This window comes from Lolium rigidum, chromosome 4 (genome assembly GCF_022539505.1).
Source record: "Lolium rigidum isolate FL_2022 chromosome 4, APGP_CSIRO_Lrig_0.1, whole genome shotgun sequence".
NCBI classification, from domain to species: domain Eukaryota; kingdom Viridiplantae; phylum Streptophyta; class Magnoliopsida; order Poales; family Poaceae; genus Lolium; species Lolium rigidum.
In genome coordinates this window covers 8,685,758-8,756,673 of record NC_061511.1, presented here as the reverse complement: position 1 = coordinate 8,756,673, position 70,916 = coordinate 8,685,758, and the positions used below count along the sequence as shown (strand labels likewise).

General features: G+C 47.3%; 4 protein-coding genes across 4 annotated transcripts; 1 reads left to right on the top strand and 3 right to left on the bottom strand.

Annotated features, from left to right (window-relative positions):
- Window positions 1-42,489: 42,489 nt before the first annotated feature.
- On the bottom strand, window positions 42,490-45,250 carry LOC124706846 (zinc finger CCCH domain-containing protein 34-like). Its single transcript, XM_047238513.1, has 3 exons — window positions 45,149-45,250; window positions 44,895-45,005; window positions 42,490-43,983 (listed from the first exon to the last, which is right to left on the bottom strand). Exons 1-3 carry the CDS (start codon window positions 45,248-45,250, stop codon window positions 42,694-42,696), a joined length of 1,503 nt encoding a protein of 500 aa, XP_047094469.1. The 3' UTR covers window positions 42,490-42,693.
- Window positions 45,251-47,508: 2,258 nt separating this feature from the next.
- On the bottom strand, window positions 47,509-51,162 carry LOC124649177. Its single transcript, XM_047188842.1, has 7 exons — window positions 51,028-51,162; window positions 50,864-50,922; window positions 50,688-50,751; window positions 50,371-50,568; window positions 48,610-48,681; window positions 47,952-48,112; window positions 47,509-47,863 (listed from the first exon to the last, which is right to left on the bottom strand). The coding sequence occupies exons 1-7, from the start codon at window positions 51,160-51,162 to the stop codon at window positions 47,746-47,748; spliced, it is 807 nt and encodes a 268-aa protein (XP_047044798.1). The 3' UTR covers window positions 47,509-47,745.
- A 273-nt stretch (window positions 51,163-51,435) lies between these two features.
- On the top strand, window positions 51,436-54,192 carry LOC124649439. The gene is made up of 4 exons (XM_047189079.1): window positions 51,436-51,482; window positions 51,567-51,661; window positions 51,756-51,846; window positions 53,957-54,192. Exons 1-4 carry the CDS (start codon window positions 51,451-51,453, stop codon window positions 53,985-53,987), a joined length of 249 nt encoding a protein of 82 aa, XP_047045035.1. The 5' UTR covers window positions 51,436-51,450; the 3' UTR covers window positions 53,988-54,192.
- Window positions 54,193-56,474: 2,282 nt separating this feature from the next.
- LOC124708485 (BTB/POZ domain-containing protein At5g41330-like) lies at window positions 56,475-59,355 on the bottom strand. Its single transcript, XM_047240172.1, has 2 exons — window positions 57,893-59,355; window positions 56,475-56,697 (listed from the first exon to the last, which is right to left on the bottom strand). The coding sequence occupies exon 1, from the start codon at window positions 59,335-59,337 to the stop codon at window positions 57,919-57,921; it is 1,419 nt and encodes a 472-aa protein (XP_047096128.1). The 5' UTR covers window positions 59,338-59,355; the 3' UTR covers window positions 56,475-56,697; window positions 57,893-57,918.
- Window positions 59,356-70,916: the final 11,561 nt, after the last annotated feature.

The window sequence follows — 70,916 nt, the reverse complement described above, 5'->3', positions numbered from 1 at the left end:
TCAACCGGAGCCACAACGCCCGCTCGACGGATCCGAACGCCGAGGTGAACCTGCTCGGGACTTCTCGGCGACAGCCACCGATGGCGGGCTGACCGCCGAAGATCTCCTCTCGCACCATCGCCGAGCGCCGGTGCTGCCGCTCCGCATACGCACCCACAAGATCGGGCACATGTCCGGCCGGTTCGATCCGAACCGTACGTCCAAGGCGCCGCTCACCAAGGCCCAGGTGGCTAGCCGGGTGAACTACATCACCAAGGCGAACCCGTCGGAGGACTGGAGCTACGGGCTGGTGCCTTGCGACAGGGACCATCCACCGGCGCGGGTAAGTCTCGTGTCTTTGCCATTTTCCGGCTTGCGGCTGCGAGGCCGACTTCTTTTTCTTTTGCCGACTTCCGGCTTGTTACATGTTCGTGCTTTTTCCGTCTTTCTAGCTTTTTGAGCGCCAGAACGTCGAGGACGGCGACCTGGCGACGAAGAGGTGGACGCCGGATCATGTCGATCCGGCAGACCAAGCCGGCGATCATGCCGGCGACGACGACCTGCCGCAGCGCCCGGTCTAGGCGGCCGTGGGGAGCACAATCCGCCTCCTTCGCCGCAGCAGCAGGAGGAGGAGGAGCCGGCGACGTCCGGCACGGGGCCCATCCCCGCCGTGCCTCTGCGTACGAGGCCGCCTAGCACCACGGCGACTTCGGCGCCCAAGGGCACGAAGCGAGTCGGCTCCACCGCCGCCTTGGAGGCGAAGGCGAAGAAACAGCGCCGGCATCAGCCGAGGATGGTCCCGGAGCAGGCTGGGTAAGCTCTTTCTCTTCTTTTTTGTTTGATTCCTTTTCTTTCCTTGCTTTTATGCTTATTATCTCTCTGTTTATCCGGCTAGGGTCCCTATCAAGTTTGCCCAGGGCGGCGGCTCCCGGCAAGCTCCGCGCGTTGTGTCGCCGCTTCCCCGCCGCAGGAGGGAGCGACGCCGCAGCCTTCCTCGCGCGCACCTACACCGCCGCCGCCCGCCGCGGGGCGCCCTCCTTCGCCGTGCCGCTGGCCTCAGCGCCTGATCGTGGCACGCGGGTTGAGCCGACTCGCCAGGTGACGCTGGACGACATGTTCCCGGGCCGGACTCGCCCTCCGGGCCCATCTGCCGGGGCCGGCTTAGGCATGCCGCCGTCGACCGGAGCCGGAGCCGGCAGCTCTGCGCCGCCTGCGACTGGAACCGGAGCCGGCAGGGCTGCGCCGCCCGCGATCGGGGCCGGGGCCAGGCCGAGCGTGGTGGTGCTGGACGAAAGTCCGGAGGGGGCACCTCAGGCGCCGGAGATGTCTGCGCCGACTGGACCGTCTGCCTCGCCTGGAGCGCCGCCACCACCGGAGCCGACTATGGGGGAGCCGACCAGGCAGGAGCCGGAAAGGGACGAGCCGGCGCGCACGGAGGGCGCCGACTCGCGCGCGTTGGTGAGGACGGAAGCCCCATCAGCGCCGCAGCAGGGCTTGCATGTGGCCAAGGGCGCACTTCTTCTTCAGGTGCCGTCCGCCTCCGACTCCAGCCTCGGCTCGGCTGCCACCATGGAGCAGGCGTGGCTCCGTGCCGATTCCTGCGAGGTGACCAGCCGGGAGGGGACCCTCGGCCAAGCATCGGTGGAGATGTTCTTCTCCAGCCTGGGCAGCCGATCTCAAGGCCAAGGCAGCCGAGGCCGCGGCTAACGTCGCCAAGGTGGAGGAAGCCGGCAAGGTGAGCTTCGACTGTCTTTGATCTGATTATTATCCCGGTAGCCCTCCGAGGCACGGGCCGGCCGCTTGGAGCCGGCACGGGTTTCGCCCGATAAACCGACCTTTTCTTTTCCTTAGGCCGTGATGGACCGGCGCACCACTTTGTATAATCGCGCCGTTACCCATTACCACAAGGCCAAGCTGGACCGGGCCGACTTGGCTCGCGAGCTGGAAGCCGTCAAGGGTAAGCTCTATGCTTCTTTCGACTTGATGTCTTATTTCCTTTCTGATCTTTGGTTGGCTGACATTTCTTTCTGGCCGCCTCGTAGCTGAAGCTGCCAAGGTCCCTCAGCTGGAGTCGGATCTCCGAGCCGCTCGCGACCAGTGCGCCGTGAGCGAGGAGGCGGGCCGATCCGCCGCCCGCAAGCTTAAGCTGGCTGAGCAGGAGCTGACGCGGCTGCGCCAGCTGGAGCAGAACCACCTCACCGAGCTCAACTCCCTCAGGACGGCGGAGAAGGAGAAGGTGGATGATCTGAGCCGGCGGCTGACGGAGGTGGAGAAGCAGCGGCTTGCGCCGGCAGAGGAGGTCACCACCAAGTCCACAGAGCCGACGGCCATCGCCAAACGCTGGGCCGATGATTTTGGCGCGCTTGATCGCGGCTTGGCGGGTGAGTGCATCTTTATGTTCCTTTCCCTTTGCCGGCTTTCGGCTGTCGGCTGCCGGCTTACGTTGGCAGCCGGCGGCAGAAACTTGATTTTTTCGATATCTCCATCTTCGGGCTGGGGGCAGTCGGCTCGTGCCGGCTGCCGCCAGGCTTTTGTTTTGTTCCTTCGAAATCTCCATCTTCGGGCTGGGGGGTCGGCTCGTGCCACCGTCGCGGCTACTAGAGCTCGGAATCTCCATCTTCGGGCAGGGGCGTCGGTTCATGCCGGCTGCCGCCACTTTTGCTTTGTTCCTTCGAAATCTCCATCTTGGCGGGGGCAGTCGGCTCGTGCCGGCCGCCAGCTTACTTTAGAGCTTCGAATCTCCATCTTCGGGCTGGGGGCAGTCGGTTCATGCCGGCTGCCGCCAGGCTTTTGCTTTAGGACTTCGAAAGTTTGCATTTTTCAGCTTATTTCGGCTTTTGATGGCTTCTAACATGCTTCTTCTTCTTGCAGCGGCCTTCCCGGAGACGCAGGAGGCGGCTTTGACAGCCGTTGGCGTTGCGCGCGACTCCAGGAGGCGGGAGGCCGGCGAGGGCAGCTCGGAGTATTTCTCCATGGAGGACCACCTGGCGTCCATGGCTGCCCGCATCGAGCCCATCACCAAGCTCGGCTGGGAGCTTCGAAAGGCGGCCGAAGAGCTGGTGCCCCTGCTGTGGCCTCGAAGAGGCGGCGCCGCAAGATATCTCCGGCCTCATCTCTCGCGATGGAGCGGGCGCCGGACCGTTTCCTCGACCGGAAGGAGTCGGCCACGCGCGCCGGTGCCGACATGGCGCTGTCCTTCGTCCTCTCCTCGGTACAACGAGGTGGACCTGGGGCAGCTCGGAGTTCCGGCGAGCCGGCGTGGAGGACAAGCTCCCGGCCGATCTCAAGGCCGCCCGCCTTGCTCGAGCCGCACCATCGCCGAGTTCGTCGACAAGACCCTCTTCGGTCGCGGACCCGAACCCTCCTCTATCCGATGAAGATTACATGGATGATGAGGAGGTGGAGGACGCGCCTCGAGGACGACCCGGCAGCCGGCTCCACCGATGCCCCTCCGGCTTAGATTTCCGCTTTTCGCTTGTTCTTTTGCCAAGACAATTTATTAAATCCCCGGAATGCCGGGTGCAGATGTATGAATATTATCATCTTTTAATTATGTCGCACTTTAATGTGTTTTGTTAATCATTTGTGTGCCGAGTTGCTTTCCTTCGACTCGTTTGCTTTTTCCCATCCGCCCCACTCTTTGGCCGTGCCCTTGCCGGCCGTACGTCCGACTTGCGATCCGTCGCCGGATCAAGAGCGGGCCGCTGGGTGAGGCCGATAGTATTTCAGCCGAACGAGCTGAATTCGGCAATCCGGCACTTTTATGAAAAGTTGCAAGTCAACTCGCTTTTACTCTTTCCCTTAGTCGTTTTTCGCGTGTCGGCTCCCTAGGCCTTACTCCCGCCAGCCGGACAGCCGGGTTGCGGTCTGTAGCCGGATCGGAAGCCGGCTGTCGGAAACCGGATCACGTTACTGAGCCGACCGCGTGAAAGGGTTCAAGCCAATTGGCGAAACGAAGTAAAGTATGTGAAACACTTGATGGAAACGGCGCTCTTGGCGCGTGCTTTTCATAGCTTACAAAAGGGATACAAGGGATACATACATTCCTCGCTCTCATGTGTAAAATGGGCGGAGTAACCCGACATTCCAGGGACGTTTAGTCTCCTCGTCAGCCTTGTCCGGCTTGTTTTTCTTAGCCTCTTGGGCATCTATGAGATAGTAGGAATCATTGCCTACCGCCTTGCTCACGATGAAGGGACCCTCCCATGGGGATGCTAGTTTATGCTGTCCGGCTGTCCGCTGGATCAGCCGGAGCACTAGGTCTCCTTCTCGGAATGCTAAGGTCTTGACCTTCCGGCTGTGGTAGCGACGGAGGCTTTGCTGATATACGGTTGACCTGGACTCGGCCATCAGCCGGACCTCTTCAACCAGGTCGACTCCATCTTCGCGAGCCTCTTTAGCTTCAGCTTCTGTGTAGAGCTTGATTCTTGGCGCGTCGTGCTCGATATCAGTCGGCAGGACGGCTTCGGCCCCGTATACGAGGAAGAAGGGTGTGAAACCGACCGAGCGGTTTGGCGTCGTGCGTAGGCTCCACAGCACGCTGGGCAGCTCTTCAATCCAGCAGCCCGGCTGAGCGCTCAAGCGGCTCCACCAGCCGGGGCCGGATGCCGGCTAGGATCAAGCCGTTAGCCTTCTCCACTTGGCCGTTGGTCTCCGGGTGTGCCACGGATGATAGGTCCATCCGGATCCCCTTTTCTCCGCAATACCGTTTGAAGATGCCTTCGGCGAAGTTGCTGCCATTGTCGGTGATGATGCTATGCGGGTAGCCATATCTCACGATTATTTCCTTGAGGAATGTGACAGGCTGTGGAGCCGTCCAGCTTCTTGATTGGCTTGGCTTCGATCCACTTAGTGAACTTGTCAATCATCACCAAGAGATGGGTCATGCCGCCTCGGGCTGTTTTGAATGGGCCCACCATATCCAAGCCCCATACGGCAAATGGCCAGGTAATGGGGATGGTCTTCAAGGCGGAAGCCGGCGTGTTCCTTTGCTTGGCGAAGCGTTGGCAGCCGTTGCACTTCTTCACCGTCCTTCGCGTCTCCGAGCGCAATCGGCAGTAAAAACCGTGCCGGAAGGCTTTGGCCACTATGGCTCGGGAGGAGGCGTGGTGGCCGCACTCACCCTGATGGATTTCCTTTAGGAGCTCAATCCCTTCAGCCGGCTCGACGCACCGCTGGAGCACCCCACTTACGCTGCGTTTGTACAGCTCGTGGTTGATGATTGTGTAGGCCTTGGCCCTTCTCTCAATCTGCCCGGCCCGGACTCGTCGTCGGGCAAGCACACCGTCGGTGAGGTAGGAGAGGAATTCTTGTGCCCATGAAGGTACGCATCTTATCTCGAATACGCTGACCAACAGGGTCTCCCGCGTGGGAGCTTCCGGTTTCGACTGCATGGTCGCCGGGTTCGGCTTGCTAGCCGGCGGGTTCGGCTTGCTAGCCCCCGAGTGTGGCGATGAAGCCCCCGGGTTGGACTGAGAAGTCCCCGGGTTCGGCGTGGTAGCCGGCGGGTTCGGCTTGCTAGCCCCCGACTTGGGCGATGAAGCCCCCGGGTTCGGCTGAGAAGCCCACGGGTCAGCCGGCACGAATATTGAATCCGAGTCCGGTGACGGTATGATGGACGGCTTCTTGATAACCGCCAAGGCGATGCCCGGCGGAATGGCTTGCCGGGTTGAGCCAATCTTGGACAAGGCGTCAGCCGCCTCGTTGTTTGCTCGTGGCACATGGTGGAATTCGCAGCCGTCGAAGAAGCCGGATAGCTGCTGGACATGGAAGCGGTATGAGGCCATGTTGGCGTCCTTCGCATCCCAGTCGCCAGATGCCTGCTGTATGACCAGGTCGGAGTCGCCGAAGCATAGTATGCGACGCACGCCAATCTCCTTGGCCAGCTTTAGCCCATGAATGAGCGCTTCATACTCCGCCACGTTGTTGGATGCGGCGAAGTGGATCCGCAGGACGTAGTCCGAGCCGGTCTCCCTTGGGAGAGGTGATGACGATGCCGGCTCCTAAGCCGTTGCGCATCTTCGAGCCGTCGAAGTGCATCTTCCAATGTGTGGAATCCGGCACAGGCGGCAGGTATTGCATCTCGGCCCAGTCGACGAAGAAGTCCGCGAGGATCTGCGACTTGATGGCTGTGCGTGGCTCGTAGAGGATGGTGTGGGCGGCTAGCTCCAGGGCCCACTTGGCAACCCGGCCGTTGGCATCCTTGCTGCCGATGATTTCCGCCGTAGGCGCTCGTGGCGACCACCCCGATGGGATGCTCTTGGAAGTAGTGCTTGAGCTTCTTGGCCGCCATGTAGACACCGTAGGTGACCTTCCGGTAGTGGGGGTAGTTTTGCTTCGACCGGGAGAGCACTTCGCCGAGGTAATAGACCGGGCGCCGGACCAGCCGCTCTTCGTTTTCGGCTTCTCTGCGCTCCACCACCAGGACAACGCTAACCACTCGGTTGGTGGCTGCGATGTACAACAGCATCGGCTCCATTGAACCCGGCGTTGCAAGGATTGGCGCAGTTGAGAGTACGCGCTTTAAGTCACGGAAGGCTTCATCCGCCTGCGGTGACCAGACGAATTTGTCCGCCTTCTTCATCAATTGGTAAAGGGGCAGTGCCTTCTCCCCCAGCCGGCTGACGAAGCGGCTCAAGGAAGCCAGGCAGCCAGTGAACTTCTGGACGTCCTTGAGGCACTGCGGCAGCTCCATCTTCTCAATGGCACTGATCTTCTCCGGGTTGGCTTCGATTCCTCGCTGAGAGACGAGGTAGCCCAGGAGTTGGCCGGCTGGCACGCCGAATGTGCACTTGGCCGGGTTGAGCTTCATCCGGAATCTTCGCAGATTGGTGAAGGTTTCTCTCAGGTCATCAAGGAGGGTAGGCATCTCCTTGGTTTTTACAACGACATCATCCACATATGCGTGAACATTTCCGCCGATTTGATCCTCGCAAACACTTTTGCATGCACCTTTGGTAGGTGGCGCTCGCATTTTTCAAGCCGAATGGCATAGTCGTGTAGCAAGAAGCTCCCGTACGGGGTAATGAACGAAGTCTTTATTTGATCATCCGGATTCAAAGGAATCTGGTGGTAGCCTCGAATAGGCATCTAGAAAAGACAACAGCTCACAGCCGGCGATCGAGTCTATGACTTGATCTATGCGCGGCGGGGGAAGGGGTCCTTCGGGCACGCCTTGTTCAGGCTAGTGTAGTCGATACACATGCGCCAGAGCCGTTCTTCTTCAAAACCAGGACCGGGTTCGCCAACCAGTCCGGGTGCAAGCACTTCCATGATGAAGCCGGCAGCTAGGAGCCGGGCGATTTCTTCACCGATGGCCTTCCTTCGTTCTTCGGCGAAGCGCCTCGTAGGCTGCTTCACCGGCTTGGCGTCGGGCCGGACGTGGAGGTGGTGCTCAGCCAACTCCTCGGCACACCCGGCATGTCTCTTGGAGTCCATGCGAAGATGTCCCGATTCTCACGGAGGAAGCTGGTGAGCTCGCTTTCCTATTTCTTGCTCAAGCCGGCACCAATGGTGACGTACTTGTCCGGCTGCGCCGGGTCCAGCAGGATCTTCTTGGTGTTGTCAGCCGGCTGGAAGTGAGTCGTCCCAGCCGGGTTGCCCGCAGCCGGCATGTCCGTTTGTGCGGCCTTGGCGAGGGCAACGGCGTCGTGGATGAGCTGCTTCTCGGTGGCGATGACCAGCGTCTGGGCCATCTTGGAGCTCTGGGTGGCGCAGGCCCATGGAGCGGCGATAGTCGCCGGCTATGGTGATGACCCCCTTTGGGCCAGGCAGCTTCATCTTCATGTACCCATAGTGGGGCACCGCCATGAACTTGGTCAGGGCCGGCCTGCCCAGGAGCGCGTGGTAGGGACTCACGAGGTCCACCACCTCGAACTCGATTCTCTCGGTGCGGAAGTGGTCCGGCTTCCCGAACATCACCTCCAGCGTAATCCGGCCGATCGGCTGGCAGCAATGGCCTGGCACGATGCCATGGAAGACGGTGGGGGTGGGGTGCAACTCGGCCTCCTGGATGCCCAGCTTGCGGGCAGTGTCGCGGTAAAGGATGCTGATGCCGCCGCCGCCGTCGATGAGGACGCGCGAAAATCGCACGCTGCGCCGAGTCGTGCCGATGGTGGGGTCGAGGACCATGGCGTAGCTGCCCGGCTTCGGCGAGACAGCCGGCGTGTCGCGGCGATCAAAGGTGATGGCCTGCTCGACCAGCTTAGGTATCGGGGGACCGGCGGTATGACCGCGTTGACCTCGAGGGAACGGCTCCGCCGGCTCGTCCCGTCCTCGGGCTCGGAGGTGAAGATGATGTAGGTAGCATCTTCGGCCAGATATCGGCCGTGGTGCACTTGGTTAGCCTCGTGGTGCTCGAGGTTGGCGTTCTGCGCCGCCCTGACCACCCGGCCCGCCGGCCGGAGGAGGCGGGGGTGGAGGGGGAGGGGTTCGCCGCTTGTCGCCCGCTTCATGAAGTGGCAATCGCGGGTGGTGTGGTTGGAGGGGTTCTTGCCGCTGTGGTACTTGCACGGCGAGTCGAGCATCTGCTCGAAGGTGTACTTCGGCTTCCATTGCCGGTCCTGTTTGCTTCTGGCGGCGGCTGCCGCCTGCCGCGTTGTCCGACACGGCTGCCACATGGGCGGAACCGTACCGGCGGTCCGGCTGGTCATTGTGACGCTTGCCGCGGTAGTTGTCCCGCCGGCTGCTATGCGAGCCGCCTTCGGCCGGCTTGTGCTCAGCCGGCTTGTTGTTGTCCCGTCTTGCTGGGGCCGGCGAAATATCAGCCGGCGCCTTGCCGGCTTCTTCTGCCAGCGCATACTTGTCTGCGATGACCATCAAGGCGGCCATCGTCTTGGGCCCGCTGCGGCGCAGCTTGTGCCACAGCATGGTGTTGGGCCGGCAGCCTCCCATGAAGAAGCCGATGGCTTGCATCTCGTGCACGCCCTCACAGGAGTTGCGCATCTCGCACCGGCCGCGTTAGGTATGCGCGATCCGTCCTCGTCCGGGCCCTGCTTGCACATCTCAAGCCGTTGAGGGCGACCCGGCCGGCGATAGGTGCCGGTGAAGTTGCCGATGAAGGCGGCCTCGAAGTCCAGCCAGCCGCTTATGCCGCCGGCCGGCGGATTGTTGAGCCATGTGCGGGCGGAGCCGAGTAGCATGAGGGGGGAGTAGCGCACAGCCCAGCGCTTGTTGCCCTTGGCGATGCCGACTGCCGTGGAGTAATCCAGCAGCCAGTCCTCCGGCTTGGCGGTGCCGTCGTACTTAGGGGTGTCGCGCGGGAGCTGGAAGCCGTCAACCATGGGCTCGTTGAGGATTCGCGGCCCGAAGCACTTTGGGCCGGCTGGCCCTTCTTCTTCCGCGATGCGGGATTGAACCAGCCGGTCGAGGCGGTCCCGGGCGTCTGTTGGCTCGATGCGCGGGCCCGGCCGGGAGTGGGCCGGCCGGCGAGCGCCGCCGGCTTCCGGAGCCGGCCGGTGAGGGCGACGAGGCTCGGAGTCTTGCTCCCGGTTCCGCCATGCGGAGCCCGGCTGCGGCTACCGCCACCGCCCGGCTGGTGGCTCGGCCGGCCCGAGGTTGCGCGCGTGGCGCGGGAGTCGCTGCGCCGGCTTGGTGCCGGGGAGGCGGACTCGGCCGTGTCCCCGGCATTGCTCGCGGCACCACGAGCGTGAGGGGCTCGGGGGTCTCGGGCGTACTCGGGGTCTTTCGACCGCTCGTTGGCAGCCTTCACCAAATCAGCCACCCGCGCAGTCTGGCGGCGTAGCTCTTCGCCCTCAAGGCGGTGTAGCTCTTCTGCGGCGGCTTCGGCCGCGAGCATGTTCTTGTCGGGGGTGTTGTAGATGGGCAGCTCCATGGATGGAGCCGGCTCGTCCGCGCCGTCGCGGTCGATCTCGGCGCCTAGGTCGCGGCCTCTGCGGCGGATCCGGCCGGCTCGGCCGGGGTTGTCGCCGGCCGGAGTGAGGCCGTGGGCGCGGTTGTACTCGCGCCGGGTGATGTCCCACCGGCGCTTGGCAGCAGCCAGCTCTTCGCCTCGCTTGAGGAGAAGCACGCGATGCGCCTCCGTGTCCGCCTCGACGGCGGCGGCGCGCGGCGCCGCTGCCGGTGGTGAGCGGAGTGCTCAGGCTTGGCCCGGACTTGCTCCAGCCGGGATGGTGGTGGTGGCGCCTTTGCGCCTGACGTGGTCGCGTGCCCGCCGACGTCGCGCTCCAGGTCGGGGCCGCGGACGCGCGTGGACTTGGAGGGGAACTCCTCGCCGGCCATCATGACTTGCACGAGGTCGCGCTCCAGGTCGGGGCCGGCGGGAGCGCTGCAGCCGGCTCGCGGAGGAGGGCTGGCGCAGCGCAGCACCTGCTGCGGGTAGCGCGGCGGTGCGACGGTGGCGACGTAGACGTCGTGGCCGCCGAAGGAGATGACGCCGCCGCCGGCCGGGAAGGGCCGGTCGGCGAAGCAGCCAGCCGCAGTCGCCGACGCGAGCCGAGGGAGCCGAATCTCCGCATCAAGCCCGAAGCGACTCGCTCGCCGGTGGTGATGGTGAGGCCCGTCCGGATGAAGACACCGGCCGAGGATGCTGAATGCCCCACGGTGGGCGCCAAATGTCGTGGTATCGTCACGGCATATGCCATAGGGTGGCTAATCGAAGGGGCTCCTGAGAGATCTCACTGCGGTATCCGGAAGCGGGTATGGGCACGAGCGACACGGCGACGTACCCAGGTTCGAGGCCCTCCGATGGAGGTAAAACCTCTACTCCTCGCTAGAGTGTATATGGTGATCACACAAGCACAATGGTGCTCCTAGAGCTGTGTCCGGCTGGCCCCGAGAGGCTAAGGGAGACGATGGTCTCTCTCACAGTGGCAGCGGTATAGGTAGGTGAAAGCAATAAGTGATCGATCGTCCTCGCACGAGAGGGGGTAGTGCGGCTTATATAGGCACCGGCACTTTACATATAAGACCCTATAGTCTACCGGCCGGCTTGGCCGGCTTCGGCTTCCGCTCCTTCCCGAGGCGGTGACGTCGGGAGCCGTTGAGGCGTCATGGCTCTGTCCCATCCGGCTGCCACGGCCGGCGGTATGGAGAGGAAGTGTCTCTCGCCGCCGTCAGCCACCGTAGCCTCGTACGGCGCGTCGTAAGCCATGATGGCCTGTCCGGCGCGTGGCACTATTGCTCCACAGGTGCCCCGCGCTTACGGAAGATGAAGTCAGCGTGGACTTTGGGAACCCGGATCACCAACCCGGTTCCTTCCAAGTGCAAGACTCGCCAGCCTCGAGTCGGTCCGAGGCTACAGACCCCCGCCGGATATGGCTTGTAGAAGCCGGCCCAGCTACAGCATTGGCGGCCGTAGCCAGGCCGACTAGGACCTAGAGCCAGCCGGCTTCCGGACCAGCCGGCCACGGCGCCAGCCGGCTGCTCCTCAGCCGGCCTTTGCCGCGAGCCGGCCAGTGGCCAGCCGGATGCTCTGCATCCATTGCCCTACCCGGGGTCTTCCCCCCGACAAGTTTGCTTCAAACAACCTTGCTAGCCTAGCCTTGTATTGAGAGGGAATTCTTCTCATGCATCCAAATTCTTGAGCCAATAACCATGCCATTTGTGTCCACCATACCTACCTACCACATGGTATTTCTCCGCCATTCCAAATTAAATTGCTTGAGTGCTACCTTTAAATTTCTATTCTTTATCTTTGCAATATATAGCTCATGAGACAAATAGCCTAAAAACTATTGTGGTATTGAATATGTACTTATGCACTTTATCTCTTATTAAGTTGCTTGTTGTGCGATAACCATGTTTCTAGGGACGCCATCAACACTTTGTTGAATATCATGTGAGTTGCTATGCATGTCCGTCTTGTCTGAAGTAAGGGAGATTTACCACTAGTTGAATGGTTAGAGCATGCATACTGTTAGAGAAGAACATTGGGCCGCTAACTAAAGCCATGAATCATGGTGGAAGTTTCAGCTTTGGACAAATATCCTCAATCTCATATGAGAACATTAATTGTTGCTAATTGCTTATGCATTAAAGAGGAGTCCATTATCTCGTTGTCTATGTTGTCCCGGTATGGATGTCTAAGTTGAGAATAATCAAAAGCGAGAAATCCAATGCGAGCTTTCTCCTTAGACCTTTGTACAGAGCGGCATAGAGGTACCCCTTTGTGACACTTGGTTAAAACATATGTATTGCGATGATAATCCAGGTAATCCGAGCTAATTAGGACAAGGTGCGGGCACTATTAGTATACTATGCATGAGGCTTGCAACTTGTAGGATATAATTTACATAATGCATATGCTTTATTACTACCGTTGACAAAATTGTTTCTTGTTTTCAAAACCAAAGCTCTAGCACAAATATAGCAATCAATGCTTCCTCTCGCGAAGGGCCATTCTTCTAGTTTTATTGTTGAGTCAGTTTACCTACTTCTTTCTATCTTAGAAGCAAACACTTGTGTCAACTGTGCATTGATTCTTACATGTTTACCTATTGCACTTGTTATATTGCTTTGTGTTGACAATTATCCATGAGATATACATGTTACAAGTTGAAAGCAACCGCTGAAACTTAATCTTCCTTTGTGTTGCTTCAATGCCTTTACTTTGAATCTATTGCTTTATGAGTTAACTCTTATGCAAGACTTATTGATGCTTGTCTCGAAAGTACTATTCATGAAAAGTCTTTGCTATATGATTCAATTGTTTAGTCATTATCTTTACCATTGCTTTGAATCGCTACATTCATTACATATGCTTTACAATTGTATTGATCAAGATTATGATAGCATGTCACTTAAGAAATTATCTTTGTTATCGTTTACCTACTCGAGGGCGAGTAGGAACTAAGCTTGGGGATGCTTGATACGCCTCAAACGTATTTATAATTTCTTATGTTCCATGCTACTTTTATGATGATACTTACATGTTTTATACACACTTTACATCGTTTTGATGCGTTTTCCGGAACTAACCTATTAACGAGATGCCGAAGTGTCAGTTCCTGTTTTCTGCTGTTTTTGGTTTCAGAAATCCTAGTAAGGAAATATTCTCGGAATCGGACGAAATTAATGCCCAACACCTTATTTTCCCCGGAAGGTTCCAGAGCATCGAAGAAGTACCGGAGAGGAGCCAGGGGGGCCCCACACGCCAGGGCGGCGCGACCAAGGGGTGGGCACGCCCCCCTAGTGTGTGGGCCCACCAGGCCCCCTCCGATGCTGCCCTTCCGCCTACTTAAGGTCTCCGTCGCGAAAACCCTATACAGATTGACGAAACCAGAGAAAACCTTCCAGAGCCGCCGCCATCGCGAAACTCCAAATCGGGGGATAGAAGTCTCTGTTCCGGCACCCTGCCGGGACGGGGAATTGCCCCCGGTGTCATCTCCACCGCCGTCTCCACCGACATCTTCACCGCCATCGCTGTCTCCATGGTGAGGAGGGAGTAATTCACCCCCGGGGCTGAGGGCTCCGCTGTAGCTACGTGGTTCATCTCTCTCTTTATGTGATCTAGTTGAATATCATCTATGTGCTACTCTAGTGATGTTATTAAAGTACTCTATTCCTCCTCCATGGTGTAATGGTGACAGTGTGTGCATCGTGTAGTACTTGGCGTAGGTTATGATTGTAATCTCTTGTAGATTATGAAGTTAACTATTGCTATGATAGTATTGATGTGATCTATTCCTCCTTCATAGTGTGATGGTGACGGTGTGCATGCTATGTTAGTACTTGGTTTAGTTGTGTTGATCTATCGTGCACTCTAAGGTTATTTAAACATGAATATCGAATATTGTGGAGCTTGTTAACTCCGGCATTGAGGGTTCGTGTAATCCTACACAATTAGTGGTGTTCATCATCCAACAAAAGAGTGTAGAGTGGTTTAATTATGTGATCAAAGTTGAGAGTGTCCACTAGTGAAAGCAGGATCCCTAGGCCTTGCTTCCAAGCATCGAATCTCCGTTTGCTTACTGTTTTGTTGCATGTTTACTCGCTGCCATATTTTATTCAGATTTCTATTACCACTCATATACATCCATACTACTTGTATTTCACTATCTCTTCGCCGAACTAGTGCACCTATACATCTGACAAGTGTATTTGGTGTGTTGGGGACACAAGAGACTTCTTGTATCGTGATTGCAGGGTTGCTTGAGAGGGATATCTTTGACCTCTTCCTCCCTGAGTTCGATAAACCTTGGGTGATCCACTTAAGGGAAACTTGCTGCTGTTCTACAAACCTCTGCTCTTGGAGGCCCAACACTGTCTACAAGAATAGAAGCACACGTAGACATCACAGCTCACAGGATCTATACATGAGGCACAAATTGGAGAAGACAACCATCTAGCTACTGCTATGGACCCATAGTCTAGGGATGAACTACTCACGCACCACTTCGAGGCGGGCATGGTGATGTAGATGCCTCCGGCCACGATTTTCCCCTCCGGTAGGGTGCCGGGAAGAGCTTCAGAACCACCCGAGATGGGTTATGTGATGGCGTCCACGACGAAACTTTTCGTGGATGGAGGCTCGGGTATTCAGGGTTTTCCCGAGATCGTGAATAAATAGGCGGAGGGGCAATGTCGGTGGAGGCCAGGGTGGCCCACACCACCCCTAGGCGCGGCTAGGGCTAGGCCGCGCCTTGGGCAGGTGTTCCCGCCCTGCTGCCCCCTTAGACTCCCCTCTGGACTCTGTCTTCGTTACGGAAAAATATTGACTTCGGCTTTTGTTTCGTCCAATTCCGAGAATATTTCCTATGCAACTTTTCTGAAATACAAAAACAACAGAAAACAGGGAACTGACACTGTGGCATCTTGTTAATAGGTTAGTGCCGAAAATGTATAAAAGTGCAACGAAGCATTAGCAAAACATATATAAATTGGTGTAAAACAAGCATGGAGCATAAAAAATTATAGATACGTTTGAGACGTATCATGACCATAGAGGGAACAGCGGCAAGAAGCTCGGACTCCCACGTACCCACACTAGAAGTGAACAGGTTTTGGTCGTAGTTCGCAATAAAGGACCGCAAATTCTCATCCCCCTCGACCCGAACTCCGTCATCAGATTTCAACTTCTTCAGCAAATTTACCTTCTTCCTCTCCGAGGCACAAGCATGGAAAAAGCTATCATGTCCCCATCCTTCAGCCAGTGGGCCTTTGCCCTTTGTTTCCAGAAAGTATTTTTTGGTCCTGGAGTCTCTCAAGCTTGTATCTGAGCATATGTTCCAGCGAGACCTGCTCCTGGGAAATAACACGTTTCAGTTTTGATCTTTCTTGGCTTTCTTGATGCGATTCTAGAGATCTCCCAACACCTCCTTGCTCCAAGATTGCAGCTCAGAATTCACTTTTCTGATGGCGTCCCTGATAGACACATCACCGGACAGGAGGGCCAAATGCCAGGCATTGTGCACCACCTCCTTGCATTGCTCCTCCTCGAGCCAAGATGCCTCAAATTTTGGTTGTTCTCTCACCCCGTGGGAGCTGCCAAGGTGAGGGTCCGGATCCAGGATCACAATCATGGGCCTATGATTAGAGTGCCTGGGATCACCATTGACCGCCTTATAAGCGGGGGAATGGGTCCGCCACTTCAAATTCGCGACAGACCTGTCAAGCCTTTTTTTGCACCTTCAACTATTTCTGTGCGGTGGCAAACTTCTGTAATTATGACGAACGACACAGGCAATTATGGATACCATTTCGGTGCCGATGGGAGAAGCTCGGGAATCTGTGTCGCGGGCTGGTTTCGAGTTTACGTGTAGTTTGCGATTCACGGTGGAAATAAGCTGGGTAGAAGCTAGACCCTTCTTTTGGGTTTGTGTTGTGATGGATCGCGAAGCTGCTCCAGAAGCCTAAAAGAAGGGGGCCGTAGTCCGATCGGAATCTTTGCCATCCATGGCTCTCCGATGGAAATGGTTGTGCTGCTTTTGAGTTTTGAGCTTTTATTTTCGTATTAAAAGAAACAACGAATAGTACAAAGAACCTTAAGAAAAAAAATACAAAGAGATTCTTGACAAGCCCTTCATCTTGTCGACAGTGCGTTGCCGCTGCCGCACCTCCCTGCGCTGGCCTGACGTTGTTGGTTGCGGATGGAAAATCGTCGAACGGGTCCAGAAGACCCAACTATCCCGAAAATGAAGAAGAGGGATGAACTGCTGATGAAGTTCCTTGGGGCTTGTTTGGTTAATCGCATGGTGTTTCCCCCGTTTGTCTGATTTGGCCCGCGAGCTGATGCATGAGTGGAAACCAACCTTGGGCTGTTCGGCGTCGCTCCAACCGGTGGCGTTGGGGGGCAGGTGGCATGGCCTTCTTGTCGGTTTCCAGATCCGATGATATTTGTGTCTAGTGGTTAGCTTTCAGCACTCTCGCGGGTGACGGTTGTGTTGGTTGCTGCAGTTATATATGGCATCTTGCAGTTGGACGCGATGATGACTACATGCGGCGACATTCCTCTTCTTCAACTAAGTTAGGGAAAGATGATGACATTGGGATCTATTGACCACGGAGAAGATCATCGGTCGGCGTGCCATAAAGTCTCGGTCTCACCGCTTGTGATGGCCTGGTTCATCGGCTCAAAAAGCATTTTTGAATGCGATGGCGCTCTTCCATGTCTAGGTGTGACGGTTGTTCGTCTCTTTTTCTAGCGCTACCATTGTGGCGGTGAGGAATGATGGACGATGTTTCGACAATGCATAGATTTCTCCAAAAATGGAATTGTAGTTTTACTTATAGGTTTCCTTGTGCAAAGTTGATTGAGAAGCATGTGTAATCTCACATTGTCTAATGAAATATACATGGCTACATTAAGAAAAAAGAAAAAAACACATAGCAAACGCAGCCGCCGTATCAACCAGCACACCGTCGTACCCAAAATCCCCCCAAATTCGACATGTCTGCGAGAAGGTGAATCGAATCCAGAATCCGATTGCTGGGCGGAACAATGGCATCACAGCCGGAGCCAAGACCAGCCGGTCGTCCTTCACAGCCCTCAACCATGGAGTCCGTTCGATCTTCGTTTCCCAGGAACCCTAATCGATTTAGCAACCCAGTGTCCGTCTTCTATCGAAGGCGTTCTCAGCAGCAGTTACCAAAACAGCCATCCGTCAATGCCGTGGAGGGCGTCATGGATTGTACTGAACATCGACCCTCCACGATTGCGGAGAAGGAGAATGAGGAGCCTGCTCCCTTCAGCGACGCCCCGTCTTCAGTGCGCGCCGTGCTCGACCGTCCCTGGCCATCCCCTATCGTGATCGCGGCGGAGGACCATCCATCCGGTAAGGTACGCACCTTGTTGGCCACCGCCGACGACATCGGGGACCCGATCTCGCCGGAGGAGCTAGCTGCGCTGGAGGACGAGGACGACGACGACGAAAGCACGCGCTTCTACAAGGCCTTTGGTCGGGCCGACGCCGTTATGCGGAATTACATCCATGAACACGGCAGCCTGTTCCTGGATGAGAAGTTCAATTACATAGTCGACAACTCCGCCCAAGCTGAGGAAATACGGTAACTTCCGTTCGTGCTCCCTACCACTCCAGAATAGTCTCCTGCTCAATTTCCTCTTCGCTTTGGAGTTTGAATGATGTTTTAATGGTTATAATTAGATCCATACCAGAAATTCTTTTCTTTTGCTAGCTTAATGTTCTAATATTTGTTTCTCCTACTGTAGTTGCAAGAATGTTACAGTAGAGGAAATGGAAGCCAAGCTAATGGAGCGAAAGGTGACCAAGGAGCAAGCTTATTTATCGGAACTGGCCTTAGCAAGTTTCAACAAGAAGAGAGAGGTATATACATTTTCTTATCTTCCATTTGCTATTTGGTTTCTGGTTGTAAATTATACCCAAGTCGATGTTGAGTTACCGTTCAAAGAAAAACTAATACTTGAAAGAAATCACTCTTGAGTTGCCTGCCAGTATTTAGTCTTATAGCAAAAAAAATTGTAACATAACTGTACATGAAACCCTGACAGTTTGAATAGGAACCCAAATTTTCATGAACCCGTGTTGTGGGGTTGTACATCCATTCTCTCAACAAAGAGCTGCGCTTACTTCCTGTAAATATTGAATTAGGATCACTAGCTAGTATCAAGAGCCACACAGATTGAGTGTTTCATCTGCTTTACTAATTTTTTTATTGGTAAGAGATTGTGTATGTCTCACTTAAATACTTAGAAATTCGCATTGGAAAATTTACATTTACCGGCCCTGCCCCCGCGTCGCTCCCGCTGGGGCGACTCGGGCGGCGCCCAAACCCTAGCGCCGCCAGGCCCTCCCTCCCACCTTTCCCCCTCCCTTGCCGCCACCTGAGGTGACCGCCGGAAAGCCGCGCGGCTGCTGAGGACGGTGGCGGCGAGGATCTCGTCGCTCCGCTTCGCTGCGGAGGACTTCAGGACCGGGACGGCGGCCCTTTAGGCGAGGCGTCGGCGCGGGCGACTCTGGCCGTCGGCCGCGACCTCTTGGGAGGTTGGACCGCGGCGGGTGGCGGCTGCGGCATGGGGGCCCCCTCCCCGTCAGATAGAGGTTGTTCCCCTCTTCTCTCTCTCCCCCTCCCTGATTTCGGCCTTGCGGCGGCTTGCTGCTCGCTCTGGAATGTGGGGGGAGCTGGTGTGTGGCTCGGGACCGGGGGAAACCCTAGGTTGGCTGGCCCAGCCCGGCGGCGGCGGCGCCTGCGGGCGCCGTTCTTCCTCCTTGGAGGCGTGGCTGAGGTCCCCTGTCTCCACCCCGATCAACCTCCCGGGTGAAAGCCCAAAATCTCTCAGATTGGGCGGCGTCGACGTGCTGCACGCCGTATCCTCCTTGGAGGCGTCGCCTGGGGAGTGCGATGCTAGGTGAGGTTTTCCCATGTCCGATGGTTCGACGCCTTTCGAGCCAAGGCGAGAGGGTAGGGGCCCTCTTCGGTGTGGGAACCGGAATGTGTCTTGGTGCTTGCAGTTCAGGGGGCCTTCCTCGCTCATGAATCTCCATCCTGCTCGTTGGCAGTGCCTCGTCGCGCCTTCGCTGCTCGTTGCCCTCGGTGCCAGAGAGTTGTAGTATTCGCTTTGCAAGTCCCTTTGGTGCTTGCTTGTAGTGTTGAGTTGTAAGCCTTTCAGAGTGTGCCCTTGTATCGTTCGGCCGTTGTGTTGTGTGGTGTGGTGTTTTGTATGGGTGTTTGTTCGGTTTGCCTGCCTCGGAGCTCAAGTTCAGCACTTCCCTAGCTCTCGGGTGAGCTTTTCCCATGTCCGATGGTTCGACGCCTTTCGAGCCAAGGCGAGAGGGTAGGGGCCCTCTTCGGTGTGGGAACCGGAATGTGTCTTGGTGCTTGCAGTTCAGGGGGCCTTCCTCGCTCATGAATCTCCATCCTGCTTGTTGGCAGTGCCTCGTCGCGCCTTCGCTGCTCGTTGCCCTCGGTGCCAGAGAGTTGTAGTCTTCGCTTTGCAAGTCCCTTTGGTGCTTGCTTGTAGTGTTGAGTTGTAAGCCTTTCAGAGTGTGCCCTTGTATCGTTCGGCCGTTGTGTTGTGTGGTGTGGTGTTTTGTATGGGTGTTTGTTCGGTTTGCCTTGTGTAATCCCTGGCCGGTTGATGGCTTTGTTAATTCAAAGCTGGGCGAGCCTACTGTTTAAAAAACTTAAATACTTAGGGAACCTTTTCAATTAGATTACAGAATTCTATATTCCACTTCTAGCAACTGTTAGTGCTACTGATAATCCCTGTTAATCTTGTTGGAAGAATTAGCAGCCAACTACATAGAAAATTTCGATACAGTCATTTCATTTAGATGTATCTAGTTTTGGTTGATCCAACTTTGTTTTCTGGCATTTGAATGTAAACATACCAACCATGGCTTTCACCTTCTTGCTTCTACACCTTTTCTTCTTCTACTATTGCTTCTTTGTTTGGATTATCTGACTTCTCCGTAGATCTGTATATTTTGTTGCACAATGCTCAACAGAGCTTATTTCTATTAACCTGAATTTTCTCACCTTTGCCTGAACTGCAGGTAAAGTTTGAGTTATGTGAGCCATTGATTTCTAGAACTTTCTGGGAGTACAGAGGTTTGTTCGTGCACATCAATTTTGTTGCGAATTGCAATGGCAAGAAGACGCTCTTTTTCGCCGAGATAGAGGAACGTGGACGGGGTCGCAAGGAGATGTTGGAAGTGCGCTGTTGCATTCCTCTGGAATCATTATGTCAAGGTAAGCCATACATGTTGTAAGAATTATGTCCGTATATGGGCATGGGCCAACATGAATGAGTAGTTTCTATGTTTAATCCATTTTAACCAGTTGGTTGCTATACATATGTTGATTTTATATTTGTTCTGCAGGTGGTTATTATTATGACCGTACTGTTCCTAGCCATGACCGGGAATGCCTTGACTTCACGAGGTGCTACGCCTGCACTGAGTTCTTGAAACATCCGGCTGATGGGTCAACTTACTCAGGAGGCCATGACTGTCGGAGGAAGATATATCTAGTTTAGAAAGCATTTCATTATTCAGCGCTAGAGTTTCATCAGCAAGGAGGAAGATATATCTAGTTTAGAAAGCCTTTCATTTATCAGCGGTAGAGCTTCATTAACAAGCTCAATAGTATTTTTCGCGAAGACGCAAAAAGCATTGCCTTTCGATGCATTGATAGAAAAGGAGTTTATACACAAGTCCAAAGAAGGACCAACACCTCGCCATACTACTCAACCCACGGAAACTAGTCTAGGGGAGCAGCAGGCGAATGCCTCGGGCCCTTGCGTGTGCCCACGACCTAGCCTCGGGCCCTCGGCCTTGATCGTGTCCAACGGGGAAGCCACCGAGGGCTGCATGTTGTCGAAGATGGCCGCGTTGTGGTGCTTCCAGATCCACCATGTCGTGAGCATGACCACCGGCGAGGTGTTCCTACAAAGCATGCTAGGGGTGGATCGTAGCATAGTCGCCCACCAGCCCACGAAGTCATCACCAGCAATGAGAGGGACTGACGTAGATCGGATCAAGGATAGCACCTCATACCAAATTGTGCTGACGAAGGGGCAATCCGTAAGGAGGTACCGGCATGGGGTAGTCCCCGATGCGCAAGCCGCTGAACGTCCAACACCTGTCCTGACAAGGAAGCCAGATGAAGAACATTACCCTAGACGCCCAAGACTTGGCCACGTATCTTATGCATCCGGTGTTTTTGTGTATCCATGTATCCGTCCGTCCTGAACCCTTAGATGAAAATCGCATGCACCGTGTCACAACCATAACTAATTTACAATGAGACGCCCGCCTGGACACTAAAGCCAAAAAAATCTTTCGATAACCCCCTCCTTGCGTTGCATAGAATAGATCGCTCGAGGAAAAGAAGAACTTGGCCTGACCTATGGCGGCCGGCGGTTGCCACACAACACACGTCCCGGTGGTTGCCTGCAAGAAGCAAAGAACCCCCCCCCCCCCCCCCCCCGACATGCCAAAAGATTGGATCGTATGCACACTTAATTACTGTAGTTTTGATCAGTTGCACATAAAACGTGAGGTTTCATGCATGTTACGGACCCTTCAGGAGCCATGTTTGTTCGACACCGGTGATGCGTGCGTCGTGTGGTCGTCGTGGTTGCCGATTCCCGCCGGCCGCTGCCGTTATGTGTTATACGGTTCCACGGCGGCACCGTCGGCCGCTGCCGTTATGCTGTCTACGGTTTTCCGGCGTCGCCGTCGGCCGCTGCCGTTATGCTGTCTATGGTTTTCCGGCATCGCTGCCGCCCGATCCGGTTATGTTGTCTACGGTTTTCCGGCGCCGCCGCCTCCGATACACGCCATGTTGTGTAGGTGGCCACCAGCCGCCACGTTTGTGCGATTTGATCGTCGATCAGCGAGCCTGCGTCGTCCTGAATTAGCGATCTGGTCATGGGCATGGAATCAATCTGTTCCATCTAGTAGGAACGGTAGCACGGGGGCCTCGCAAGATTTTTTGACTTTGGGTGTTGACTGTTGAGGCGGGCGTCTAAATGTAAATTTGTCACTGTTCTGATGTGGTGCGTGTGATTTGTTGACGTCAGAAACCCCCTGGCGGGCAGAGACGGGCAACACAGTAGAGCCGGGAACAACTAGGGCTGCGGCTGGCCCCAGTCCCTCAGAGCGACGGCCCGCAAAGCCTCCTGGTCGCACGTCCGATGCTATCGCAAGGGCGTGCCACCTGACCTATACCTGGTTAGGAAGGTGTGGATGATGCCTCGCTTAGTTTCCTGCATGGCATACACGTAAACATTAAATACGAGCCTCGATCGGCTCTCAGGTTATCTCGTGAATCGGCTCAAAGAGCCGATCCACCCATGATTCGAACGAGGTGTCCGAATATATGGTGGTCCTGCTTGATCAAGATAAAGCTAATGAGATCTACGACGATTTGGGGTTTTCACCGCATAATCGGAACATCCCACTCACGATTGGGCCTCGCGCTCGCGCACGGTGACCGTAAGCCGATCCTAGACAGGGCCTAAAAACCAACACGAGGTTGATCCGCGGAACATCCTTTCTAGGGCTAGCAAACGTCACCCTACACGCCGCTGGATCCTCCAACCCTTTGTAGGGCCTAACTATCGTGGATATTAAACTAATCCTTGATGAACAAGGAGCAACCGTAACAGATCAGATCTACTAAATTATGATCAAGCGGGGTGCCGCCCCTACACCTGAGATAGGTGTAAGGGCGGCTAGATGTGCAAGGGTCGCATAACGAAAGCATGTAATTCGAAGAGCAATGCTAACCCTAACACATCTAAGATAACTACGTTGCTCGCCATCAAAAAGGCTTCAGCACGAGCAACGCATGAACAACAGGGATAGGCAATACGCTGCCTAGATCGCAAGATGCGATCTAGGCAGCATGGTGCTTACCGGTAGAAACCCTCGAGACGAAGGAGTTGGCGATGCGCCGAGATTTGTTTGGGGTGAACGTTGGTTGTTGTTTATTCCATAAACCCTAGATACATATTTATAGTCCAGCGGACTTTCTAACGTGGACGTGCACTAAATCGTGCACGGGTAAAACTCTAACTCCTAAACCGATACATAATCTACTATATTAAGATACACGGGCTAACTAGCCCAAACTTTGCGCATAAAGGCCGATTCACATATCTCTTCCATGTAGATTCTTCAAGTCCATCTTGATCGCGGCCCACCTCTGGCTCGGTCAAATTCTGGTGATAACACATGCCCCCCTGGTTTTGGAAATGACATTTCCAAAATCATTATGCTCTTCTCCCGTCGGGTCATGTCGTGGCAGAGCAAAACTGCCGCAGAATCTTCCATCATTACGCCTCGCCTCCTGGGCTTCTCTGTACGAATTGACAATATCGGCATCACGTCCTCGAGAACCGTCATGGCATTAAATCTCCACTCCACTCTCTTTACTTATCTGTGCCGAACGGTTCACCACTCCATCCCCTCGCTCTACTCTGTCCACCAACGCCAAAAACCCTCTTCCCCTGCAGCCATGTCTTCTTCTTCCTCCTCCGCTTCAGGCCTCTCTCTCCAATCGCCGTCGAAGAACAAGGAAGAGGACGATCCCCGCTCCGGGGCGGACCCCATCTCCTCTGACAAGGAGAAGAAAGAAGGAGAAGCGGAGAAGACCAAGGCCTCCCCCTCCGCTAGGCTTCCGCCGAAGAAGCGCTCCCGCATGTGGGCGGACAACGAAGACGATGATGACGACGAGGAATGAGAAGATGAGGAGGAAGAAGATGATTCCTCCTCCTCCGCTGGGTATCCTCCAACGAAGCGCTTCCGCAGCTGGGCGGATAGCGAGGATGATGATGATGACGAGGAGGAGGAGGAAGCCCCAGCCGATGGTTGGGACAGCAGCGGCGAGGACTTCTCCGGCAGTAGCGCCGATGGCGACGCCGACGACGACGACGCTAGCGAGGAGTAGTTATGTAGGACCAGTAGCCCCTTGAGCAACCGGCTCTTCTTTTGTTCTTCTTTTGAGCAATCGGCTTTTCATTGTAAGGAATCCCAATATTAATGAAAATTTTCCTTTTAACTTGATTTCGCCGATTTCTTTCATGCTGATTTAGCCGATTTTTCCTCATCCGACCTTGTCGATCGTTGGCCTAATCCACGCTTAATGACTGATGGCAACGCGTCAGTTTCTTACGATAATCTGCGACGCAGGCCAATTCAGTCATCTATCCAAGCTAGCCATTTCTGCCGATGACGATGGCACAGCTGATCTTAGTAAGCTGGCGATTTGATCTTGAGTAGGCGTCTTTAAGAGAGCCCTGGCACTATCTTGGATGCTCAAACTGATGACTCCGTAAAAAACACCACTCTCCAGACCAGTCGCGATGAAGGACTAGCCGGTTCCAACCAAACCGGCTCCCGCAGCAAGGACCTTTAGGGCGAGCTGCCCCCCGAGCCTTAATCAAGGCGAATCAGCTAAATGTGCCGCCATTAGCCTCAGATCATGATGTAGTCAGCCGATTTTAACAACATCGGCTCACCAAAGCAGAGAACCTTCAGGGCGAGCTGCCCCCCGAGCTTCTTCAGTCCACTTCTTTGTCTGAGGCAAACCACCCTTAGCCTGATCTGCACATCCCTGCTGCTCTTTGCATTGTTTTTGAAGAGAGGATCCGAGCCCTTGAACCACTCCATTGAGGAGTTCTTCCATTAAAATCTCCCTTCGTGCTCCATTGACCCTCTGATCGTAACAGTTATTCCTCTTGAGTCGATGGCCATGCATCGGCTTTCATATCCTTAAGTCGATGTCTGCTGCATCGGCTGTGCTCAAATTTTTTCAAATTTTCGAATTTTTACGGCCGATTTATGCATCGGCCCCCATACTTTAATACTCATCACCAAAGGATGAGGCGCTTCCACTGCATACCCTCGTGTTTTATCCACCTGGGTGCCCCCCGAGCCGATTCTGTCAAGAGAATTGATGGTATCGGCTCTGTTGGATTACAGTTGAACCCAGGCAGAATGGATGGTGAGGATAATTTTGGCCGATTGCCGGAATCGGCCTCCACGTTGCTTGCTCGGTGAAGGTTTTGTAATGTCCCTTCATAAATTTTTTGGGGCCGATCACCAGGATCAGCCTCGCCACGTTTGCTCATTGATTTGATCCAGCTACATGGTTAGGCCGGTGGATAAAACCAACCTAATCTCTGACTTTATCCTGTTGGCGCGCTTGCTGTCGTCCACCTTGAGTGCATCGTGCAAACGTGGAGCACTAAGTTTCGTCGGAAGAACGAGCACCATGTTTGTGCCAGCCGATGTTTCACCATCAGCTTTCCTTTGCTTGGGGCGCCACTCCATTTTCCGTAGACGACCCTCTTCATCCAGGGTTTGCTGAACTTTGGCGGCCAGATCAGGCCGTGCCTTCCTCAGCGTGCGCAGGTACAATCTTTCAGCTTCTTCCAACCCACGCAAACGCTGAACCCTTCGCTTCTGGGAACGGCTGAGCCCATCAGGGCACCACCTGGGCCGATGATATTTGTCTTCTTCATCATCGTCCTCTAGTTCCTCGAGATCTTCCACCCGAGTGGACTCAGCATGCTTGTTCCGAGGCGGGAGAGGCCCTAGACGCTTGAACACGGACACGTTAGCGGCATCCTTCTTCCTTTGTTTGCATTCCGGGCAGTTCTCGATTGTTGGCAATCGGCTCATTCCTGAGTCCCAGCAATGTTTGAAGAAAGGGCAATCCCAGTGCTTATCCATATCATCTTGCCCCCTTGACCTCCCTCCAGCGTGACGATTGTACCCGTCGTTGTTTCTATCATGCTGACGGTACCTCCTATCCTCCGCATCAGACCGACAATTTCTCTCATCATCTACGTCGTAGCGCCGACGTCGGTCGTACTGCTGTCCATATTTGTTGAGGAGATGCTCGGAGAGTGGATGTTGATACCGCACGCTTCTCACTTCCTCCTCTGTCAGGTACCGTCTGTCATCATCTTGGGGCCGGTCGCGTGGATCGGCCTCCTCTTTATCCTTGCCATGGGAGTGGCTGCTTTCTGCCTCATCTTTGCCATGGCGGCTTGCAAGCCCTGCCATGTTGACGCCAAAGGAGAACTCTGGCTGGCATATGGAGTGGCTGAGATCCACCATGTTGTCGCCAGGCAACAGACGTGTGTTTTCATTGAGCTCGTTGCCGTGCGCACGGGTCTCCTCAAAGGAGCCGATGAGTTCGGCTTCGAGGGTTGCCTTGATCTCGTGATGTTTCCTTTTGAGCTCATCAGGCAGATCCTCGTACTTGACCGGAGTGCTTTCCGCCATCTCGGATGTAGATGGCGATGTAGTGAATGTCGAAGGTTGTCCCACCGGGCGTGCCAGAATGTGTTGACGTCAGAAACCCCCTGGCGGGCAGAGACGGGCAACACGAGAGAGCCGGGAACAACTAGGGCTGCGGCTGGCCCCGGTCCCTCGGAGCGACGGCCCGCAAAGCCTCCCGGTCGCACGTCCGATGCTATCGCAAGGGCGTGCCACCCGACCTATACCCGGTCGGGAAGGTGTGGATGATGCCTCGCTTAGTTTCCTGCATGGCATACACGTAAACATTAAATACGAGCCTCGATCGGCTCTCGAGTTATCCCGTGAATCGGCTCAAAGAGCCGATCCACCCATGATTCGAACGAGGTGTCCGAATATATGGTGGTCCTGCTTGATCAAGATAAAGCTAATGAGATCTACGACGATTTGGGGTTTTCACCGCATAATCGGAACATCCCACTCACGATTGGGCCTCGCGCTCGCGCACGGTGACCGTAAGCCGATCCTAGACAGGACCTAAAAACCAACACGAGGTTGATCCCCGGAACATCCTTTCTAGGGCTAGCAAACGTCACCCTACACGCCGCTGGATCCTCCAACCCTTTGTAGGGCCTAACTATCGCGGATATTAAACTAATCCTTGATGAACAAGGAGCAACCGTAACGGATCAGATCTACTAAATTATGATCAAGCGGGGTGCCGCCCCTACACCTGAGATAGGTGTAAGGGCGTCTAGATGTGCAAGGGTCGCATAACGAAAGCATGTAATTCGAAGAGCAATGCTAACCCTAACACATCTAAGATAACTACGTTGCTCGCCATCAAAAAGGCTTCAGCACGAGCAACGCATGAACAACGGGGATAGGCAATACGCTGCCTAGATCGCAATGCAGCATGGTGCTTACCGGTAGAAACCCTCGAGACGAAGGAGTTGGCGATGCGCCGAGATTTGTTTGGGGTGAACGTTGGTTGTTGTTTATTCCATAAACCCTAGATACATATTTATAGTCCAGCGGACTTTCTAACGTGGGCGTGCACTAAATCGTGCACGGGTAAAACTCTAACTCCTAAACCGATACATAATCTACTATATTAAGATACACGGGCTAACTAGCCCAAACTTTGCGCATAAAGGCCGATTCACATATCTCTTCCATGTAGATTCTTCAAGTCCATCTTGATCGCGGCCCACCTCTGGCTCGGTCAAATTCTGGTGATAACATGATTTCAATCAAAGGGCCGACAACGAGCGGATGCACAGGATACACCAAGGCACTGGATGCACAGGATATGTTGCCCCCAAGACTTTTAGTTGAGCTTCCTAAAATTTGAGACAAGTGAGCTCCCTCGAAAAGGATGTTGTAGAAAGTTTTGGATGTGTACAAAGTGGCTACAAGCACATGCTAAAGATAACTCTTGCATTAAAGATAACTCATGGTGAAATTCTGGGGCAAAATGATAAAATTAGTGCTAATTTTCATGCAGATTTGGTACCCAGTCAATCAACCTTGGGATAAAATATTGCCTCTATCGGTATCTCTTATGGAGGTGTCTTCTAATGTGCTAGTTCCACCTACCATGGAGGAGGTTATAGCTTTTGGAGGAATACCTAAGGCGTCAAATGGAGTAAGGTCCAGCTCTCATTTGGAGAATCAGCTTGATGTCGATATGCCTCAGATGGAAAAGGTAACGAGACATGCACAGTTACGTCAGGCTTCTTGTGGTTCAGGTAAACCTACAACTCCCATTTTCTCCATTATGTATTTTCCGAATGAGGAAATAAGTCATAGAGCGAACCGTCTAGGAGTTTCTTTAGGTCTATCGGATCGAGAGGTGGCAAATTCTATTAAAGGCATTAAGTTATTAGAAGAGGAACTTACTCTAACAATTTTACAAAAAAAGATGAGTGAGAAGGACAATGAAGAAGAGGGGTTGTCCTCTCTTGTAATGTAAAAAATCTCAAATTTATGTGAGGATTTGGTAGAAGAGGACGTTTTTCCATTGGGGTATGATGATAATGTGGAGCTTATAGAGTCGGTTGTGAAAACAAGGAAAACTAGACAAAGGAAGGTTTATGATACAAAGAATATTCGTAAGAGTACTATGAAAAGAATTAAAAAACAGTTTTCATAATGCAAAACATAAAAGGAATAAATTGGAATTCCGGGGGTTTTGGAGATAGGTAAATATGTTGTTACCATCCGGTGGCAATGCCCCCCATTTGAGTACCGTCCGATCCAGCATGTAGATTCGTTTTGGATGCAAACCAAGTATCAAATCTCAAGTTGTAATTAGCAACACTACCTGCAAAACGGCTGACCGGGCTGCAGCATACAACAGTGCTAACACGCGCCAAAAGTGGTAGAGGGTCAGATAGTGGCAGGTTATGCATGTGTGGACTGTTTTGTCAAGGTCGAACCTCTGTAGTGAATTGCAGGATCGATCACATACACCATACATAATTAATGCTTATTCATTATGTCCTATAGCTAACCTCACATTGTTTGCAATCGACAAGCCAGAGTGTTGTGCGCATGCATAGAAGCTTACGCTGTTCATCTTCCCCGGCTATAGAACAATACACAGGTCATGGATGTCAATTGTTCATGGTGCAGACGTGCAACTCACTCAGGACGACCGCGACAACGAGGAAGGCTGACGCCGCTATCCACGGGCACATCAGTGAGGGCTCCTGTACACAGCGGGCGCCGGCCTGGTCGCCCGCGGTTGCATTGAGCGTTGCAGCGACATGGCGCCGGTCGGCTACGTCGCCGTATTGCTCGCAGCGACGCGAATGAAGTTGTGGCCGGCATGCTCGGCAGCGGCGAAAACGATGTGGTGCAGCGACGCGAATGAAGTCGACGTCCTAATCGTCTTGCACACGAGCGCGCGTTGGCCAGCTCGTCCACGGTGATGTACTGCGCGTCTCATGGGTCATGGCACCGGTCGGCCACGTCGACGTCTTGCTTGCCGATAAAAATGACGTGGTGGTCGGCATTCTCGTGACCGGCGAGAATGATGTGGTGGCCGGCATGCTCGGCACCGCCAAAAACAACGTGGTGCAGGCCGACCAGCTCGTTGTGTCGCTTTTCTTCTAGGACCTTGGAGGACCTGACCCTCGCCAATAAGGAGGCCACTCGCTCACTCCCTCGTTGCTGTACTTCGACCTTTCAAATGAGCTCACCTTTTGCTGCGACTGCGAGAGCCGAGTCTAGCGAGAAGAGGATGAAGAGGTTGACATTTTCGACGGCTGGTAAAGAACAAGCGAAAATGATAGTGATAAACGTGAGCCTGTCGTCGTACCTTGGCGAGATAGCTCATAGGTTGGAGAAGAGAAGAAGGGACCGCTCAATAAATGTTGTGCAGGTGACATGCATGCATTACTCAGCAGCTTGCATAGGTTAGAGTAGAGAGCCATGCATGCCAGAGTCGTCGGAAGAGTGCGCCATGCGTGTTTTATGTTTAGGCGCAAAATCGCATGTGCAAGACCTGACATAAGGGTCCAGCAAGCTGGGTCTTTCGCTGCACGTTTCTGTAGGTCGTCTGACACAACAACGAATAATTAGGTCCTAATTCAATTTACAGTAGGATGTCAGATCATACCGAATCTCCAGCAATTAATCAGACGGCAGGCAGTGGGGGGGCATTGTCACCGGGTGGCAACAAATCCACACTCAGATATTACTAAACATTTGTTTGTCAAAGGGGCAATTAGAGAACATAAGTTACACTTCATAGCCTTATTGGAGACTGGAAGATCTAACTTCTCTATACCTTTTTTTGAATCAACTTGTCGCGGGATATAATTTTTCCTGGTTTTGTTTACCACCTCATGGTCGTTCTGAAGGTATTCTAGTGGGAATAAATTCAGATACGCAGGTGTTAAAGGTTAGTACCGGTGATTTTTGTGTTAAGCTCCATATTAAATGTAAGAGAGATGGTTTTGAGTGGATTATGGTGCCAGCCTATGGGGCTGCCCAAGACTCTCACAAAGCTGAATTTTTAGCAGAATTAGTAAGGACATGCGAATCTGAAACACTACCTATGTTGGTAGGGGTGATTTCAATATTATAGGGAAGAGAGAAGAAAAAATAATGATAATTTTAGGGCGCGTTGGCCTTTTGTTTTTAATGCAATCATAGAGCACTTAAATCTACGGGAAATTACTCTATCGGGGAGACAATTCACGTGGGCAAGTCGACGTGTTGAACCTACATATGAGAAGCTAGATAGAGTTCTAGCATCCATATCCTGGGAGCAGAAATTTCCACTTGTCACCGTTCGAGCATTGACAAGAGGGGACTCTGATCACACCCCGATACTTATTGATTCGGGAATAAAGGCTCATTTGGGTAATAAGTTAAAATTCTCGTTTGAGTTACAACTTACATTGGTTGAGGACAGAAGGTTTCTTTGACATGATAGCAAAGGAGTGGAATTCGGTTTAACAGGGATCAAATCCCATGAAGGTTTGGTTGAATAAGTTAAGGCAAATAAGAAGATTTCTGAAAGGATGGGCTAAGAATCAAAGTGGAAACTATAAAAAAGAAAAAGAGAAATTGTTATGTACTATTGATCTGTTAGATTTGAAAGCAGAAACAACGCCTTTGAATTTGAATGAAAGGGAAGAATTTAAAAAGGCAAATGAAAATTTAAATAAGTTAAGAAGGGAAGAGGAGTCTAAATGGGCTCAACGTGCAAAAGTTAAACATATTCAAGAGGAGGAAACAATACGAGGTACTTTCATTTGATAGCAAATGGTAAGCATCGAAAGAAGAAAATCTTCCATATAGAACAACAAGAAGGAACTATAGTTGGGGAAGATAATCTGAAAGTCTATATTACTGAATTTTATAAAAATTGTTTGGGGCACCGGTTTCAAATAATATTTCACTAGTTGAGGATGTAATTCATGATATCCCACAAATTTCATCGGCTGAAAATGAGATCCTGACCGCTCCTTTTTCGGAAGAGGAGGTGTATGATGCAATCTCACAGATGGAACTGAATAAAGCTCCTGGTCCGGATGGTTTTCCGGTGGAGTTTTATCAAAAATTCTGGGAAGTAATAAAGAAGGACTTGATGGCGCTATTCACTCAGTTTAGTGAAGGGGAATTGCCCCTTTACAAACTTAATTTTGCCGTAATCACGTTACTTCCCAAGAAAGAAGATGCGGTTCAAATATATGCTTCAAAATCTTTACTAAGGTTGGTACTAATAGAATAATGGGGATTTCCCCAAGAATCATAAAACCAACACAATCTGCTTTTATGCCGGGTAGAAATATTTTAGAAGGGGTGGTCATTCTTCATGAAACAATTCATGAGTTACACAGTAAGAAAATGGATGGGATCTTGTTTAAAATTGATTTCGAAAAAGCATATGATATGATAAAGTAAAATGGCCTTTCTTGCAACAAACGTTGAGAATGAAAGGTTTCGCTCCAGAGTGGAGTAGACTAGTTCAGCAGTTTGTTCAAGGGGGGGTGTTGGTGTCAAGGTAAATGATGACATTGGTCATTATTTTCAGACAAAGAAAGAATTACGTCAAGGGGATCCCCTATCTCCAATGTTATTTAATATTGGATATGCTTGCCATCTTAATTGAACGAGCAAAAGAAGATGGTCAAGTAGGAGGACTAATCCCACATCTTGTTGATGGTGGTATCTCTATATTACAATATTTCGATGACATGATTCTTTTTTTAGAACATGATTTACAGAAGGCGGTTAATATGAAATTAATTTTACGTCTGTTTGAAAAGTTGTCGGGACTTAAGATTAATTTCCATAAAAGTGAGATTTTTTGTTTTGGAAATGCCAAGGATGAGGAGGACCAGTACAGACAGATCTTTGGATGTGATGCTGGTTCATTACCCTTTAGATACTTGGGTATTCCAATTCATTATAGAATAATGGGGAACTCTGATTGGTATCCAGTGGAAACCCGATTTTGAGAGCAAGTTGGGTTGCTGGAAAGGGAAATTACCGATATTTATGTTGTCTTTTCTTCAAATACCTGTTGGAGTGAGGAAATGTTTGGATTTTTATAGATCAAGATTTTTTGGCAATCTGATGAACAAAAAAAGAAATGTAGACTTACAAAATGGAATATTGTCTGTAGACCGAAAGATCAAGTGAGTTTAGGTATTGAGGTGCTTGAAATTAAGAATAGATGTTTATTAAGCAAGTGGCTCTTTAAACTTCTTAATGAAGAAGGCGTATGACAAGAATTTCTACAGGCCAAATACTTGATACAAAAGACCCTTTCTGAGGTCCAAGCTAAGCCTACCGATTCGCCCTTCTGGAAGGGGTTGATGGGGGTTAAGGATGATTTTCTTTCTAGATGTTTTTTCAAAGTGGGTGATGGAATGGGTACACGTTTCTGGGAATATATATGGCTAGGAAAAGCTTCTCTAGCTTAGCAATACCCGTCCATGTATAATATTGTGCATCACAAAAATGTAACAGTGCCTCATGTGTTAGCCCAAACTCAATATTAGTTTTAGACGGGTGTTAAATGGTAGCAAATGGTCCTTATGATTATAATTGTGTCGCAAATTAATGATGGTACATTTGAATGAAGAAAATGATCTTTTTGTCTGTAATCTCACTCCAAATGATTTATTTACGGTTAAATCTATGTATGAGGATCTAATGAGTGACCATACCCCTTTTTTGAGAAAGTATCTTTGGAAGATTAAAATTCCCCTCAAGATAAAGATTTTCATGTGGTTTTTTGATTAATAAGGTTCTATTAACTAAAGATAATCTAGCTAAACGACACTTGAATGGGTGTACGAAATGTGTTTTCTGTGGTGACGAGGAAACTATTCAGCACCTTCTCTTTGAGTGTCCTTTAGCTAAGCTTTTTTGGCGTATAGTTAATTTCATATTTGATCTTCCACCTCCAACCAATACTACTAATATGTTTGGTAATTGGTTGAATGGAGTACATAGACAATCTAAGGCTTTAATCTGGATGGGGGTTTCTGCCTTATGTTGTTCTATATGGAGAGTCAGAAATGATATTATCTTTAACAAAAAACAAACTTTTAACTTCTTGCAGGTTATCCATATGGTGGCTCATTGGGTTCAGCTTTGGGCCCTCCTGTCGCCGGAGAGAAAGAGGGATGCTATGGTTACTGGATGCACACGGCTCCATATGGTTGCTCAGAATATTTGGTGCCAGGCTGGCTGGCATCATACTAGGAGGCTACCTTGATGTGTGCTTAGATTAGTTCATGCTTTTTTCGCTGGTTGATTTTTTATCAATTCTTGTCGATGCTTAAGTTGTAATAACACCATTGTACTTGAATCTTTTTAATAAAAGGCCGTGTGCATCATAATGCAGAAGCCGGGGTCATATCCCCATTTCGAAAAAAAACTTAGATCAAGTATAATAGCATAGCCAACTGTTGGCTATAAGCGAGATGCCATGTCATCTATAGCCAATCTATAGCCACTATGTGTAATAGTTAGCTATAGAAATATACTAATTTATTAATGTATATTCCATCTTTTATTCTGAAGCACGTGTTAGAGCTGACTCTTGCATGAGAGCCCACTTAATTTCACTCTCAACTTTTTTTTCTCTCCAACTAAGCATAAATGTACTATTTAAATTCTTATAACATGCTCACTAGGTCTTATTATATTTACTCTTACGTCTCTCTTCTTTTCTCTTTCTTCCAACTAAATATAAATAAAATATTTAAATCTTTATAGTCTGCTGACTAATCTTTATTATACTTACTTTTATAATGATAGTTGGTGCCTGCTATTCATTATTTGATCATAATTTCGTACACAGTGACATGTTATCTGCTGTGGTAATCAACTACTAGCTGAGAAAATGTTGCGTTGCTCCGGGAGGCATTTGATCCGGGCAAGTGCCCATATTTCATTGATCCGCCCAGAAGTGGGTTAATGATAGAGAGTGGTGTTTTGAAACATGGGAGCATATGCTCCTTTTATTTTGAAATGCATCTTACACATATTTTGAATTTCAAAAAAATTGAAACCAAAAATTCGCATGTAAATTTTCTCGTGCTACACGCTTACAAAGTTATTTCATAAAAAATCGACTTATCATGTGACGTGTGTAAAAAAGACAAAACTCAATGCTAAAAATAATGCTTTTCACAAGATAAATTTTCTCTTTTTTATATAGACTACAAAAAATATTGGTTTTTCGTGAAACTTGACGAACGAACATATATTATGAAGATGTACATGTCAAATTTTTGTTAAATTTTTTCAACATTTCGAAATATGATTTTTTGGTAGAGGGTGCATACGCACCCGAGAGCCGAATTGAATTTCCGGTTAATGACAACACTATGTTATTTTCCACACAATAAGAACACAATAGCTGGAAATTCAATTTGGCTCCCAGGTGCGTATGCTCCCTCTACCAAGAAAATATATTTCGAAGTGTCAAGCCTTATTTTTTGTGGTCTATATAAAAAAGAGAAAATTTATGTTGTGACAAGCCTTATTTTAAGCACTAAATTTTGTCTTTTTTACACACGCCACAAGACAAGTCAAATTTTCAAGAAACAACTTTGTGGACGTGTAGCACGTGAAGATGTACGTGCGAATTTTTTTGTTTCAATTTTTTTGATGTTTCGAAATGTATCTAAGATGCATTTCAAAATAAAGGGATCATATGATCACATGTGCCAAAGCACCGCTCCCACTTTAATAGCGGAAATCAATTGCTACTATAGGAAGATGCCATGCCATTATATAGTAAGCATATAGCCAATATGTACAATAGTTAGCGATACGAATATACTACTTTATCACTATATAGCGCACTTTTCACTATCATAAAGTGTCTACGAGCACGCGTTAGAGTTGGCTCTTGCACAGGATCCCATCTACATTCTCTCTCTGCTTTTATCTCCTCCAACTAAACATAAATATAATATTTTAATACTTATAGATTGCGGGCGTACTTGCTCACTCGAACTTTATTATCGGTGTGATCGTAGGATCATACATAGTTTTACAAGACGAAATCTGATGAGGATTACACCTCTAGGGTGGCTAGATCTTCAGGCATTCGAAGGGGACATGCGAGGAGCGCAAAGAACACAACAAAGAACACGAGGGGAATCGAAGATACAAATGCAACGCCATAGACACACTAGTTGCCCTCATTGACCCGATTCACCAACTCAATAGAATCCATTAGCAAAACACACAAAGGTAGAATTGCAAGTGAAAAAAATTGCCAAGCAAGAGATAGAGTTCCAAGAGCAAAGAGATTGCCAATTGATAGAGTTGCAAAGCAAGAGATCAATATCAATAGAGTTCACTAATAAAAGAGATCCACTCATAAGAAGGAGCCTTGGATACAACTCAAAGATTTAGTGTCTAAGGGAGGAGGGAGTTCCCACATGGGACTATGGGAGAGAGGCATAAGCCATGGATACACTCAAAGATTTAGTGTATAAGGAATCGTGCTGTTTTTTACAAAGTATATCATAGTAATCATTGTGGTATGGTTAGCAATATATCGTACTGGATATAATTTGGGTTATTTGCAGCACGTAAACCACGGGCAAACTCAGGTCAGCGCAGTAGTTATCTAGAGTGGCGAGTGAAGTCTTCCGTGGGCGCCATGGGGGACGCCATGGACTGCTCTAGACTTCTAGAGCATGGTTGGGAACAAAAAGAGTTGTAAGTTGGTAGTGGTTTTTGAATTCTGGTTCTGGAATCCCTGTTTTGAAATAATGGTGGAGGGTTTTAAGACAATCGCTACCCTATTAGTCTAGGTTGCTGCAAAACGTTCTGTGATAGAAGTTGGTCTGATGGAGAGTTGTGTTCACAAAAAACTGATGGATAAATGTTGCAATTATCAGTTTCATTTTTTACGAAATCAGGGGCAGGAAGCCTCTCAATTCAGGAAAAAAGAGTTCAAAAAAATCTTGAAACAAAATCCAAAAAATAGCTAATGATGTATCCCCTAAACATGCTTTACCTCGAAATGTTCTGTATTTTAGTGATACAAAAATGACAAAAGTGTGAATCTAGGTATAGTGATTTCAAATCAAAAAAAAATCAGACTTTGTCTTTTTATGTAGCTCAGAACATAAAACATTTTAAATTAAGATTTTATACGTTGTGGGATACAACATGAGCAACTTTTAGGATTTTGTTTCACGGTTTTTTAAAACTTGTAAATACATTTTTATATTTTTTAATATGAAAAGAGCATAGGAGCCCAGGAGCCAAAAGTATCCTAGATGCATAAACGAGTTATGATTTTTCAATTATTGATTTTTGTATCGATCCTATGTCATTCTTGAGACATACCTGATAAATTTTGAAACTTCACAATAAAAAGTTGTGTGCATCAATGTAGGCTGCGGTTTTTTTCCATTTTCGGAAAAAGGAGCTTGGGAGCCAAAAGGGCTTTCCAGAAAGATTTCCTTCGCGGTAGTACTCCTTCCATCCTCAAATAAGTTTTTTTTCGAAAAGGGGGAAAAATTGCCTCAGCTTCTGCATCCAAAGGATGCACACGGCTTTTTATTAGATTATTCGCAAACCTTACAAAAAGCAATACAAAAATCAACCTCGAAGCCACCTCACTAGACCTACAGTGGGATGAAGGGGGTGACAATACACGAACTGACATCATCCAAAAACCAAATGCCTTCCCAAACCGCCCAATAGCAGGTGAGAAGCACATCCAGTCAAGCAGACTCTCCGCGCATGCCAACGCACACGCCACAGAAGTTGCTACCGCCGTCTTCCTCGACTCCATCTTCAAGAGAGATCATCGCATTAACCTTGCAAGACCCGCCGTCGATGCCACCATGACGCCAGACGGCCCCGCCATCCTGCACGCGTCCAGCAGTCCTCGCCCGTCTTCGACCCCCCCGCAGCTCCACGCCACCGAGAATCATCAACGACAACGTGGTAGATGAACACCACACCACCAAGATCCACCTCCATCTAGCCGCTGCTCCAAAAACGATGCCCCAAGAGGTAGAACGACGCAGGGAGCGCCGTAATCGTCCGATCCTGGTTGGATCTAGAGTTTCCCCTGGAGCAGCACGAGTGAATAGCCGCAGACTGCGACGACGTTGCCTTCAAGAAGAAAACGACGCTTAACGCCGCCATCGCCCGCCAAACGAGGCACGGTTTTCACGACAGCCGCGAATCCCCAACTCGGCGAGAGCAAGCGAAAAGGCCAGCAAAGATGATGCCTTCGCAAGGGAACGACGCCAAAAGCCGTCGCCATCATCGGCCAAGAACGAAGTCAAGGCGCGGTTTTCACCGGTGGCCCCTTCGTCGCCATTTCGTTGTCGACTAGATCTTCATCACCGGAGTAGACGGATCTCGTGATCCGCCACCCCGGCAACCAGCCGACCTCCTCCGGCGAAGAAGAAGGCCGCCTCCACCGTCGAACCCAAGGCGGCTGCCCCGGGCGACCTCGTGCCGCGGGAGAAACCGAAGACCACCTCCACGCGCCGGCGAGAGGCGGGCGGGAAAGTAGCTCAGAGCCGCCGCCCACCACCAACCACCACCGGCGTGCCACCACCAGCCACCACCATCAGCCACCACCGGCGGGGGAAGAGCTGACGGGAGACAGGAGGGCCGCAGCGCAGACCGCCGCCCAGCCATCACGCGACCGGCCGTGGCGTCGAGAAGGGGGCTAGGTCGCCGTCCCCAGCGCGGAAAGAGGAATGGCCGCCGCCACACCCCGCGGCCTTTGGCCGGCGGCGCCACCGGCGGCGGCGGCGGGAGGCGGCTAGGTTTTGGGGGGGTGCGGGAGGCGGCTGTGTAGAAGACGTATCCTCGTTGTTGTAACAGATGACGCGACCAGATTTCAGTGAATCAAATAAGTGAATCTTTAGCCTCAAACTTTATCCATAAAAGAGTGTACTTCTACTTTTCCAGTACACTTTAAAGTAGCCAAAATTACTTCTCTCTCATCACACAGAAATCAAACTCAATAATATTCACCCATGCTATCTTTATTTTGTACGTGCTCTTAGTTTATTGGAGGTAAAAAAATTAAAGAGGAAAGATGTTGCTTTGCATCTTTCCCAATGTAATTTTCTCTTCACTTGATAATTTGTCTTGAAAAAACCCGCACGTCCACTTATTTGTGAATGAGAGTCCACTTATTTGTGAATGGGAGGGAGTAAGATGGAACTGCAAGCAATCATACACAACACTCAGAGATTACACTAAAATATTTTAGTTTGAAGAGTACAATCACTGGAAAGTTTCCAGTGTACATGAGCTCAAAAGTCGACACGATGACCGAAGGTCGGGATTTTATAAAGATATCTCAACTAAGCATTAAGAACTAATGAAGTGGGCTCGATGGTCCATAGACATAGACACAGTATCTGCATCACATGATAGCATTGTAACTATTGTCATGTATTGCTCAACAGAAGTAGTTGGGGTTGATAAGACAAAAAAAAAAAATACAACTAGAAACTAGAAAGGCATGGACTGTTGAAATGTTGACTTCGACTCGGTCATCCTTGCAAAAGAAAAGTTCAAGCTTCCCAAGAGTGCATGTTGGTCCAATCCAAGAAAATTTCTACAAAGTGGTGTTGCATATCTAACGGATTTTCTTTTGCTTTTAACAAAATGGTTCTCAACCAAGCACGCATATGTCAGGAAACAAATAAATTGGAACATCAAATTCATTAACAACTGAAAAAGCAGTACATAGTGCACTAAGAATATAATAGAAATAGCAGCGTTAGAGAACATAAGAGAACTCATTACATGAAGAAATGGACTCAGGATGCAGCTCAAGTAGCTGAATTCGCTGGCTGGCCAAGGTTATGAACATAGACCATGGTCAGCATTCAGGACTCTTAAGCTTTAGCCTTGCAATGTATCACCTCTGAAATATAAGACGTTTTGGTAGGCTAACCTACCAAACCGTATTATATTTTTGGATGGAGGTTAACACACATAGTAGGATGAGGAAAATCATCATCTGCAAATAATGTACAAGGACCTGTGATTCTGTGAACGACTTCTAAGATATACTGAAGAACAAAAAAAAAAGGTAGCAACGGCATACAAGCAAGCATGCAAACCTATTAATATCCCTAGCCGCAAATACTCAGAAAATACATACACCAGCCTAGTACCTTCTGGGCTTGGATGGCTGTGAGGGTTCTTCCTTCCTAAAAATTCCACAAAACATGCAGCTAGGAAACTTGGGTGAAGGTGGATCAAGAGCAGGCGGAACATGCCGAGTACGGAAGGCCTGGTTGTTGACGCTGGATGACTTGCCGCTGCGCTCCGACTTGTCGCGGCCCCTATGCTGGACAGCTCCCGTAGACCCGACGCTACGGGAGTGCCTTAGCTCCTTGGGTTCTAAGCTGCTGACATCTGCCTGCCCAGTTGCTCCGGCTGCGCGTTCGGTTAATATGGTTAATTCGGTTCGGTAAATACGGTTTTTCGGTAAATACAGTTTCAATACTTCGGTAAATACGGTTTCGTATAAAAATACGGTTCGGTTTCGGTAATAACCATATTAATTCGGTTCGGTTTCGGTAATAACCAAATTAACCAAAGTTGACGCACATTTTTGAATAACACCTATTTTTTATGGACATATATTTTGTTTCTATATTCTTAAAAGCCAAAAACTGATTAGGTTACAGTAGATAGAAATGATAGAGTGAAAATACGGCCAAATCAAAAAAACGATGCACGTTACAGACTTTAATAATGAGAATTCGGCCAAATTAAAATAAAACGATGCTCATTACGTACTGGAACTCACAACCTGTCTAGCATTTTATGTAACATACCACATCAAAACAGCCACGCTATTATACCTCTCTTTTGTAAGATGCACTTGTAAATAAATATAAACATTTTACGTGAATTAGGAATAGGCCTGGAAAGCAAAATTCATTGTTGGGCTACGCTCGGTTTTCTTCGGTTAACCTCGGTTTTTACGGTTTTTAACTGAATTAACTGATTGATGTATGGTTAGCACTTTTACTAACTGAAACCTAACCATAAAACCATAAAAACTGAAATTCGGTTTCGGTTAGGTTTTTTTCGGTTCGGTTTTATTCGGTTATGTGCAGTCGGACCAGTTGCCCCTTGATCCTTCTGGTTCTGGTCTTCAGCCAAAAACCCCTCCTCCCAGATCAGACCAGATGAACCAGACCTCCGAAATGTTTGGGAAGATCTCTGGAGCTCTGCCATCTTTCTCTCCACTTAATTCGTTACCGGTGTTCGTGAGTGATTGTTTCAGTGTGTGCACCTAGGAAGTCCTATTGGTGCATAATGAGGACTGCAGCTAGTAGGAAAGCCTGTACTGGCCAAACCTAATGATATACATGCATCAAGGAAGGGTGGCCATAAGAAAATTCAGGATGAATCACATGATGGCGACAACTGGAGAAGACTCCAAGATTAAGGGATAATGTAAGGTACGTCTGCACAATGAATTGACACCAAGTCAAGTATTAAATAAACTGGACCGTCTGCGTGCCTACATAAGTAGGACTATTACTAGTTGAAACACCGTCTTATTTGTTGTGATGTATTCAATAGCTAACAGAATATTTATCATTAAGTAGCTTAACAATAAATGCAGAATCAACAGCGAATTTCATTACCCCTTTCTCTCTTCTAAAATTCACTACACACCAATCTTAATACCCACCATGATCCTTCCAAGTATAAACCCTTCCACAGAAAACAGATCAATGTAACATTGTAAAAATTTACCCACTTTGACTAGCATCTTGTGGAGCTTCCCGCAGCTCAATCAAATTAAAATCAGAAAAGAAAAATATAGCAATCCACATTATCAACAAAACAAGGCCACCTCACTCATACAAAATGTGTTCTACATCTACTCACTTTCAACATTACAACTAGCTGGCAGGAGATCTCTCTACCACTGACTCATTTTCTAATAGGGCATGGCATCTTAGTTTGTTAGCTTTTTCCCGTGTACTAGCCTAGAAAACCAACTGATACACTAATATCTGAACTAATGCATAGAATCTCTGACAGCACAAAATCTCCATATCCAATTTGAAAAATTGGATTCTGAAATCAGAGGCATCTTATGGTACTAATCTGATTTCAAACAATCTAGAAACTTCCATATCTTTGGCCTGATCCGATTTGAGCAAGAATCCTGACGTAATACATCTCCATGATGGAAATGGAGTGGAAACACCAGAAACGGAGGCTTAAAGCCAAAGGGATAACCTACACCCTTTAGTTTTGAAATAACAACTTTCAGCCTCTAGCTGCCACTTCTGGTTTGTTTACCAGGAGAGAATGGTGATATGGTTCTTTTTATATATGAGGCTCCTGGTTATTTCTCAGTAGGGGTGTTCAAACACAGGATTTAATGTTTTATAACGGCCTCAACCCTTAAGTTGTATTACAAAAAAAAGTATAGATGAGGGTGTCAGTTTTTGTGTTCAATCTGCTCTCTGCCGTATACTGTGGACCCTCTCTAAACCACCCTGAACACCCCTATTTCTTGGTATGTCATCTAACTATTGCTTGAAAGTTCTCTCCTCTTATCGCCACATGTTATATAATAGTAGAACAGGACACTAATATGGCAGAAACAGAGAGAGATTGAACAAACCAATGTAAATCGTGTAATGATGCAGAAACATGCCGTAGTGCTAGATATTAAGAAACAAAAGATGCCCTGTTCAAGCAATTCTGAATTATTGTTCTATGCACCGATATAGGATTAGGCAATATTAATAAATATGGCCAATTTCCCTATGCCGCGCCGACAGTAGTAGTTTGTTCCAGTTACCTAATAAGATATAATCACCGAGTGGCTAAGTCACCAACATATTAACCCTCATTAAATTTACCAAGTTAAGTTATGGGAACATTCTTCACCGCAAAATGATTTCTCACCCAGCAGGTCAAAGGAAAATATGAATCACTCGTTTGCAGCAACACACAATTTTTTTTATTTGACAGAGTAGACATAAATCAATGAGATATGGTTGCTAGTTGCGCTTACTTGTCACCATCAGAAAAATTCAAGAGCGTGAATATTACATGTCTGCTAACAATTTCATGCATGCAAGCCTCACATATATTAGAAATAGGATATGTTAAGCAAAGTATCATATAATTTATAGTATAATGCACAAAGGTAGATACTGTTTAATCTGTTCAAAGGACATAAACTGTGCAGACTTACAGAAGTAAGTGCCACAATGATAATTGATGGTCTGCAAGACTTAACAAAAGTATATCTCCAGCGGGCTCTAACTTAGTTAAGAACGTAGCAACATGAAATAACAAGTTAATTAAGATCATTTACCAACTATAGGAGCTAGTGGATCCTGAATTTTGACTTGTTCCTCCTAAAATTGACCAGAATGTTAATAGTTTGCCTGCAGAAAAGTGACACTGCGTGTTCCATTCTATTCGACAGAAGTGCTCCCAAGTTGCTAAATAGCTGCCATAGACATCATTCAGACAAAGTTGAGCAGAAAACTGACATCACAGTTTATTTGCTCTTGCTACAGTAGTTGGGCTAGCCAATGGAAATTCCACCCTTGGTCTTGAGAAGCTCAGCCAAAGATTTGGGGCCCTCGAAATCATTTGAGAAGGATCTGCCATGAGGCATGCGAGCAACACAATGGCTAAAACTTGATTTGGATACAGAATTCTCTTCTTTTATCTGAGCTAGGGTTTTCGGCCCAGTAAAATCTGCTGTAGGATGTTCAGAAGATCTAGCAGAAATAATATTGTGTTGTTTTCCTCTAAGTTTTTTCTTCTGTCCCCTGAAGGTAGCGCAGACAACAGACTGAGGGCATTCTTCCATCAAGAAATCTTGCCTGCGTTGAGTGAATCTTGATTCAGTCTCTTGGGAATCATTCACGGGTTGAAGACCCCGCTGCCTCTTAGTGCGACGCTTCCTGCCCTTGGCACCATTTCTCTTCTCAAGTCTTCTCTTTGAAGAGTGTCTTGTCTCAATATGCTGATGAGAAAAAGCAACATCTGCCGCAGAGCTGATGAAGTTTCTGGAATTGAAGAACCTTTTGCCATACTCATCAGAACTTGACCTCACAAGATTTCTGCCATTGTGCGGTACATGTCCCGAAGTGGTCTCAGTGTCATGGTCTTGAACTCCTTCAAGATGACTAAAATACAAATAACTATGTTGATTGTCAAAGCCACAAAATGCTTGCCCATAGCATTGTGAATCATAATAATCCTGATCATAACAAGCTGGATCTCCAAAATCATATTTCACATGAAGCACTTGGGCATCTCTTTTCTGTGTCAATTGTTGCTCAAGGTCATTCTTGTTGGAGAGCCCATCATCCACGAGCACATCAAATCCGGGTGACGAATCGCGACTTTCATCTTGCTCTGTATCCTCCAGTGTTGAATCTCCTGACCTCTGATCTGAGTGGGTGAAACATTTCATGTGTTCACCCGTATCAATTGATGTTTTAGCTGCAATGGAAATAGCACCATCAACTTCGGGATATCTAGACTCATGAACTTCTTCTGAGTGGCATTTTTTTATGTAGCAAGGGGTGTCTTGACAAGGATTTGCGTGAGCATCCTTCGATACCACAGCCATCTCATCTCCCGCAGATTTTTCATTGACATCAGGATTAAAAGCTGTAGCTTGAGAAGTAATCCCCACATCATTGTTAGGAGTTCGAGGCTCGTGTAGGAAAGGGCAATTGTCAGCTTTTATGCAGGATGAGCTGTAGTAGAAATAACAAGGCTTGGTTTCCTTGGAAGGAACAGAACCATATGATGAGGGAGGGACTGACAAGGACTTGGTTCTGTTAAAATTTTCCATTGGCTGCAACAGGAGAAGCTAATCAGATAACAAGTACCAACAAAATGATGTTCCAAAATAACATAGCTAGGAAAATTAATAAGAAGCTATGATTCAGGGAGGTGTGGTTGTACACATCCTCCATCCATGTCCAAGACCACTTTGTCTTGGGTTTGGGTGTCTATTCTTCTTAATTAAAGCAATACCTATTTCATCCAAGGTATCTATGAAGAGTAGGTTCAACAAACAATTCGAGTCAATTACAAGAGCATAAAAGGATGAAGCTTCAATCAATAAACTCATGAATTGCTTAACAAAGGGAGCACTATCAGGGTAACTCACTGAGATAGTAAAACCTGATATCCTTTGTAGATTTGGTAACATGAGCACAGACAAAGACAAATAAATTAACTGCTGGGTGAAGTGACCTTCCCCCTCCTGTTTCTCACACATACATGATTTCATGACTATAAATATCTACACACAAAACGACAGAGCGCAAACTGAACATGTGATTGTTTTCTGTCACAAACTCACAATGCAGAGAAACAAAACTGTCACTAACTTCGAGTAACAGTGGGTCGGGCCGTTGCGCATGGTGGAATTAGAGAATTGGGGCCAATGTAAGCCTAGAATCAGCTGAAGGGTGTTTGTGAATTTCCTGTATAGCAAATGCCCACAAGGAGTCTGATCTATTAGCTAAGACAGATCCAATGTGATAAGGACCCCCAACAAGTTAGCTTAGCACATGTGTAATAATGGCACCCATCACTAACTACCAATGCAAGCCTCCTAGGCATGCAAGCAAGCACGCAAGCACGCAAGCACGGATGCACGCACCCACGTTTTCTTCATGATTACAGAAGCGCGCACACGCAGATATCAATTCAAAGGTGGTACTGAACACAGTGGGTGCGGAAGTACGGATTACACACAGGGTGGCGGAAGGTGCAGCTCGGGTTCACGCAGTTGCCGTGGAACCAGTACCAGCAGTTCCTGGGGTTGAACCGCGCCGCCTCGCAGTGGCGATACTCGCACTTGGACCCCTGCGACCAAAACCCCACACAAGCTACGATCAGCAAATCAATCAACAGATTCAGCACATGGTATCATTTTCCGGCTAAGAGACGCCGCGGAAACCCGACGAATCGACGGATTTGGGCTAGGGTTTTGCGAGGTAGTACGGTACCTTGGTGCAGCTGACGCGGGAGACGAGGAAGAAGACGCAGTCGGTGTCGCTCCTCCTCCGGCGCGGGTCCTCGCCCCCCTCCGCCGCAGCCGCGGACGCCATCGCGCCCCTGCTCTCTCCGCCGCTGCGTCGTCGGTGGAGGAGTTGCCGGCGGTGGCGGCGTGGGAAATGGAAGCCAGCGGGGCCCGCGACGTTTCGGGAAGAAGGGAAAAGCAGGTTTTGAACTTTTTTGCGCGTTGGGTCTGGGAACGAATCGCCTTCGTTTCTTCAAATGTGCATCCCAGTCCCTCGAAGTTTCGTATTTACATCTGTACTCCCTCCAGCCCTAAATGGTTGTGGCAGTTCAATGAATCTCTATATTTTGCTTAAATATGCGATAAATACTTATGGCCGGAGTGAATAATTGTTTTCATATTCATCACCCATTAACCATAATGACTCTCTTTTGCACTTGTCGAAATGAAAGTGAAACTGTGATACTCCCCCCATACCGATTTACAGGGTAGGGTAGTAAGCATATAAAAAAAAACTTTAACAACAAATTTGGTCAACAAAATATAAAATATATATCAAATTTTTTATTTAAAACTTCTTTTAAATATGAATCCAATGGTATAATTTTTGTGAAATATATCTTATATTTTATCGGCTAAATTTGTAATCAAAGTTATTTCTTGAAATGTGTAATACCTCTATAAACCGGTATGGAGGTAGTATTCCCTCAGTCCCACGAAACATGTCGAAGGTTTGTCAAAATTTGGATGTAGTATACTTCCTTTCCCAATAGTAGTTGGCATTTTTTCATGTAATTTGTTCCATAAATAGGCAACTCATTTATGGTCAAATGATTCTTTCAAGGGAATAGGCACAAAGAAAGGTGAAAAAATGTTCGAAAGATTGCGAAAATCCACAGGAGAAAGACAACACACCGGCCTCAACTAAGTTAAATACATCAAAAAGAGGCTAGTGAACCTATAGTGAAAGATGAGTACCTAAAATAATGGTCAAATAGATTATTTTGATGTGTTGTTTGGTGGTGGGAAGGGAAACACAATGCTTGGGGTGGATGACTCCTTTAATGACACCAACAATCAACACACGGTTTGATCCAAGAGTTTGAGGTTGACATGACTTCAAAAAAGGATGAAAGGAAAAAAAAAAGACATTGTGTACCAATTTTATTCTCATTTAGGTGTGGAGATGCATTGGAAACAAGTCACATGTATGACTAAGTAAGCTATTCATACCATGACTTCCGGTCAACCAAGATGCTACAACATAATGGTGTTAGCCAAGTAGGGAGATGTGCATGCTTAAAAGTTAAAAGTGGATGTGTGACCATACAAGAAAAGTTTGAATCAGAAACGAAGTAATACATAATTGTGATAGGATATGTGTGACACCAATCGAGGAGAAGCTAGTTTAACACCGATTAAGGTTGTTTAAGCACATCCAATAGGGCCCTTCTATAGCACCAATAAATAGTGGGATTTTAAAGGCTAGAGTAAATACCAAGAAAGGCAAGGAGAAGTGGCCACAAAAATAGAAGGATTATAATGTGCCTAGAGATTTGGCACTTGATAGGACTACATGAAAATCGGAAAAATCATATGTTGGAACCTTAATTTCTTCTCTTGTATTTTCAATGGGTTTCATCTCTACCATATCTTAATTTGGTTGGGATTACAGACTTAGTTGTTGTTATACTATATTACGTGTATTGCCATTGTTTCCAAAACTTTTGAACATGGTTTGTATTATTTTGAAAAGGGGGTATACCTCAGCCTTTGTACCAGTCAATGCACAGTACGACCTTTATACTTTAGTTTATCATCATAGCAATGATCACACCATTATATAAGATGGATATTATTGGAAGGGTGTCGTATCAACTAATCAAACTCCTCCTAGAAACAGAGTGCTCGTCCCTTCTCCCATTTGGAAAGAACCTCGACTAAAGAAATATCCTTTGACTCGCATAAGACCTTTCCAAGTTATTGCAAGCAATGGCAGGGTTGAATGGATGTTAAGCAGGGACGAAGTATCAAATCATTGGTAAAGATAATCCATGACATGATCTAGTTAACCAATATGGTTAACGTGTAACAGCATTAGCTTCAGCACATATGTCTAAACCACCAGATACAAACGCCGTAGGAAACAAAGACCTATCTACAAACCCAAATATACCAAGCCTGAGACGAAGCGGTTGTTGTGTTACCAGGTTCCAGTAACATACATTTTGCTTTTGAGGCAAAGAAGGTATGTGTTCATTGGAGCAAAATTTATGTCATCTTACCCAACTATTCTAAATGCAGAACATGCAATATCCAATCAACTTCAAATCATTGAAGGGAGTATTTGAGTTCAATTATTTCAGGTGCATTCAATCCATGCAGAGAATCCACGCTGTTACACAATGTGACTGTATGGCGATAAACAAGGCTGCCAATCCAAACGTGTGCTATCTTCCTATCTGTCAGAAAGGTACTGTCACTCGTTAACATGCAGGAAAGAACGGAAAACAGCCCAGAAACAACAATTAAACAAAATTTCTCCAATCAAAGATGGTAAATATTCCAGAAGCCGTTCTAATTTCATTTTTCATCTAACAATACGGAGGTACACGTTGTTAGCGATGACAACTCTTCCTGTGTCGCAGTTCCAAAGCCTTGCCATCTTATCCTTCCCAGGCGATCGACCAGGTATATGTACCTGCAGTACCAGAGTTGAACTACCTTGTCATAACCAGAACCTCTGCTTCTAATTTATTGACTGATTTTAAGGATGGGAGAAACATTACCCAGTAAGAAGGTTTACAATTTGGAGCTCTTTCCTGAAGTCATAGTGGTCCCCAAAGGCATATACGACATGTCTTTGTGGATTGTTTGATTTTTTCGTCACCTTGAGAAATGCACGCCTCATAGGACTTGATGACAGCAACCATGAATCTATAAATGAGACCTGAAACACAAATCTTCCTTCAGCTAGCAGCCTCATATGGTGTAAGGCATTTTTCTTCAGAATAATTGAAATCTCTTAAAGTTAATTATTGCCAACACATCAGGTACTACCAATATTTAATTTCCAATAGTGATTCATAATAAGAGTTCTATCGCAGACACCATGATGTAAGATGGGAAACTGCTACACGATCACATCTGACTCCAGAAACAGAGATCCAATCAGAAGAAAGCCAATAATCGAAGACAAGTAATGTGCATTATAAACTATAGGACATATTTTCTCACACCCAACACATACACAAAGAGAGAGACACGTATTTAACATTCAAGATCATTCCAAAGGAAATGAGGGTAATTTTCTCTATCCATTTATTATTAGATTACACAAAGTTTAGAGAAAATAACTGAAGCACCATCTAACGTAGATCGAAATAAAAAGGCCAATAAACATACTTTGCACTGTGTAACAAACTGACAATAATTATGTAAGAATACCTCATACACTTGAACTTTGCCAGAAGCACCAAATGCATCAAGAAAAGGTAGACTCCACGATTCTGCCATTTTCTGTTGAACAAAAAGCTATTGAGCGACTCATTGGACACCCTACATATTCACTAAAAAAACATATATCGATGTTGGCAATGTAATAGAACACGAAACCAGAGCTCAATATGCCAAGTATGGCTTCCAGACTTGTAGGTAACCAATCATTGATGGATTTGTCTTAAGTGCATACAAATAGCTTCTTTGGGTAGATCAATTGGAAGAAGTTGAAGTTGTGTGTCATGCACCTGTCTATAATTCAACTAGGAGCAACTGAATGTTGTTGTCTGAGTTTTAGGAACTTGACATGGTAATTTGCAACAAAGGAGACGCATAATAGAGTTAAACAAGAGGTTACACATTTTTGGAGCTTGTTGACAATGCAACAGTGGACTTTGTTGGCAGTTGGCACATCCATGGTTTTAAAGGCGCCAAGGCGTCCTAAGGCGAAGGGGGGCGCTCCGACGCTTAGGCGACGCCTAGGCGGACGCTTTGGACGCCTAGGCGCCTAAGGCGGGCGTTTTTCTAAGGCGGAGGGGGAGCGCTTGGACGCTTAGGCGTCCCTAAGGCGACGCTTAGGCGACGCCTTTAAAACCATGGGCACATCCTAATATTTGTACATGATAGGATGCAGGATAAGTAGCTTCTGGAAATATATCATAAAGGAGCTGATTGTTCTGATTTCCATACTGTATTAGGCTCTGACAGTAATCTTAGTACCTAAAGACTACTCCCTCCGTTCCATAACTCTTGTCGTGGTTTTAATTCTCGTTTAAGTTCAGAACTAAAACCACAACAAGAATTATTGGAATGGAGGGAGTATTAATTACCAAAAAAAGTGAATCATATATACTGACCAGTAATTACCAGTATACCACTACTGGAAACAAAGGTTGGGTATACTCAATTTTGTAAGACAAATTTGTGGCTTTTCAAGGCACAAAAAACAGAGCACAAACAAGCAAGTAGAAACTTATTTGGAGTGTATGGATGGATGATACCATGGTACCATCTAAAGTTCTAAACATACTTTGGAATACACGGATGAAGCACAAGCAACATGGCTGAAGAAAAGGGACACACGTCAGACACCATTTCAGTATGTTCTAGTTTAGTGATCCGAGGTGGGCAAGAAAAAACAAAATAAGTTACACCTTTTTCTGGATGAGCTGAAGTCTGAATTGGCTCAGGAAATGCTAGAGGCCCAAGTGAACTACAGGCCGAGCTACAACATCCTTAGGGTACATATACTTCATATGGGCTCGATTACCACTAAAATTTCAAATCATAAACAGCCACAGACAACAGCACACAATTGGTTATTGTCCAAACATCACACTGGACGTATAACATCTAGCAGCATTTCTCTTTTCAGTTTGCATCTGGCGAGTAAGAAAATGCATGCTATGCACTTGTCATGCTCAATGGTCATCATTTATTTCTTCCATTTTTTATTTTGAGAAGCTTGACTACAACTCAAAGACATATGGTAAGATAAAAGTCGTGGAAAACTTCTAACTGAAAGTGTGAAATAGTTGAAGCAGTGAAAGCATGACTATGGCTACGGTCTTCTAACTTCTATAAGAGAACTGTTCTTATCAAATATGGAGGAACCATCCAGGTTCAACAGGCGGTCATACATATTTACTAATGTAAGTGCAGAATATGTAGCAGTACACCGATCACCAAATATACTGCATCTTCTCATACCTGCGAGCTTGCACGAAAGGAAAGGCACACCAGTGATGCATCAGGAACCACGGCGCCAGCCGCCTCAGGACTACTGTATTCCGGCGGAGGAGCAACAAACGGTAGTCGCAATGCCCCGCCACCAGGGGACTCCAAAGGAAGATCAGGGAACTTCACAGCAGCAACCTCCGGTATGATGACCTTAGTCGCCATGGCAATCTACACCGTTTCAAGTACAGTTACTGCGTGAGTACCCCGGTCTCACCGATCATCCAGCCTCATGAACTGTAAAGAGTCAAATACCACGCTGAATACCACATTATTCATGACATATATACCTTGCCGCCGTTCTTGCGGATCTCCGAGATGTCCTCGAAGTACCCCCGGCTCATCTCCTCAGAACTGCACTAGACCAACCAATCAAAGGTTCAGAACTAAACAACCACACAATGCACCCACACGGTAGGGTAGAGAGCGATAATCAGGAGGACTGATGTGAGGAGAAGAGCCTTACAGCCTTGCCTTCGCCTTCGCCTTGGCCTCCGCATCCTTGGCAGCCTCCTTTTCCCCTTTCTGATCATCCGTCCAACCCAACAGCACGAGGAAACCATGTGAGTAAACCTTCTAACGGATTGCAGTTGCAGAGAGGAGCAGGAGGAGACGACCCAAGGCGCATACCTTGAAGAAATCGAAGAAACCACGGGTGAACACCGCGGGCGTGGACGGAACGCCGCAGCGTACCCTCTCACCGACAGCGCCGGCGCCGGAGAGGCGGAGAAGCGGCCCCGCCGCTCGCGCCGCCCTCAGCATCATCGCCGCCGCCGATCTAAGCCGGTGAGGACTAGTGTCAAAAACAGAAAACCAACGTGCCGAGCCGGCCCAGGAAACGACTTCCCTCTTGACACGTTAGCGCAGCCTGAAGACGTAATTTCAATTTACGCGAACGACGCTGCTCTGACGTAATACCACGGCCGCTAGACAGGCGCCAACAGAAACCGCGGAGTCCCAAAACCAGCGGCGCCGAACGGAGGAAGCAAAACCCGCTTCCCCTCCGGCTCGATTCGAGATTCGACTCGATTCGATTCTTCTCCGTCTCCGATCATGGCGTCCTCCTCCGCCGCGTCGCAATTCGAGTAAGTTCTCCGGTTCCCGCTCTCCCAATCCCTAGTCCACCTGCTCGCCGATCGATCTGACGTACCCGTGTCGTCTCGGAGCAGCGATCCGTCGTCGGTGAGGCGCCCGCCACCGCCTCAGAGGAAGCCGCCGTTGCTGATGCTGCTGCCGCTCATCTACGCCCCGGCTCTGCCCCTCAGTACGTATCCCATCCGTGCACCTCCCCGCCGCAATTCATTGGTCGGATCGTGTTGCTAACTAGGGTTGCTGTTTGGCCCGTGTGTGGGGAACAGTCAGGATCGGGCTCAGGCACAACCCGGTGTGGAGGGACCGCCTCTTCTACGGCGTCCTCGCCGGCGCATTCGCCCACGGCACCTACCTCATGTACGTCCTCTGTCCGTATGTTATTTGATTCTCGTAACTGTGATTAATCTGTGATAGGTGTGAGCATTGCTGTCTGCAGCGATTGCTCTCTTGCTGGTTTTATTAGCTGCTCGATATGTATTCTGACTACAGGATGTGTCCATTCCTAGTCCATATCAGTGAGCCTACTAGGAGAGGCTGTAGTTTCGTAAGGGTATGCCATGGATTGGAAGCTATTACAGCGTGCAACCATGTGTCTCATATACACATATGATGATTATGCAGCGTGTCATTCTCTATTTCCAACTATATAAAGTGCTACACACATCTGCATTTGAGAGTTGTAGTACGGAGTATGGTATTTTGATTTCAGCCCCGTCTTGTGTTTGCTGTTAAACTGCATCATGGACACCGTATACATAAATGTTAATAGTGCTTTGACCATGATTAAAAAAACTGAGAAGATAATATTGTACATAAGCGCAAATTTTTAGATCATTTTTTGAGTATACCTGAAAAGGATGTGATTGGATGACTTGGGTAACCAACCATTGCTGATTCAGCATAATGCACATGAACCATCAGTTCAGCAAAGAACATGAGCTTGATAATCTTCTGTAATAGTTTGCTATGAGCATAATTGCCGTCTGCTGTAGATTGTTCTCTTGCTGGTTTTATTAGCCGGTCGATATATTCTGACTACGGAAGCCTAATCGATATCGGTGAGCCTACTATGAGAGGCCCTAGTTTCGCAAGGATATGACATGGATTGGAAACTTTTAGAGCATTCAACCATGTGTAATAATTGTTTATGATAATCATGCAGTATGTTATTCTCTGTTTCCTACTATACAAAATCTGCGCACATCTGTATCTGACAGTTGTAGCTGTAGTGTCATATTTTGATTTCTGCATGTCTGGTATTTGCTAAGGAGCTGCATCATGGACACAGTATACAAACATTAATTATGCTTTGACCATGATTTTAAAATAATTGAGAATATATGTAGAATAGCGCAAATTTTAGATCACCTTGAGTATACTGAAATGATTGGATGACTTGGGGAACCAATTGGTGCTGATTAAACACATAATGCGCATGAAGCATTGGTTCTGGAAAGAACACGAGCTTGATGATCTTCTGTAATAGTTTGCTATGATCATAACTGTCTTCTGTTATGTTTTTTTTTTCTTACTCATGTTAGTGAGTGATGCATACAATCATGACTGCATGCGAAATTGCATGAAAGCTAGGAATGTGTGCATGTGTCATGTATTTCTACGAAATTGCATGAAAGCTAGGAATGTGTGCATGTGTCATGTATTTGTACGGAGTGTTGGAGTTCCGTCTTGCAGTGTATTTGGCAAAGAGCTATGTCCATGTGTGGCATCTATTTGTACGAAATTTCATGAAAGCTAGGAATGTGTGCATGTGTCATATATTTGTATGGAGTGGGAGTTTCCTCTTGCAGTGTATTTGGCGAAGAGCTATGTCCATGTGTGGCATATTAGACATGGATGAATCAAATGAGAATCCAATTCCATCCCTGTCTATTTTATTTAATTCAGATGCAAATCAATATTGTATAGTACGAGTGATGTTACTTGTGAAATACATGCACTAAACAAGTTGCATGAACTCCTCTTCTAATCCACTCTCTTTTTATGAAATGATCCCGTTGTAATGTATTTACATGCTCTAATTTTGGTTTAGACTTTGTTATACATACATATGGGAGAAAATTCCGCTCTAAACTACAATGGTCATTTTTTTTTGTGTCTGAAAATGTTGCTGCTGTGCTTGTGCATACTGGTTTGCAGTGATGCTGCTGGTAGCTACCTCCACTGCACTGGATCATTTTATCATCCACTAATCCAATTCTTGATGTCTGCCAGTGCTTTGATTTCTGAACAACTACAGTTTTCCAAATGTAGTATTGAAAGATAGTTGGCCACTTCAAATACATTTGTCATTCCTTCTGGAAATGCAGTTTTTTTTTATTTTTATCAAACTAGTTCATGCCTTTGCCAGGTTTCATGAATATTGTGTCATTGTGTGCCTTCACAAAGTTCACGGATATAATTTATTCACCAAGATAATCTTATGTGGTTGTCATTAATGTTCTTTCAGATCGGAACTGTATGACTCTGAGAGCAAGTGAACTACGCCCCTCCAAAGATCCTGCTATGAGTTCTCCGGCAGTAAATTTTGATTTGATTGCAAGTCTACAATTGATGAGGCTGACTAATTTTTTGTATTAGCAAATTTGCTCACTATCTGTTTTTCTTAATCGTATTTAAGGTCTGTGTTTGTTATGATGATAGAACTTTGAGCACGCAAAATAATGATTGCTTTGTGAGAATCCAGCAACAGTTTCTATTTTCCATTCGTTGCAGTTATATATTCCCTTTCCCCTTGTCATTTTCTGGTATATTTTGTGCTGATGTGTAGCCATTTATGATGTGTAGCCATTTATTAAGTAAAATATGGAGTATATTGTAATGTTCGAAAGAAAAAGGAAAAACCATCAAGACCAATGGATTGACTTGTTCTGAGGGTTGTCGAAGATTTTTGTTATAGGATTTTTGGATCATACTGAGATTGTTTGACCAAGGCTACAACTGTTCTGTTTGAATGTCTAACGTGTCGGGGGTGTCACCGGAAGCAAAACAAAGACAAGAAATCAAACTTAATGCACATAAGTTAATTACTGTTTGATAATCCAACTGTAAGATGTTTATAACGCAGACTTTTCGTAATAAAAAGTTTGGGATTGGCATTTCTTACAAACTAAAACCATGGAAAAGTTCTTCTGCCTTATGTCAAAACTCATTAGTGCGTTGCATTCACAATCTCATGTGATCATAGGTGGGAGTGGTATGGGACAAATGACGCTGGGAACCAAATAGACGCAAAAGAGAATGAAAAAAGCAACTCTAATAGAAAAATGAAGAAATAAGGCTGAATCTATACAGAAATCCATTACACGCGAGTCGTACATGCCTACATGGATACACCGTGACTAGTGACTACCGCAGCTGCGGTAGGGTGGATGCTTCACTGATATGTTGTGTTTCTAGTGTACACGAGCGCATATGGTTCCGTCAATCGGTGTCCATGTTTTGCTATTTCTTGAGAAGTAACAACTGTAATCACCTCCATCAGAGCATCTCCAGTCGTGTTCCCCAAACGGCGCCGAATCGAGTGTTTAGGGGACGAGTTTTGTTCGTGCCGCGTTTGGGGGGCGTCGCTTCCCAGTCGCGTCCCCAAACGCTGTCCCCAATAAGGAATTCAAATAGTTTGCATTCAAAAGAGATTGTTCCTGCCGAAATCATCGCGATCAGAGTAGCGGCGATCAAAGTACTGGGCGCGCGATCATATTACATACTGACGAAAGAATTAGAAGAAGGGGTTGGGGTAGAGCGACACCGACGCCGACGGCGCATCCTGAGTCGATGTAGGCCCGTCGATCACGATGAACTCGTCATGATCTGATCGGTGTGCATGCTCCGTCGCCAACGTCGAGGTAGAGGCAGACGCAGGTGTAGTAGCAGATGCTGTCGCAGACGCGTCTACCGGCTCTTGCTCCGGGGTTGGGGCCGCTGCTGCTGCCTGGGCCACCACCTCGGTCGCCGCCATTTTGTCTTCGATGGCGTCGAGGATCTGGCCTTTGAAGAAGTTGTGCACCGCTCGCGTCCGGGGAGACATTCCTTCTGTCGACGCTCTCAGAGGGACACGTCGTCCCTGCGTTTCTTCAGCTCCATCTTCTCCTCTTGCCTCTTGAGCAGCGCCTCCCACCTTTCCTCTGCCTTTTTGTCGCGGGAGAGCAAGGTCGAGGAGACCTTGACGCGTTAGCGACGCCTCCGTCTTCTCGGACGACGCATCATCGGTCAAGGTGGTCTTGGCAGTCTTGTTGCCGATAGGACGCTCTGCCGATGTTGCCAGCGGAGCATCCAGATCAATGACGCCTTTCCCTTCGACAACGAAACGTGCGTCAACTTCCATTTGGGGTTCTTCTTGAGCTTGCTATAGCAATGCATCAGCGCGAATGACTTATGCCCATCCGAGTTCTTCTGGTACAAATCCATTGCCTTGTCAAACTAACCAAAGGAAGCGCAATCATTTCATCGAACATAATGTAGGCTCTACAGATTATGTAAGAAAGAGTCGTACCAGTTGGCGGGAGAGGTGCGATGTGGCAGGAGCGGTGGACAAATTTTTTCTGTGCCGCTGACACGTCGGTCCCGCCACACCTCACTTTTCGTTGTGTCCGGCGTCCCCGGAGCATCCCCTGTGTAGCGGAGATGGGCTCGGGCGCCGGAGACCGTATCGGGTAGCGCCGGACAAAAATCGGGTTTGGAGGGCGCGGCTGGGAACGTTTTTTTTGTCCAGCGCGCCTCAAATGATCAAATCGCTTTGGGGGACGCGACTGGAGATGCTCTCAGTCCATTGAAAACTAACTTCTATTTGAGTGTTTCCCACACCTAAAACAAGCTATCAATGTTATAACACAGCACACAAGGCTACACAAAGTCATATATGGTCCCTCGTCAACCTAGATCTCAGTCCTCCTTCAAAGCAACCTTATTAAGGTGTTGCTATATAGTACTCGTACTAGAACAGTGAGCACACCTTATGTCATATTTATATAGTACTCCGTACATATATGAGAATTATCCTACGAAGTTTGAAGCAGCTCTTCTCTCAACATGAAACTTCTCAACTTTTTTGTCAACCTTACAACTCCAATAGAATTCAGAAATGAGATAGTAATGTCGGAGGATTCAGCAATAGACATTAAGAAATCATCTGATTGCAGCACAATAGGTAGGGAACTAGAACCTGAAGATCTGCAAAGGCAGGATGAAAAGCTTGTGCACAAGCAGATACACAAAAGCAGGCTATATCAGAACCAATGTAAAGATATTGGGCAATGTAGTTTAGATAAAAATACAAAACTGGAAAGCCTTTTTGCTTTATAGCAGGAAACAGCTTCCCTACTACGTGTAATCTATCATCCAAGAAAAACAGAAGTTCAACGTATTGAGTTGTCAAATGCTTTGCCCGGTAAATAGTGAGCTAAATAGAAACTAAACCAGCTACTCATATTCATAAAACATAATGTATGGAACTCGGGATACTTATTGGTAGTTCAGGAGGTCAATTAACACATTTTAGTGGGGTTTCACTTGTTGAACCGTGTCATCAAATGCATTAACTGTATATATTTGGTTACCTATAATCTCCAGCTTATGAAATTCAATAGTTTCTGTCAGAACCAGTTGACCAATAAGAAATTTTAGTATCTATAAGATCAACCTCCACCAGCAAATACCAGAAGAACAAACAATATGCATTGTCGATTTGAGATTCTAGCCTCTGAACAAGGAGAGTTGAGTAACCCATGCATCACTATTCCTAACCATCAAATCTTACACATGTTACTCAAACCCAAACCTTGAATGTGTGCGCTCCGGTGCAGGACACAGCTTCAGCAAACACAATTGAGAGCAGGAACATAAAGTTTTCAGCGCGACGGCATATAGTTGGCTGTTTTTCAGCATATAAGATGTGCTCATTGAGCCAACACATGGGACACTAATATGCAGAAAAACAAGCAATCAACATGCACTACTACTGTAACTTGCTCTAAAACAGATAACTGCAAAGTGTGTTGTAACCGATTTGCACGTCATGCTGGAATGGTGATGAGTTTCCAGAAGCTTTTTTTTTCCTTGAACATGAGCTTCTAGAAATTGTCCAGGTAAGATGGTTAATGATTAGATGAACTTACATGTTGCTTTTGGGAATTTGTTTTTACAGTAACCAAAGTGTCTATCTCAGTATACTAAAAGCAGACTGATTAGCATTTAATTCTACTTGGTTTTTTGCTTACAGATATGTGCTCGATGACATTTTTGCAATTCTAGTGGGTAATCACGAATTTAGGCATATTACAATGTAGATTGTGTTCAACCTTAATGTAACATCATACAAGTACAACAAACACATAAACTACATCTATAGAGGTGAACAAGAACATCAACTGAATTTGAGATCTCTTACATGTTTGTATAGTCTTGTTCCTTTATTCAGAGTTGCACTGACGTTGCACCTGAAGCACTATCCCACACCTCGATAGACCGCTGATCGACTCTAGCCAATGCCATCCTGCTGCCTCCAAAGGCCCAGCTGACGATCTTTGCCTTCTCCATCACCCCCTCCAGGCTGCCTGCAGTACTCATGGATGGCCCATTCCCTACCCAGTTCCTCCTCATCGCCTTCTTCTTACCAGCCTCCGACGTCAACTCCACCTGTGACCAAACCTCAACATCTGCCCCGCGCGCCACAAACACCCAATCGCGGTAGCACTCAACCCTACAATTGTTCCCATCCTTTCTGCGAGATGCTGCAGCTGCACTCGCCCTTTTCTCGTCCCCGATGCACACCCAGGGCTCGACGCCAATGCCATCACCACCAAGTCTCCTCAAGTCAGCCATGAAAACCTCACCGGACGCAGCCCCCACCTTAAACAACGCCGACAGCGAGTCTGACGCAGCAACGTCTGCGAAGCAGTCCTCCTTCTCCCTGACCTCCCACACCGGCACCGTGGCGCTCGCCCGGACATCCCACAGGCGTATGTCGCCCACCATTCCAGCCGGCCCAGAGTGTGACCCGGCGGCGAGCAAGAGACTGTGCCCGGCAAGCCATCCGAGCTTGGTCGGCGGTATCGCCGCCTCCACGTCCGCGCCGAACACCTCCTTCCGCCCGATTTCGGCCACGGGTGTGAGGGAGTTCAGATCGAACGCCACGACGGCGCTCGAGTTCCGCCGCGCTGACTCGAAGCTGGCGAAGAGCCACTGTGGCGCCGCTTCTGAGGCGGCGAGGGAGAGCACGGAGGCAGAAGGCGAGTCCGGCCAAGAAAGCGCTTCTGAAGCTGTGGCCGGGGCGTCTCCCGGGAACCGGCAGAGGTGGACGCCGGGGAAGTCGCGCGCGCCAGCGAGGGCGAGGGTTGGGGACACCGCGACGAGCGAGTCGACGGCGGGGAGCGGCGTGAGGACGCTGGTGCGGGAGGCGAGCGCGGCGTCGAAGCTGGTAACAACCCCGCCGTGCGCGGCGAAGAGGGAGGCTGTGGTCGGGGAGGGGGAGATGGCCACTGCGGAGGGAGCGACGCGGCCGGTTAGGGGGAGGAGGGCGGCGGGGCGCAGGGAGAGGGGGGAGAAGGCGGACGCGGGGGAAAGGGAGGCGAGGAGGGCGCCGTCGAGTGCGAAGTGCCGCGCCTCGGCGAGGAGGGCCGGAGAGGGAGGAGGGGACGCGAGGCGGCCGCAGCGGAGGAAGGAGAGGATGAGGGCGAAGAGGCGCGGGTCGCGATCGAGGAAGTGTGGCGTGGTTGGGGGCGAAGGGGCGAGGGAGGCGAGCGGGGAGGATGCGCCGGCGCGGGAGAGGGTGGCCGCGGTGGTCTGGAAGAGCTCGCCGCCGACGTTGAGGGTGACGACGGATGTGGACGCCATGGCTGGGGATGGGGAATTCTGCGTAGGAGACTAGGAGTGGTGTTGACTTCGAGTGACATTTTGGCAACGGCCAGGCTCGGCAAGAAAGGAGGCCGGGGAAAATTATTTCGTTTGGGCCGAAAAACATTAACAGGCTGGATACTCGGCCCGCAAAAGAGTCCGGTTTTGTCCTGCATTCTTTTGAGCTTCGAGCAACAAAAAAAAAAGCTGCGTTATCATGTTTAATCAGTTTTCGTGCTTGAGACAGTTCAGAACAAAAATTTCTGTGCTTGATACAGTTCAAAAACAAAGTTTCCGTGCTTGAGATGTTGGTCTCACAGTGTATTTTCCATTTCAAAACATGTGTGACTGATCCGATCCACTCAGTTCTACTAGTTGTGGTTTATATATTCTTATTATGCCGCAAGGGAGAACCAACCTCACACCAAATATCAAACCTCAAATTTAAGGCTTTAGTGTCATAAAAATAAAGTATATTTTTATTGGGAGGTGGCATTCCTATCAACAATGATTGTGGTAACTCCATCAATCAGCGCACGCCGGTTTAGTTTTTCAAAGGTACTCCTAGGACTGAGGTGTGACCATTTTGTGGCAAGGCTGTGAAGTACAATAGTCCCTTTGAAACCAGTAGCCACAACATATCAATTTCTTGATTTGCATTGTAATATCATTTAGTTGTGTCACTATTTACATATGCGCATGATTGGAATTGTTAAGCTCCTAGCTGAACCTAGGACATCTTGATCCCATGATCCGTGACCTACAAACTGAAAATAATCCCGCTGTCTACCTTGGCTCGTGACCAACCTTCACCGCTTCGAGATCCTACTATTGCGCCTCCCCGGCCATGCTAGATGTGCGGTCTACCTTGGCTGAGCTAGCCATGTTGCTTATCTTCAAGCTACACGACAGCCTTGCGAGAGGGCTGAGAGATTTTTGGTGAGATCAGATGCTTCTCTTGGCACGAAGCTTCTCCTCCACCAATCTCAATATCGTTTCAGTTGACGTTGGGCAAGAAGGCCTATGTGGCGGTTTGCCCCCCCCCCGTGCCACGTCCTGCCCGGTGTCAGAACCCCATGTGAAGTCTGCCTCTGAAAGCGGGGACATTGATGGGGCTAGGGGCCAATGATGCTGATCATGCCCAAGTTGCAAGAATTGTGGGGGAAATTCGGCCCCTCCTTTGTCAATGGTGCATCTCGAGATGGAATTATTTGGGACCTTGGTGGAGGCTTCCGCAGCACCATCACTTGAGCCCAGCCAGCCGCTTGTCTCCGAGGCCCTCTTTACTAAAGAGCTTTGTGACTTGCTCATTTATTTGAAGGCGGCTATCCCTACGTACTTCCGCAAAAGATATTGCTTGCCTCCCGTCGGATAAGGCTACGGAGGAGAAAATTAAGAAGATGAAGGAATATCTCAGGAGCAAAAGCAAGAAGAGTGGCTCACAAGAAAGTCGTTTGCAGCTACTTGATGGATGGTTTTATTCGGGTCCATGTGTTTTCGGTTGGCTTTCCTCTCTGATGTGGTGGTCAACGTGTCGAGAGTACAATTGTTCCATGTTGGGGTGTGTTGGTTGGTCTGCCTAGGGGGCGAAGAGTTGCATGTTTAGGGGCTAGTTGGTTACTTGGCTTGTGGTTTTCTTGTAACTCCAGATCTATTAGATCCTGGCCATCCTAGCTGTTTTCGTTGCTCGCTCAGGGTTCAGTTGACATGGCAATGCATTGATGTAGAGAGTGCCAAGTACTTGAACAGACCGATGGGTTCATTAATTTGATCAGTGCATCCCTTTCTTCTCTACCACCTTCTCAATATCGCCGCTATCGCGCGGCTCCTGCAACTATTGCCTTCCCTTTCCTTTTGGCACAACGGCAATGGCGCCTGATCGCGGTGGCGGATAGCCGATCACGATGGACCGCCACAATTTCCTCCTTGTCTCTCCATTCTGTTGATTGTTGAGCGCCAACTCGCAGTCTTTGGGGGAATTATATTTTTTGCCCCTCTTTTACTTGGTACCTTGATGATTTTCCCTCTATTACTTTGCAATCTATTTTTGCCCCCTCTTTATTTAGTACTTTAAGAATTTTCCCTTCCCAATTATTTTGTTTTGTTGTAGGATCATGCTAAAAATGGTGGACTAAAATAACCCAATCTACATCTTTATTCAGATGTGGTGGCAATTAGCAGTATACCTATAGGCAGGTTCACAGAGGATTTTTGGGTTTGGTCGCTTGAGAGAAATGGAAATTTCTCAGTGCGATCGTGCTATAAGCAATTGTCTATTGAGAATCTAAACAATGATCTTATTAGCTCGGGTTCTGGATCTAATCCATACTGGAAGGTACTTTGGAAATTAGAGGTACCACCAAAAATTCGTTGCTTTTGGTGGAAGGTGTTGAATAAATATGTGCCGTGTCGACATATTCTAAAGTGGAGACACATGGATGGGATTGCATTCTGTTAAACCTACTGTGCGAAGGAGGAGTCCATATTCCATGCATTTTTCGAATGCACGTGGACTCATCTGGTTTGGCAAGAATTGAAGAAATCAACTGCATTTAAGTTACCTGGTCTACATCCGAGCTCATGGACAGTGGATATATTGGATGGCAATCTAGTAACTAGAGGAGATGCATGTATAGTTTTATGTGCGTGTTGGTCCATTTGGACCGAGAGAAACACACTCTGGCATGGAGGGGGTGAAAGATCGATTGTTGATTCGGTCCGTTGGGTCATGGAAACTACAAATGACCTCGCCCGGATTGGAAAAAGAAGAAACCACCTACGGTAAAACCAAATGCTTGATGGAAACGACTTGCTCAGGGAATCATCAAACTTAATGTTGATGCTAGTTTTAATTCTGATTTATATCAAGGTGCCACGGGGCATGTTGCGAGGGACCACAATGGTGGCCTTATTTGGGGACAAGCCCTATGATATAAACATGTTGCGAACCCTCTAGTCATCGAAGCACACGCGGTGAGAGATGGAGTTCACCTTGCTCTGGAACAAAACTATCGTTCAATTGAGATTGAAAGAGATGCACTAGAAGTGTTGAAGCTTATGGAAGACACTGACGGAGGCAGATCCGAGATTGCCCGTATATGTCAGGAAATTAAGGAGCTTAGTGGGAATTTCTTTAGTATTATTTTTTTTTGGTAGGGCGTTGATGCGTGCAGTTAACACATGTCCGTTGGGAACCCCAAGAGGAAGGTGTGATGCGTACAGTAGCAAGTTTTCCCTCAGAAAGAAACCAAGGTTTATCGAACCAGTAGGAGCCAAGAAGCACGTTGAAGGTTGTTGGTGGCGGAGTGTAGTGCGGCGCAACACCGGGGATTCCGGCGCCAACGTGGAACTCGCACAACACAATCACGGAACTTTGCCCCAACGTAACGGTGAGGTTGTCAATCTCACCGGCTTGCTTGTAAACAAAGGATTAAACGTATTGTGTGGAAGATGATGATTGTTTGCGAAGAACGAGTAAAGAACAATTGCGGCAGATTGTATTTCAGATGTAAAGAATAGGACCGGGGTCCACGAGTTCACTAGTGGTGTCTCTCCCATAAGATAAGCGAGATGTTGGGTGAACAAATTACGGTTGGGCAATTGACAAATAAAGAAGGCATAACAATGCACATACATATATCATGATGAGTACTATGAGATTTAATCAGGGCATTACGACAAAGTACATAGACCGCTATCCAGCATGCATCTATGACTAAAAAGTCCACCTTCAGGTTATCATCTGAACCCCCTCCAGTATTAAGTTATAAACAACAGACAATTGCATTAAGTATGATGCGTAATGTAATCAACACAAATATCCTTAGACAAAGCATCGATGTTTTATCCCTAGTGGCAACATCACATCCACAACCATAGAACTTTACGTCCATCGTCCCAGATTTAATGGAGGCATGAACCCACTATCGAGCATAAATACCCCCTCTTGGAGTCACAAGTATCAACTTGGCCGAGCCTCTACTAGCAACGGAGAGCATGCAAGAACATAAATAACATATATGATAGATTGATAATCAACTTGACATAGTATTCAATATTCATCGGATCCCAACAAACACAACATGAAGGATTACAAATAGATGATCTTGATCATGATAGGCAGCTCACAAGATCTAACATGATAGCACAATGAGGAGAAGACAACCATCTAGCTACTGCTATGGACCCATAGTCCGGGGGTGGACTACTCACACATCGATCCGGAGGCGATCATGGCGATGAAGAGACCTCCGGGAGATGATTCCCCTCTCCGGCAGGGTGCCGGAGGCGATCTCCTGAATCCCCCGAGATGGGATTGGCGGCAGCGTCTCTGGAAGGTTTTCCGTATCGTGGCTCTGGTACTGGGGGTTTCGCGACGAAGACCTTAAGTAGGCGAAAGGGCAGAGTCGGGAGAGTCACGAGGGTCCCACACGCTAGGGCCGCACAGCCAGCACCTGGGCCGCGCCGCCCTACTGTGGCGCCGCCTCGTGGCCCCACTTCATTTCCTCTCCGGTCTTCTGGAGGCTTCGTGCAAAAATAGGACCCTGGGCGTTGATTTCGTCCAATTCCGAGAATATTTCCTTACTAGGATTTCTGAAACCAAAAACAGCAGAAAACGAACAATCGGCTCTTCGACATCTCGTCAATAGGTTAGTGCCGGAAAATGCATAATAATGACATATAATGTGTATAAAACATGTGAGTATCATCATAAAAGTATCATGGAACATAAGAAATTATAGATACGTTTGGGACGTATCAAGCATCCCCAAACTTAGTTCCTACTCGCCCTCGAGTAGGTAAACAATAACAAAGATAATTTCTGAAGTGACATGCTATCATAATCTTGATCATACTATTGTAAAGCATATGAGATGAATGCAGCGATTCGAAGCAATGATGAAGATAATGAGTAAACAAATGAATCATATAGCAAAGACTTTTCATGAATAATACTTTCAAGACAAGCATCAATAAGACTTGCATAAGAGTTACTCATAAAGCAATAAATTCAAAGTAAAGGCATTGAAGCAACACAAAGGAAGATATAAGTTTCAGCGGTTGCTTTCAACTTCAACATGTATATACGATGGATAATTGTCAACATAAAGCAATATAACAAGTGCAATAAGTAAACATGTAAGAATCAATGCACACGAGTTGATACAAGTGTTTGCTTACGGGATAGAAAGAATGGGTGAACCGACTCAACAATAAAGTAGAAGAAAGGCCCTTCGCAGAGGAAGCATTGATTACTATATTTGTGCTAGAGCTTTTCATTTTGAAAACAAGAAACAATTTTGTCAACGGTAGTAATAAAGCATATGTGTTATGTATAAGACATCTTATAAGTTGCAAGCCTCATGCAGAGTATACCAATAGTACTCGCACCTTGTCCTAATTAGCTTGGATTAACACGGATTATCATTGTATAGCATATGTTTCAACCAAGTGTCACAAAGGGGTACCTCTATGCCGCCTGTACAAAGGTCTAAGGAGAAAGCTCGCGTTGGATTTCTCGCTTTTGATTATTCTCAACTTAGACATCCATACCGGGACAACATAGACAACAGATAATGGACTCCTCTTTAATGCATAAGCGTTCAACAACAGTTAAAATTCTCATAAGAGATTGTGGATTAATTGTCCAAACTGAAACTTCCACCATGAATCATAGCTTTAGTTAGCGGCCCAATGTTCTTCTCTAACAGTATGCATACTCAAACCATTTGATCATGAAAATCGCCCTTACTTCCAGACAAGAAGAACATGCATAGCAACTCACATGATATTCAACAAAGGTAAAAGAGTTGATGGCGTCCCCAGAAACATGGTTACCGCTCAACAAGCAACTTATTAAGAAATAAGACACATAAGTACATATTATTCACCACAATAGTTTTTAAGCTATTTTCCCATGAGCTATGTATTGCAAAGATAAAGGAATAGAATTTTTAAAGGTAGCACTCAAGTAATTTACTTTGGAATGGCGGAGAAATACCATGTAGTAGGTAGGTATGGTGGACACAAATGGCATGGTTATTGGCTCAAGGATTTGGATGCACGAGAAGAATTCCTCTCAATACAAGGCTAGGCTAGCAAGGTTGTTTGAAGCAAACTCAAGTATAAAAGGTGCAGCAAAGCTCACATATGAACATATTGTAACTATTATAAGACTTTACATTGTCTCCTTGTTGTTCAAACACCTCAACAGAAAATATCTAGACTCTAGAGATCAAACATGCAAACCAAATTTTAACAAGCTCTATGTAGTTATTCATTAATGAGTACAAGGTACATGATGCAAGAGCTTAAACAAGATCTTTATGAGCACAAAAATTGCCAAGTATCACATTATTCAAGACATTATTCCATTTACCACATGCGGCATTTTCCATTTCCAACCATATAACAATGAATGAAATAGTCCAACTTTCGCAATGAACATTAAAGATAAAGCTAAGAACACATGTGTTCATACGAAACGACGGAGCGTGTCTCTCTCCCAAACAAAGAATGCTAGGATCCGATTTATTCAAACAAAAACAAAAACAAACGAGACGCTCCAAGTAAAGCACATAAGATGTGACGGAATAAAAATATAGTTTCACTAGAGGAACTCGATAAGTTGTCGATGAAGAAGGGATGCCTTGGGCATCCCCAAGATTAGACGCTTGAGTCTTCTTAAAATATGCGGGGATGAACCACGGGGGCATCCCCAAGCTTTGACTTTTCACTCTTCTTGATCATATTGTATCATCCTCCTCTCTTGACCCTTGAAAACTTCCTCCACACCAAACTCGAAACAAACTCATTAGAGGGTCGAGTGCATAATTCATATATTCGAGAGGTGACATAATCATTCCTAACACTTCTGGACATTGCACAAAGCTACTGAAAGTTAATGGAACAAAGAAATCTATCAAACATAGCAAAACAGGCAATGCGAAATAAAAGGCAGAATCTGTCAAAACAGAACAGTTCCTAAGATATGTACGCAACTTTCATTAAATTTGGGCATTTTCATCTGAGCAAGTCTGGTGCCTCTTTAAAATTCGTCTCTTGGACGCATGGTCAATCAAATCACGCGACTCATCCAGGAGCGACCGCCGGATTACTTGCAGAGACGCTTCATGTTGTCGTCCTTCATTAGATGGTAGATTCGCAGAGCGACCCTGTGTGACACATGATATTATTATACTAATAAAGTGCAAGAGTGTAACTTCAATAGTAAAAATATAGTACTCCGAAAGTTTGCAGGACTTAAACTTCAATACTCATAGTAATATGTACAAGACTAACTTCAATAGTAATTGTAATATGTATAAATTTCAATTGCAATACTGTAGTAATATGAGTACTCCGGAGCTTGGAGTAATAAAGTTTCAAACTAAGAACGAAACATGAACTAGTAATAAAGTTTGCCCTATGCATCAATCGATGGAGAGGCTGGATCTCAAGTTCGAAAGGGGAAAAAGGCTGCAGTGAAGTTTCAAGTTTGCATTGAAGTTCGAAAGTGGTAATGCGGCTAGTATTAGTGCAGTAGAAATCCCTTGTGCCTTGTTTGGTTGACGTGTTTTCACATGGTTCAGTGAGTAATGTCTGGGTCTTTCTTAATAAGAACACATTTTATCTGTTTGGCAGAAGAGTATTGGACAGGATCAGAGTCGCGGGGATCCTCAGGAAACACTTCCGCGCACGTCGGGTGGACGTGGAACCGCAACACCTCTATGCTCTCGCGTTTATGGTCGTTCCACATACGTGCTCCGATTGCTGCTTCTCCTTCCAGGCATCCACCCCGTTCTAGCATGGATCGGGCTGAGGGATTGATTCCAATGCAAAATTACAAGTCCTGAGGCCTGCTGGCATGGATTACGTGAATAGAAATTGGACGCTTCACTAATAAGGCCCGAGGAACCCCTCAAAAAAAAACTAATAATGCCCCAGGACAGGCAATCTCTCGGGTTGTCCTGATCGCACGCAAATACTCACGCCAAAACATGGTGAATGAAGTATTTTGCATCAAATCCCCTCCGAATAATACTCGGTAGGGGGCTAACAAGTTTTAAACCAATGATTAAACTACATTAACCAGTGACCTCGAAGCTCTCCTCCTTGGAGAGGACCGACTCCCGGCGACGGCGAGGTTGTCTTGCGAGCTGCGACGGGACTATCACGTCTGAGCCCACGGAGAGGTCGTTGATCCGCTGCCGCTTGGTGGGCACATCAGACTCAACGGCGAGGCCGCCATGCGCCTGCTGCAGCGGCTGTAGGGGGGCGTGCGAGTTGGCGGCGAGGTCCTGTAGTTGCTGTCTGGGGGATTACGACGGTGGGCCGCACACCTAACAGGCCCCTTGTCCACTCGTGGGATTCATCGCCGGAAGATGGGGGTGCGGGGAGGCGCTAATACGGAGGTACAGGTTGGGGCTATAGGATTTTGAAGATGAATGGGGAGAGGCGGCGGGGGCCTATAAATCGAGAGGAGTGAGGTAGCGAGAAGTGAAGTGAATGGGGAGAGGCGGCAGGGGCCTATAAATCGAGAGGGCTATAGGTTGGGACATGATTTTTTCGCAATATTTAAATTTAGATTTAAGCCGCATGTCACCAGGTGCCATGCGAAAGGTGCATGTCACCTGATCTCTATCCGTGAAGGACACAGGTCACTCGCAACACTGTCCATGGTGTACTGTAGGGACGCGAAACAGTATTGTTCACTGTTCGTAGTGTTTTTCATTTTTCTGATTTTTTGAATTTTATGCCCATTTGAATCTTTTGGTCAAATCCTAGGTTTGACAAAGATTTAAACAAGTTTAAAATATATGAAAAGGTAAGCATGGATCCTTCATAGTCACTCTAAAATGAAGCTTTTGGGATGTTCTTGAAATTTCCATGCTTGACTTCATAAGACGAGTTTAGGGTTAGGGGTAGATATATACATGATTTGTTTGGTTTGAATATGTCTAGACCTTGTTTATCAACTTTAATTCTTACTATATGACATAAGAAAACTATTTGCTTTGGTTTTTCATTTTTCTGATTTTTTTGAATTTTGATGCCCAATTGAATCTTGTCAAATCCTAGGTTTGACCAAGATAATTTAAACAAGTTTAAAACATGGAAATGAAAAGGGAAGCATGTATCCTTCTTAGTCACTCTAAAATGAAGTTTTTGGGAGGTTTTTGAAATTTCCATGTATGAAACCCAAAACCACTTCTCTTCATGCTTTACTTCATAAGAGAGTTTAGGGGTTAGGGGGTAGATACATGGTTTGTCTAGTTTGAAACTTTGAATATGTCTAGACCTTGTTTATCAACTTGAATATGCTTACTATATGACATAAGAAGACTATGTACTTTGGTTTTTCATTTTTCTGATTTTTTTAATTTCTGCGCATTTGAATCTTGGTAAAATCCTAAATTTGACCAAGATTTAGACAAGTTTAACACGTGAAAACGAATAAGTAAGCCTGGATCCTTCTTAGTCACTCTAAAATGAAGCTTTTGGGAGGTTCTTGAAATTTCCATGTTTGAAACCCAAAACCACTTCTCTGCATGATTGACTTCATAAGATCGACAGATTAGTTTAGGGTTAGGGGTAGATATATACATGATTTTTCTGGTTTGAATATGTCTAGACCTTGTTTATCAACTTGAATGCTTATTATATGACATAAGAAAACTATTTGCTTTTGTTTTTCATTTTTCTGATTTTTTGAATTTTGATGCCCATTTGAATCTTGTCAAATCCTAGGTTTGACCAAGATAATTTAAACAAGTTTAAAACATGAATATGAAAAGGGAAGCATGTATACTTCTTATTAGTCACTCTAAAATGAAGTTTTTGGGAGGTTTTTGAAAATTCCATGTTTGAAACCCAAAGCCACTTCTCTTCATGCCTGACTTCATAAGATAGAGTTTAGGGGTCAGGGGGTGTAGATACATGTGGTTTGTCTAGTTTGAATATGTCCAGACCTTGTTTAACAACTTTAATGCTAACTATATGACATAAGAAGACTATGTGCTTTGGTTTTTCATTTTTCTGATTTTTTGAATTTTATGCCCATAAATCTTGGTCAAATCCTAGGTAGAAAAATCGATATACGAATCTATAATTAAATAGGTTAAACTAGGGTTTTGCCCTGTACTACAGATCAAGGTTCAAAAAAATCCAACTACGGGGTTCGAACAACACGATTCTAATCCAAGAATTTTTCGACCTCATCCAAATGGCCTCAAACTATAGGGTTAGGGGGTATAGATACATGATTTGTCTGGTTTGGATATATCTAGACCCTGTTTATCAACTTGAATGCTTACGATATGACATGAGAAGACTATGTGATTTGGTTTTTCATTTTTCTGATTTTTAGGAATATTGTGCCCACCCATTTGTATCTTCATGAAATCCTAGGTTTGACACGAGATAATTTAAACAAGTTTAAAACATGAAAATGAAAAGGGAAGCACTGGGTCCTTCTTAGTCACTCTAAAATGAAGCTTTTGGGAGGTTCTTGAAATTTCCATGTTTGAAACCCAAAACCACTTCTCTTCATGCTTGAATTCATAAGACGAGTTTAGGGTTTTAGGGGTAGATATATACATGATTTTTCTGGTTTGAATATATATGTCTAGACCTGGTTTATCAACTTGAATGCTTACTATACATATGACATAAGAATGCTATGTGCTTTGGTTTTTCATTCTCTTTTGATTTTTTTTCTAAATTTTTAGGCCCCCATTTGAATCTTGGTCAAATCTTTGGTTTGCCAAGAATTTAAACAAGTTTAAAACATGAAAATGAAAAGGGAAGTCTGTATCCTTCTTAGTCACTCTAAAATGGAAGCTTTTGGGATGTTCTTGAAATTTCCATGTTTGAAACCGAAAATGACTTCCCTTCATGCTAGACTTCATAAGATCGACGGGGGTAGATACATGATTTGTCTCGTTTGGATATATCTAGACCTTGTTTATCAACTTGAATGCTTACGATATGACATAAGAAGACAATGTGATTTGGTTTTTCATTTTTCTGATTTTTTTGAATATTGTGCCCACCCATTTGTATCTTCATGAAATCCTAGGTTTGACCAAGATAATTTAAACAAGTTTAAAACATGAAAATGAAAAGGGAAGCATGTAACCTTCTCGGTCACTTTAAAATGAAGTTTTTGGGAGGTTTTTGAAATTTCCATGTTTGAAACCCAAAGCCACTTCTCTTCACATGCTGACTTCATAAGATAGAGTTTAGGGGTCAGGGGGTGTAGATACATGTGGTTTGTCTAGTTTGAATATGTCCAGACCTTGTTTAACAACTTTAATGCTAACTATATGACATAAGAAGACAATGTGATTTGGTTTTTCATTTTTCTGATTTTTTTGAATATTGTGCCCACCCATTTGTATCTTCATCAAATCCTAGGTTTGACCAAGATTTAAACAAGTTTAAAACATGAAAATGAAAAGATAAGCCTGGATCCTTCTTAGTCACTCTAAAATGAAGCTTTTGGGAGGTTCTTGAAATTTCCATGTTTGAAACCCAAAACCACTTCTCTTCATGATTGACTTCATAAGATCAAGTTT

Coding starts and splice junctions, on each gene's coding strand:
- LOC124706846 (XM_047238513.1), bottom strand. CDS start 45,250: ATGGCGTCCGCGGCTGCGGCGGAGGGGGGCGAGGACCCGCGCCGGAGG. Junction 45,006..45,148: donor CCCGCGTCAGCTGCACCAAG/GTACCGTACTAC, acceptor TTTTGGTCGCAG/GGGTCCAAGTGCGAGTATCG. Junction 43,984..44,894: donor GCTGCACCTTCCGCCACCCT/GTGTGTAATCCG, acceptor CTCCTGTTGCAG/CCAATGGAAAATTTTAACAG.
- LOC124649439 (XM_047189079.1), top strand. CDS start 51,451: ATGGCGTCCTCCTCCGCCGCGTCGCAATTCGA. Junction 51,662..51,755: donor CGCCCCGGCTCTGCCCCTCA/GTACGTATCCCA, acceptor TGTGGGGAACAG/TCAGGATCGGGCTCAGGCAC. Junction 51,847..53,956: donor GCCCACGGCACCTACCTCAT/GTACGTCCTCTG, acceptor ATGTTCTTTCAG/ATCGGAACTGTATGACTCTG.
- LOC124708485 (XM_047240172.1), bottom strand. CDS start 59,337: ATGGCGTCCACATCCGTCGTCACCCTCAACGTCGGCGGCGAGCTCTTC.
- LOC124649177 (XM_047188842.1), bottom strand. CDS start 51,162: ATGATGCTGAGGGCGGCGCGAGCGGCGGGGCCGCTTCTCCGCCTCTCC. Junction 48,682..50,370: donor CCTTTCGTGCAAGCTCGCAG/GTATGAGAAGAT, acceptor TTTGTTCAACAG/AAAATGGCAGAATCGTGGAG. Junction 47,864..47,951: donor ATTGTAAACCTTCTTACTGG/GTAATGTTTCTC, acceptor CTGGTACTGCAG/GTACATATACCTGGTCGATC.